At 45.3% G+C, this 71,819-nt stretch overlaps 1 protein-coding gene across 5 annotated transcripts; it reads right to left on the bottom strand.

Annotated features, from left to right (window-relative positions):
- Positions 1-26,204: 26,204 nt before the first annotated feature.
- Positions 26,205-70,618, bottom strand: MKI67 (marker of proliferation Ki-67). Of its 5 annotated transcripts, none has more exons than XM_039482079.1 (18): positions 69,789-70,618; positions 66,635-66,747; positions 57,038-57,119; positions 56,839-56,954; positions 55,318-55,387; positions 53,675-53,744; positions 51,606-51,854; positions 49,907-50,818; positions 49,116-49,360; positions 48,392-48,450; positions 47,868-48,361; positions 44,895-45,010; positions 41,915-42,086; positions 39,554-39,688; positions 35,895-36,937; positions 33,947-34,010; positions 28,518-32,330; positions 26,205-26,869 (listed from the first exon to the last, which is right to left on the bottom strand). In XM_039482079.1, the coding sequence occupies exons 2-18, from the start codon at positions 66,724-66,726 to the stop codon at positions 26,730-26,732; spliced, it is 7,872 nt and encodes a 2,623-aa protein (XP_039338013.1). In that variant the 5' UTR covers positions 66,727-66,747; positions 69,789-70,618; the 3' UTR covers positions 26,205-26,729. The 5 variants fall into 5 exon arrangements, with proteins under 5 accessions (XP_039338013.1, XP_039338009.1, XP_039338011.1 ...); XM_039482075.1 differs by having other exon boundaries at positions 47,868-48,450; positions 69,789-69,947; positions 70,589-70,616; XM_039482077.1 differs by lacking the exon at positions 69,789-70,618 and adding exons at positions 68,527-68,627; positions 69,515-69,698 and having other exon boundaries at positions 47,868-48,450.
- Between the last annotated feature and the right edge of the window lie 1,201 nt (positions 70,619-71,819).

The raw sequence follows: 71,819 nt of genomic DNA, 5'->3' as shown, positions 1-71,819 counted from the left end.
TGACCACACAGATTCCACTCTTGGTGACTAGCAAGCTGCATTCTGTTCTTGGAGGAGGGTAAATGGCGTTCTACTGGAATCATGACTGGAGGACTCTTCTATCAAAGCAACTATATGCTCCAAGTGAACATGTGATAATGGAAGAATGAAAGAATGGTTACTGGAAATACAAGACAGAAAAATAAGGTATTTTAGCCAACCTTCTTCAGTTAAAATTATCTAGAAAAAGGAAACCCCGTTCATAAAAAAAAAGGCAAAGGAGAATCCCTATCACATGGGAAGGAATTATCTTCATAATTAGAGAGACAGAATTCTTCAAACTGACATCCTTGGGTGTAGCCTTTTATATTCCACTAATCCATGGCAAAAAAAACAAACAAACAAAACAATGGTTACCTACCTTTCGTAACTGTTGTTCTTTGAGATGTGTTGTTCACATCCATTACACATTAGGTGTGTGCGCGCTGCGTGCACAGACATCGGAAACTTTTTTCCTTAGCGGCGCCCATCGGGTCGGCAGGGGAGCCCCCTAGAGTGGCGCCTCCATGCCGGTGCATATATACCCCTGCCGACCTGACCCCCCTTCAGTTCCTTCTTGCTGGAGACTCTGACAGAAGGGAAGGAGGGTGGGAAGTGTAATGGACGTGAACAACACATCTCGAAGAACAACAGTTACAAAAGGTAGGTAACCGTTTTTTCTTCTTCGAGTGCTTGTTCACGTCCATTCTACATTAGGTGACTCACAAGCTTACCATAGGAGTAGGGTAGGAGTCATGGAACAATTAATTGAAGAACCACCACCGCATCATCTCTGGTTTGCTGATTGACTGCGTAGTGGTCTGTGAAAGTGTGCACCGATGACCAGGTGGTGGCTTTACAGCTCTCCTGGATAGGGATGCATGCTAGGAAAGCTGTTGAGGACGCCTGTGCCCTCGTCGAATGAGCCGTGATCGCCGGGGCTGGAACCTTGGCAAGCTCATAGCAAGCGCGGATGCAGTCCGCAATCCACAATGAAATGCATTGTGCCGAGACCGGAAGCCCTTTCATTCTACCAGATATGGCGACAAACAACTGCATTGACTTGCGGAAAGGTTTAGTTCACTCCCAATAGAACACCAGGAGCATCCAGAGCGTGCAGGCTACGGTGTCTTGGGTCCGTGTGTGGTTTAGGAAAGAACACTGGTAAACAAATGTTCTGGCCCATATGGAATTGCGAGACTATTTTAGGGAGGAATTTTGGGTGTGGCCTGAGTTGCACTTTGTCCCTATAGAAAACTGTATAAGGAGGCTCCGAGGTTAGGGCTTGTAACTTGGACACCCTCCTCGCTGATGCAATGGCGACCAGGAATGCCATTTTCCAGGAGAGGTGCAGGAGAGAGCAAGAGGCCAGGGGCTCGAACGGGGGCCCCATAAGCTTGGAAAGGACCAGATTAAGGTTCTAGGGAGGGACCGGCGGCTGTGAGTAGGGGAACACTCTCTCCAGTCCCTTGAGGAACCACACCACCATGGGGTTAGAGAACACAGAGCATCTGGATTCCCCCGGGTGGAATGCTGAAATGGCAGCTAGATGCACCCTGATTGAAGAAGGAGTGAGACGCTGATGCCTGAGGTGCAGGAGATATTCTAGGATGACTGCAATAGTGGCCTGGAGTGGCTGTATCTGCTTAGGCTCACACCAGCAGGAAAATCTTTTCCACTTAGCTAGGTAGGCCGCCCTAGTGGAAGGTTTCCTACTGCTAAGGAGAATTTGTTGTACTGGAAGAGAGCACTGGCTCTCCATAGCATTTAGCCAGAGAGCTTCCACGCCATGAGGTGCAGAGACTGCGGATCCGGATGGAGCAGGCATCCTCTGTCCTGTGTGACGAGGTCCCGGTGTAGTGGCAGGGCAATCTGAGTGGCCACTGACAGCTCTAGCAGGGTTGTAAACCAGTGCTGCTGAGGCCAGGCTGGGGCGATCAAAATTATCATCACCTGGTCCCTGCGAACTTTGAGGAGGACTCTGTGGATGAGCGGGAGCGGAGGGAAGGCGTACTTCAGACTCCCGCTCCAAGGGGTTGCGAACCGGACTGTGGTTCTGGAACGAGCAAAACCGCAAACACTGGCTGTTGTCCTTGGTGGCAAAGAGGTCCATTTGGGGAAACCCCCACTTCTGGAAGACTGACTGCAAGATGTCCAATCTTATCGACCACTCGTGCATGCGGTACGACCTCCTGAGGCTGTCCACTAGCTTATTCCATTCTCCCGGGAGAAAGACTCGTAGACTTTAAGGTCAGAAGGGACCATTATGATCATCTAGTCTGACCTCCTGCACAATGCAGGCCACAGAATCTCACCCATCCACTTCAATAACAAACCCCTAACCTATGTCTGAGTTATTGAAGTCCTCAAATTGTGGTTTGAAGACCTCAAGCTGCAGAGAATTCTCCAGCAAGTGACCCATGCCCCATGCTGCAGAGGAAGGCAAAAAACCTCCAGGGCCTCTGCCAACCTGCCCTGGAGGAAAATTCCTTCCCGACCCCAAATATGGCAATCAGTTAAACCCTGAGCATGTGGGCAAGACCCACCAGCCAGCACCCAGGAAAGAATTCTCTGTAGTAACTCAGATCCCATCCCATCTAACATTCCCTCACAGACCACTGGGCATACTTACCTGCTGATAATCAAAGATCAATTGCCAAAATAATTGCCCAAATTTAGGCTATCCCATCATACCATCCCCTCCATAAACTTATCAAGCTTAGTCTTAAAGCCAGATATGTCTTTTGCGCCCACTACTCCCGTTGGAAGGCTGTTCCAGAACTTCACTCCTCTAATGGTTAGAAACCTTCGTCTAATTTCAAGTCTAAACTTCCTAGTGTCTAGTTTATATCTATTTGTTCTTGTGTCCACATTGGTACTAAGCTTAAATAATTCCTCTCCCTCCCTAATATTTATCCCTCTGATATATTTATAAAGAGCAATCATATCCCCCCTCACCCTTCTTTTGGTTAGGCTAAACAAGCCAAGCTCTTTGAGTCTCCTTTCATAAGACAGGTTTTCCATTCCTCGGATCATCCTAGTAGCCCGTCTCTGAACCTTTTCCAGTTTGAATTCATCCTTCTTAAACATGGGAGACCAGAACTGCACACAGTATTCCAGATGAGGTCTCACCAGTGCCTTGTATAACGGTACTAACACCTCCTTATCTTTGCTGGACATACCTCGCCTGATGCATCCTAAAACTGCATTAGCTTTTTTAACGGCTATATCATATTGGTGGCTCATAATCATCCTGTGATCAACCAATACTCCGAGGTCCTTCTCCTCCTCCGTTACTTCCAGCTGATGTGTCCCCAGTTTATAACTAAAATTCTTGTTATTAATCCCTAAATGCATGACCTTGCACTTTTCACTATGAAATTTCATCCTATTACTATTACTCCAGTTTACAAGGTCATCCAGATCTTCCTGTAGGATATCCCGGTCCTTCTCTGTGTTAGCAATACCTCCCAGCTTTGTGTCATCCGCAAACTTTATTAGCACATTCCCACTTTTTGTGCCAAGGTCAGTAATAAAAAGATTAAATAAGATTGGTCCCAAAACTGATCCCTGAGGAACTCCACTAGTAACCTCCTTCCAGCCTGACAGTTCACCTTTCAATACGACCCGTTGTAGTCTCCCCTTTAACCAGTTCCTTATCCACCTTTCAATTTTCATATTGATCCCCATCTTTTCCAATTTAACTAATAATTCCCCATGTGTAACCGTATCAAATGCCTTACTGAAATCGAGGTAAATTAGATCCACTGCATTTCCTTTGTCTAAAAAATCTGTTACCTTCTCAAAGAAGGAGATCAGGTTGGTTTGGCATGATCTACCTTTTGTAAAACCATGTTGTATTTTGTCCCAATTACCACTGACCTCAATGTCCTTAACTATTTTCTCCTTCAAAATTTTTTCCAAGACCTTACATACTACAGATGTCAAACTAACAGGCCTATAGTTACTCAGATCACTTTTTTTCCCCCTTTCTTAAAAATAGGAACTATGTTAGCAATTCTCCAGTCGTACGGTACAACCCCTGAGTTTACTGATTAATTAAAAATTCTTGCTAATGGCCTTGCAATTTCATGTGCCAGTTCCTTTAATATTCTTGGATGAAGATTATCTGGGCCCTCTGATTTTGTCCCATTAAGCTGTTTGAGTTTGGCTTCTACCTCGGATGTGGTACTATCTCTATATCCTCATTCCTATTTGTCATCCTCCCATTATCCCTAAGCTCCTCATTAGCCTCATTAAAGACTGAGGCAAAGTATTTGTTTAGATATTGGGCCATGCCTAGATTATCCTTAACCTCCATTCCATCCTCAGTGTTTAGAGGTCCCCCCACTTCAGTCGGGACAAAAAGGTAAGAGAGGATGGATCCAGTTGTAGTACTGGTGCACTGTCCTCAACCACACCTTCAAAAGGGTGGTCTGGGGCTGGACAGTGGCTTGGGCTGGCCTGAGCCCTGGCCTGAGGAGGGGTGCTGCCTCCTTCTGCCACTTCTATTCCTCCTACGAGGAGTGTCCTGGCGGTTCTGTTGGTAGAACTTGGAGGGAGGCTGTGGCCAGAAATGCCTACTTTGAGTAGCTGGTATAGCCTCAAAGATCAAAGAGTGGCCCTTCAGTCTTTCAGACTATGGAGTCTCTTGTCAGTCTTATCGGAAAAGTGGACCAAACCCTTGAAGGGAAAGTCCTGGATTGTTTGTTGGATCTCAAGGGGCAGACCAGAGACCTGCAACCAGGAACCCCTCCTCATTACAACCCCCATGGCCATTGTGCAAGAGGCTGCATCTGCTGCGTCCAATGTCGCTTGTAGGGAAGCTTGGGAGACCAGCTTTCCCTCCTCCACCAATGTCGAGAACTCTGCGCGAGAGTCCTGCAGCAGCAGCTCCTCAAACTTGGCCATCGCAGCAAAGGTTTTGTGTGTGTATCTGCGCACGATGGCCTGTTGATTTGCAATGTGGAGCTGTAGTCCACCAGTGGAATAGACCTTCCTGACAAAAAGGTCGAGTCTTTTTGCCTCCCTATTCTTAGGGGAGGGGCCCTGGTAGCCCTGGCGCTCTCGCTGATTGGCTGCATCAACCACCAGGGAATCAGGGGGTGGGTGGGTGTCTAAATGTTCAGATCCCTTAGGAGGAACAAAGTACCACCTCTCATTCCTCTTAGCCATAGGGGCCAGAGATGCAGGGGTCTGCCACAGGGTTTTTGTTGTCTGTCTTTATTAAGGGCAAGGCAATACAAGAGGAATTGGAAGGTGCAGGGATGTCAACGACTGGGTTGAATTCCTACACCACCTCCTTCACCTCTATGCCTAGGTTCTGGGCAGCACGACATAAAAGCTGCTGGAGCACCCTATTATCCTCCAGAGCTGGGGCTGTCAACGTCCCCACCCCACCTTCATCTGGGGAGGATGAAGAGCAGAGGCCTGGCAGCAGACCCTGATCATTCCCTGATCTGCACCCTGTGGGTCTCGCGGCACACGGTATTCCACAGCTTGCAGTGCCAGGTCCACTGGGGGCAGAAACATCGGTGCCAAGGCAAGCGGTGCTGAAGTTGCTGGTTCTGGTGGTGCCGGTATCGTCAATGCCGGTAGTATTGATGCTGCAGCTGCCAGCGGTGCCGCTGATGGGAGGGTTGGTGCCGGAGCTGTAGATGACAACAGCGGTGTCAGGACTTCTGTCGGCAGTGCTGCTGGCATTGCCTGTGGAGTGGTGAAGGACACTGAGGACATTGGCCCTGGACCTGCCCCTGGCTCTGGTGATACGCACAAGGTGTCCAAAAGGGCAACTGCATCGAAGGCTGCCACTGCAGAGGCCGCAGTGCCGGGTAGGGCTGGTGGTCATGGTGGGATCTGGACCTTCTGCTCCTGGTCCTATTGGAGCGATAGGACTCTGCCTCCGAGTAGGAGGATCATGGAGAAGCAGTGCTCTGGGCTGCCAGAGAGTGGTGCCAAGAGGTCAGGGATTGGTGCAGCTCCCCTGCGTGGATGGGCCGTGCCAGGGAGAGGTGCGCCAGAGATGGGGATCGGCGCACCATCAGCATTGGTTTGCCCCTTGACTGAAACTGGAGCCACGCAGTCACCGGCGACTTCTCTCCTCTGCGGGGAGGACAGCGCCGTGAGGCATATAAGGTCTTTGGCTGCCTCAGATGTCTCCAGTGTCAAGGAGAGCTGGAGGTAATCACCTTGGTGCTCCGGGGACCATTGAGGTTTGGAGTCAACTGAACCCCAGATGGGGCAGAAGTCAACAAGACCTTAGAGGACTGGAGAGATGAGGTGGTCTGGGTCGAGACACTCGTTGATGCCGCAGGTCCCTTGGTCTTTAGAGGGGGAGACCAACCCCTCTCTGGCCTTTTCTTTTGTGGCACCGGGGACTGAGAACAGTGTCAAACCAAAAAGGGTTGTTATGGGTGGAGCCGTGACGGTGCTGTGAGACCTTAGGGTCCTTGTTCGATGCTGGCTCACACCCCATGGGTGCCAGACCACCGAGGAAGTGCTCGGCATGGGTTCTGCAGACCCCACGTCGGAATGTGGCCAGAGTGCTGCTTTCATTAGTGGAATCTTAAGTCTTTGCTCCCGGTCTTTAAGGGTCCTAGGGCAAAAACCCTTGCAGATCTGGCACTTGTCCTTTTGGTGGCTCTCCCGGAGGCACTGCAGACAAGAAGAGTGTGGGTCACTCTTGGGCATAAACTTTCCACAGACCTTGCAGAATTTGGACGCTGGTGACCCAGGCATACCCCAGAACCAGGGTAGATGTTGTTGGGGAGGGACCCCCAAGAATCACAACTAACTATGACTACTAACGAACTATTTACACTATTTTACAATCAAAAGTGAAGAGGACACTGCCAAAAGCACTTGCAAGCAAGAGCGAGTGTTGTTCTTGCTAGCCGTCATCAGCAGTAAGAAGGAACTGAGGGGGTGTGGGGTCAGCAGGGCCCTATATTGGGCGCCATGAAGGTGCGACTCCAGAGGGCGCCCAGGTCAACCCTACAGACGCTGCTAAGGGAAAAATCTTCAGGCTGGCATGCATGCGGCACGCACACTGATTGGAATGGACATGAACAAGCATTCGAAGAACTCATTGTTCTTGAGACTTCTAATATCCCAACAAACTTCCAATTCAGTGATGTTAATACATATTGCAGTTTTCTTTATTTTGTGGATGATTTAATGAGGAAAGGTAATGATGATATATGGTACAAAACAGAAACTGACAGGTACTCATGCCTAAGTCACGGATTCCATGACTTTCTGTGACCTCTGTAACTTCTGCAGCTGCAGGTGCACCTGGCCTGGGGGCAGCTCAGGCAGCCCATGCCAGTCGCACTGGCCCCTGCTGGGGCAGTCTCAGGACACCGTGCCAACCCACAACCCCAGCAGAAGCAGAGTTTGGGTGTAGGAGGAGGCAGGGGGTTGGGGCACAGGAGAGGGTGAGGTGGGCTCTGGGCGGCATTAACCTGGGGGACCCCTGCTGTGGGGGAGGGTTGGGAAGGCCGGCAGGCTCCCTACCTGGCTCCGTGCCTCCCCAGAAGTGGTGGCATCCCCCTCGTTAAGCTCCTAGATGGAAACATGGCCAGACAGGTCTGCGCGTTGCTGCCGCCTGCAGGTACTGCCCCCGCAGCTCCCATTGGTCACAGTTCCTGGCCAATAGGAGCTGCAAAAAGACGGTTACTCACCTTTGTAATTGTTGTTCTTTGAGATGTGTTGCTCATATCCATTCCAATTAGGTGTGCGCGTGCTGCGTGCACGTTCGTCGGAAGATTTTTACCCTAGCAACACTCGGTGGGTCGGCTGGGCGCCCCCTGGAGTGGCGCCGCTATGGCACCGCTTTTCTCCTGGATAGGTACACAAGCCAGGAAGGCGGCAGATGAAGCCTGAGCCCTGGTAGAATGTGCAGTGAGGCGGCTCGAGGGTACATGAGCCAAGTTGTAACAAGTACGGATACACGCCGTTACCCACAATGAGATCCTCTGGGATGAAACAGGTAGACTCTTCATTCAGTCTGCCACTGCGACAAAGAGCTGGGGCGTTTTACAAAATGATTTTGTCTGCTCGATATAAAATGTGAGCATTCTACGGACGTCCAGGGAGTGCAATTGTTGCTCCCGTCGTGATGAGTGCGGCTTCGGGAAGAAGACCGGAAGGAAGATATCCTGGTTGACATGGAATGCCGATACCACTTTAGGGAGGAATGTGGGGTGTGGATGTAACTGCACCTTGTCCTTGTGGAACACAGTATACGGTGGGTCCACCGTGAGAGCCCGAAGCTCGGAGACTCGTCTGGCTGATGTAATGGCTACGAGAAAAGCTGTCTTCCAGGACAGGTATAGCAATGAGCATGTTGCCAATGGCTCAAATGGGGGAGACATAAGTCTGGTTAGAACCAGGTTTAGGTCCCATGTTGGGGCAAGGCGTCGTACTTGTGGGTATAGGCGCTCCAGGCCCTTAAGAAATCTAGAGACCATAGGGTGTGAGAACATGGAGCGGCCACTCCCCTCTGGATGGAAGGTAGAGATGGCCGCCAAGTGTACCCGCAATGAAGATACCGCCAGGCCCTCCTGTTTGAGAGACCAGAGGTAATCTGAGATGGTTGGGATTGAGGCCTCAGTGGGGGTAACACTGTGTGACCCGCACCAGCAGGAGAAACACTTCCATTTTGCCAGATACGTTGACCGGGTGGAAGGCTTCCTGCTACCCAGGAGTACTTGCTGTACTGAGGCAGAGCAACGCAACTCTGACTGGTTTAGCCATGCAGCATCCACGCCTTGAGGTGGAGGGCCTGCAGGTCTGGGTGGCGAAGTCTGCCGTAGTCCTGCGTTATGAGGTCTGGGTGGAGTGGCAGGGTAATCGGGTTGGCTAGTGACAGATCGAGTAGCGTGGTGTACCAGTGCTGCCTGGGCCACGCTGGAGCGATCAAGATTAGGTGCGCTCTGTCCCTGCGGAGTTTCAGCAGGACCTTGTGAACCAGCGGGAACGCATAAAGCAGCTGGTTCATCCATGGCATCAGGAATTGCGTCTGAGATCGACCCCGGTGAGAGGCATTGGAAGGAGCAGAACATCTGGCATTTCCTGTTCTCGCAGGAAGCAAACAGGTCTATGTGGGGAAATCCCCACCTCTGGAAAACTGAATGAATAACATCCGGGCGTATCAACCCCTCGTGGCAGAGGAATGACCTGCTCAGTCGATCCGCCAGAATGTTCCGAATCCCTGGGAGAAAGGACGCAACCTATCGAGTGGGCTATGCAAAAGTCCCAGAGTCTGATGGTCTCCTGACAAAGGGGGGAAGATCGAGTCCCTCCCTGTTTGTTTATATAGTACATGGCCGTTGTGTTGTCCGTAAACACTGAGACACCGCGGCCTTGTAAATGTTGCAGAAACGCCTGGCACGCTAGGTGGACTGCTCTCAGTTCTCGGACATTTATGTGAAGTGTCAGCTCCTGAGGTGACCAGAGGCCTTGCGTACGAAGGCTCCCGAGGTGCGCGCCCCAGCCGAGAGAAGACGCGTCCGTCGTCAGGGACACTGAGGGCTGAGGCGGATGGAACAGTAGCCCTGCACACACCAGGGAGGGAGTCAGCCACCAGTCTAAAGAGCCTAGAGTGCTCAGGGGAATGGTGACTATTGCGTCTATTGAGTCCCTGCTCGGGCGGTATACCGAGTTGAGCCAAGTTTGTAATGGACGGAGGCAGAGCCTGGCGTGCTTGGTTACGAACGTGCATGCAGTCATGTGGTCCAAGAGACCGAGACAAGTGCGAACCGAGGTCGTCGGGAAATTCTGCAGACTGCGGATGATTGTTGCCATTGCTTGAAACCGCGGCTGTGGTAAGCAGGCCCTGGTGAGATTGAAGTCTAGGGTCGCTCCTATGAAGTCTAACCTCTGTGTGGGAACTAGAGAGGACTTCTCTATATTGATCACCAGGCCTAGACAAGTGAATAGGTCCCTGACGACGCCCACATGCTGGGCGACTTGTGTCTCGGAGGTCCCCCGGAGGAGCCAATCGTCCAGATATGGAAACACGTGTATCCGACGTCAGCGGAGATATGCAGCGACCACGGCCATGCACTTCGTGAATACCCTTGGGGCTGTGGAAAGGCCAAAGGGCAGGACTGTGAACTGGAAGTGCTGATGGTCGGCTACGAAATGGAGGTACCTCCTGTGCGGAGGAAAAATGGCGATATGAAAATATGCGTCCTTCATATCGAGGGCGGCATACCAATCTCCAGGATCCAAGGACAGGATAATGGTCCCCAGGGATACCATACGGAACTTCAACTTTACCAGAAACTGGTTGAGTCCTCGCAGGTCTAGGATGGGTCTGAGACCACCCTTTGACTTGGAGATTAGGAAATAACGGGAGTAAAACCTCTTGCCCTTTTCGTTCTTTGGCACCTCCTCTATAGCCCCCATGGCGAGGAGCGACTGCACCTCTTGCAAGAGGAATTGCTCGTGAGAGGGGTCCCTGAAGAGGGACGGGGTGGGAGGCTGGGGTTGAAACAAATTGGAGGTGGTATCCATATTCCACCGTGCGTAGGACCCAGAGATTCGAGGTTAGCTGGGACCATGCCGGGAGGAAGTAGGAGAGACGGTTGGAGAAGGGAGGAGAAGGATCCTGGCCTGTAATTGGTACGCCGTCCTTGGGCGCACCTTCAAAAGTTAGATTTTGGTCCTGCTCGTGGTTTCGAGGGACCTTGATTTTGGCCCCTTTGGGGTCCTGATTGGCGTCTACGCCCACCTCGGCTGCGCCGCCCGTCAAAGTCCTGCCTGTTTCTAGGCACAAAATACGGACAGGGAGGTTGGGGGCGGAAGGGTCTGTGTTGGGTCACTGACGTGTGCATGCCTAGCGAACGCATTATGACTCTATTGTCTTTCAGGCTTTGCAGCCTAGGGTCAGTCTTCTCCAAGAAGAGGCCTTTACCATCGAACGGCAAGTCCTGGATGGTGTACTGCAACTCGGGTGGGAGGTTGAAAACCTGAAGCCATGAGATACGCCTCACGGCAACACCTGAGGCCAGAGTCCTGGCTGCTGAGTTGGCTGCATCGAGTGAGGCTTGGAGGGAAGTTCTGGCCACCTTTTTTCCTTCCTCCAAGAAGGCTGCGAACTCCTGGCGGGAATCCTGAGGGAGTAGTTCCGTAAATCTCCCCACCTCCACCCATGTGTTGTAATTATAGCGGCTGAGGAGGGCTTGTTGATTCACCACCTGGAGCTGTAAGGCGCCCGCCGAGTACACCTTACGGCCGAGCAGGTCCATTCTCCTAGCCTCCTTAGATTTTGGGGCTGCCGCCTGCTGGCCATGGCGTTCCCTCTCATTAACTGATTGAACGACCAGTGAGGAGGATGGACATATAAATACTCGTACCCCTTAGAGGGCACCATATATTTACGCTCAACTCCCCTGGCCGTAGGTGGGATGGAGGCTGGCGATTGCCATATAGTGTCTGCATTGGCTTGGAAGGTACGAATAAACGGTAGGGCCACTCTGGTGGGAGCATCAGCCGACAGAATGCTCACCACCGGGTCCTTCACCTCTGGGACCTCCTCTACCTGGAGGTTCATGTTGAGTGCTACCCTCCTGAGGAGGTCCTGGTGGGCCCTCAGGTCGATTGGAGGAGGGCCCGAGGATGTCCCTGCCACCGCCTTATCTGGAGAAGAGGAAGAGGAGACACCTGGGATGAGAGGGTCCTGCGTGGCCTCTTGCTCCTGAGCAACCTCCTGCTCCAGTGGGACTGGGGAGTCCGGTGGGTGGACTGGAGCTTCCTCCGTACCAGCGGGAGGTGGACGGCTGATTGTCGCCTCTGGCACCCGGTGCTCTGATGGTGCTGAGCGGGACGGGACTACTGGTGCCCCTTGGGCCTGGTGGTACGCCCAAGGCGTCCAGAAGGACCACTGGTGTGGGTCTAGGTCCTGGGCCTGTGCCTCTTGGAAGACCCTGGTGGGCACATCAGACTCGCGGTCCTGCACATAATAGCTGTCTGCACAGGACGACTCTGAAGCGTGCCTGGAAGGCCATGGAGGAGCGGAGAGGCCCTGAGCAGAGTCCATGTCTCTAGCAGGCCTAGCTCTACTCAGCACCGGATACTGGTACTGGGAGGCATACCGGTACCGGGAACGAGATCAGGACCTGTGACCAGAACGGTGCTGGGAGGTCGACCGCGATCTCGAGACTCGGCGTCGGGAGTGGCTACGGGAGTCACGGTGCCTAGAGCGGTGCTGGGAGCTGGAGCGGTGCCGAGAATATCGGGCCGGCGACCGGGATGCCGACCGGAGCCGCGAGTGCGACCGGTACCGCAGAGGAGAACGGTGCCGGGACTGCGAGCGGCGACGGGAGCGGGAACGCTGCCGGGACCTGGAACGTCTGTTGGACCGTGATCTAGAACGGTGCTGGTCTGCTGTGCCGACAGAGGGTGGCCGAATCAAGGCCGGCTTGCCTATAGACTGTATCGCCCGCACTGGTGGTGCTGGGGGCGGAGGCAGCGTCGACTCTGTCCCAAAATCAGATCCCTCGCCGTTGGAACGTCTCTGGCGTGGACGGGATATTAAGCTCTACCATGGGGAGCTTATACCAGCTTATACCAGCTGGGGAGCTGACAGGCACCGGACTTGACGGCTCTTGTGGGACCGGAATCGATGGTGCCGACGTCGTCGGTGCCGCGGCGGGTGTTGGCGCTGGGCGGTCCGACTTGGACAAGCTCTCTGGCTGCGGTGCAGGTGGCACGGAAGCAGCAGGAGTCTTAGCCTTTCTTGACCTTGGGGAGAGTGAGCGGCGTCGAGCTGGCCTCGGTGCCGGTGACGGGTGGTGCCGAGGAGCCTTGGCCATACCGGCGCGGTCCGGTGCCGAGGAGGTGCTTCTGTTCGAAGAGTGACTGGCGCTCGGTGCCAAAGGCTGAGGGGTGAGAGCCGCCTCCATGAGGAGCTGCTTTAGCCTAATGTCCCGCTCCTTTTTTGTTCTTGGCTTAAAAGCCTTGCAAATGTGGCACTTAGCTGTCAGGTGTGACTCCCCAAGGCACTTCAGACAGGAGTCGTGTGGGTCTCCTGTCGGCATCGGCCTGCGGCAGGCCCAGCACGGTTTGAAACCCGGTGAACCGGGCATGGGCCCCAGCACCGGGTGCAGGGAAGGGGCTATTCCCCAAACCCCTCAACTATTATTATACTAAATATACTATAAAGTAATAAACTAAAGTGAACTATATAAAAAGTTTTTAACTATATACACAACAAGGAACGAGAGAACTACGAGTAGCTAGGGAAGTGGAGGTCAGCTAAGCTGCGCTCCACTGTTCCAATGACCGACATGGGCGGTAAGAAGGAACTGAGGGGCAGATGGGTCGGCAGGGGTATATATCCGGTGCCATAGCGGCGCCACTCCAGGGGGCGCCCAGCCGACCCACCGAGTGTTGCTAGGGTAAAAATCTTCTGATGAATGTGCACGCGGTGCGCGCACACCTAATTGGAATAGATATGAGCAAGCACTCGAAGAAGCTTGTGCTCAGGGTGGAGACAGCACACAAAGCTGCCTAACCACGCCTCCACCTAGGAGCTTAGCGAGGGGGATGCCGCCACTTCTGGGGAGGCACGGAGCCAGGTAGGGAGCCTGCTGGCCTTCCCAACCCTCCCCCGCAGCAGGGGTCCCAGGCCGTGCGCCACTGCCTCCCACCCCCAGCATGCATGGCACCCCTGGTCTGCCCCTCTCAAGATTTAGTCAGGGGTATATAGCAGAAGTCATGGACAGGTCACGGGCCATGAATTTTTTGTTTACTGCCTGTGACTTTCATTAAAAATACCCAGGACTAAAATGTAGCCTTACTCATGACTACCATAAAAAATAACAAAAGGTAAATGATAATTTGACATGTTTAGTAGTTAAAATTCTAGCTGGATTTTCATTACCTGTGCTTAATGCTCTAAAATAAAAGGTTATTTAGCAAATAAGATGTTCTTTAACTGTATTGAATCCACAGATCCACACCTTTGAGATGCATGTAACACTGACCACATGCCTGAAATAATTTACTAGTAGTGACTTTTGGAGACACATGGGATCTCATAAAGGTTAAAAAGGGGGTGACTCCCAATTGCATCAATTATTTACTAATTCATCTGGTACAAATTGTAGATTATACTCTGAAGAAATGAGGAAGGAAACTGAAAATGCGGAAATCTGTGGAGATAATGTACTTAAAGATGACTGCCTACTGGTAAGTAGACTTTTTTTCTTCCTCTTTGAAAATGGCTTCAGTCAGATCCCTACCTTTGGGAAATTACCAAACTTGATAACCTAAGCAACATGCCAGGGAGTAAACACTAACCTAGTAACAACAGTATTACTATCCTCCCAAAACAAATATCAGACCTCAGTGTCAGGTCAAAGGAGGAATGCCATGTAAAGGTACAAATTAAAAGATGGGAAATCCAAAAGCAGTAAAAGGAGGGGTTACTTGCCTCACAGTAACTTGAGTTATTCTATATTTTGTCCCTGGGTGCTACACTATGGGATGAGTGTGGGCCTATGCACTCTCAATTGTAGGGTGTAAAGTAGCATCTGTGGGCCCATGCCTGTGCATACCGGTGCATTGGCGCTGAACAAGGGCTTATAGAGAGGCACAAGGACACCGCCATTCAGTTCCTTCTCAACCACAGCAGAGGGGAAGGAAGGTGGGAGGTGGCTCACCAATAGGGACAAAACATCTTGAAGAACCCAAGTTATTGTAAGGTAAGTAACCTCTCCTTCTTCTAGTATATGTCCCTTTGTGTGCTTCACTGTAGGAGACACCCAAGCAATAACCTAAGTGAGGAGGTGGGTTCTCAGAAGGCGAGACTAGGCAGTTTGAAGGACTGCATCATGCAAGGCAATGTCATCACCAAAAATAGGTGAAATGGCATAAAGTTTGGCAAATGTATGGATAGAAGACCAAGTAGTAGGTCTGCAAATGTTTGGTATGGGGACAGCCTTCAGTAGAGCTATAGCTGTGCACTTACCTCTAGTGGAACATGCAGTTACTCTGTGAGGAAAGTGGACCCCAGCATTTCCATAAAAAACGGTTACTCACCTCTTGTAATTGTTGTTCTTGGAGATGTGTTGCTCATATCCATTTGAATTAGGTGTGCACACGCTTTGTGCACAGTCATCAGAAAGTTTTTCCCCTAGCAGCACTTGTCAAGTTGGCTGTGGAGCCCCCTGGAGTCATGCCTTCATGGCGCTCAGTATATGACTCTGCCGACCCGGTGCCTCCTCAGTTCCTTCTTGACAGTTACTCCGACAGAAGAGAAGGCGGGTTTGGAATGGATATGAGCAACACATCTCAAAGAAGTTACAAGAGGTGAGTAACCGTTTTTTCTTTTTCCAGTGGTTGCTCATATTGATTCCAATCAGGTGACTCCCAAGCCTTACCTAGACAGTGGGGTTGGAGTTAAGGAAACGCTGATTGTAGCACCACTCTGCCGAAAGCCGCGTCATTTCTAGTGTGCCGGACGATGGCGTAAGTGAGAGGTGAAGGTATGCACCGAGGACCAAGATGCTGCCCTGCAGATTTCTTGGACTGGGACCTGGGCCAAGAACACTGCTGACGAGGCCTAGGCCCTCGTGGAGTGTGCTGTAAGAGCCGGGGTCGGTACTTTGACCAGCTCATAGCACATGTGGATGCATGACATGATCCAGAAAAATATTCTTTGAGATGAGACGGGGAGCCCTTTCATCTGGTCTGCCACCGCTATGAACAACTGGTTCAATTTTCTGAAGTCTTAGTGAGCTCGATGTTCAGCGAGCACTAGCTTTCTACATCAAGGGAGTACAGCCTCTGCTCCCGGTTACTGACATGAGGCTTAGGGTAAAAGACAGTGGCGTAGTGTACCAGTGTTGTTGAGGCCACGATGTAGCTATCAGAATTCTTTTCCCCGTCTCTGCAGGGCTTGAGCAGGACCTTGTGCACAAGGAACGGGGGAAAGGCATAGAGCAGGCGATCTCTCCAGGGTAGCAGGAATGCATCCATGAGTCCACCTGGGCTGCGACCCTGGAAGGAGCAGAACATTGGGCACTTCCTGTTGTGTCGGGTGGCAAACAGGTTGACCTAGGGAAACCCCCACCTTTGGAAAATGAGGTGTATGACATCCGGCCGGATGGATCACTCGTGCGGAAGGACCTGCTGAGGTGGTCCGCCAGCATGTTCTGAATTCTTGATAGAAAGGATGCTTTTAGGTGAATGGAGTGGGCTATGCAGAACCCCCACAGCCGGAGGGCCTCCTGGCATACTGGAGAGGAACAGGCTCCACTCTGCTTGTTGATGTAAAACATGGCGGTGGTGTTGTCAGTTAGAATTGCTACGCATTGGCCTTGTAATTAGGCCTGAAAAGCCTAGCAGGCTAGGCGTACCGCCCTCAGCTCTTTGATGTTGATGTAGGGAGAGCTCGTCCTGTGACCACAGGCCTGTGTCTAGAGGTCTCCCAGATGCACACCCCATCCCAGAGCCAACGTGTCCGTAACCAGGGACGAGGAAGGTTGAGGGTTGTGGAAGGGGACTCTCGCACATTGCTTGAGTGTTAAGCCACCAGTGGAGGGATGTGAGGACCTGCCCTGGAACTGTGATCACTGAATTCAAGCTGTTGCGCCCTGAGCAGTAGGCTGAGGCGAGCCATGCCTGCAAAGGTCTGAGCTGCAGCCTGGCATGCCAGGTTACGTATGTGCCAACAGCCATATGGCCGAGGAAACTCAGGCACCCCCTTGCTGTTGTGGTTGGGAATTGCCGGAGGCTTTGAATTATGTCCATGATGGCTCAGAATCGGGTCTCTGGCAGAAGAGCTTGCGCCTGAACCGAGTTTAACATTGCCCCAATGAATTCTATTCTTTAGGTCGGTTTCAAGGCCGACTTCCCCAAGTTGAGGGACCCAGTCGCTCGAACATGTACCTGACCAAACGGATTTGGGACTGCATGTGCCCCCTGGTGCAGCCCCTGAGCAGCCAGTTGTCAAGGTAGTCAAGTTGTCAAGATACTTGCATCTGCTATCGCAGAGGAAAGCAGACACTACCGACATGCACTTGGTGAACACTTGGGGGTCTGTTGAGAGGCCAAATGGTAGGACAGTGAATTGGTAATGTTTGTGGTTGACCAAGAAGCATAGGAAGCACCGGCGTGTGGGACGAATTGCTATATGGAAGTATGCGTCCTCCATGTGGAGGGCGGCATACCAGTCTCTGGATCTGGGGAAGGGATAATGGTGCCCAGGGAGACCATGCAGAACTTCAGCTTTACCGTGAATTTGTTGAGTCTGTGAAGATCTAGAATGGGTCTGCGACTCCACTTGGCCTTGGGGATTAGGAAGTATCAGAAGTAGAATCCCTTGCCCCTTAGCTCCTGAGGAACCTCCTCCACCACTCCCATGGCGAGGGGCGCCCGCACCTCCTGGAGGAGTTGCTCATGAGAGGGGTCCCTGAAGAGGGGCAGGGAAGGGGGGTGGGAGGGTAGGTAGGAGCAGAACTAGAGAGAATATCCCACTTCCACTGTGCGGAGGACCCAGCAGTCCAAAGTTATTTGGGACCAAGCACGGTAGAAGTGGGACAGACTATTCAAAAAAAAGACGGGGAAGGATCCGGAATCAAGGCTGGTGCACCATCCTTGGGTGCCACTTCAAAAGGCCTGCTTGGAATATGACAATGGTTTAGTGGGGCCTTGGCCCTGCCCGGAAGAATATGAGGAAGAGTTGCTGCCACTGGAGAGATTTGTTGGGACATGCACCAAATCTGGAACCTGGACCATTTCTGCAGGTAAATGTGACGTGTGGAAGATTTTCTATTGTGTAGTAAAACCTCTTGCACCAACTTTGCGCATGAGCTCTCTAGGTGCTGGAATCACATCAGAGCCATGCCTTGAGGTGGAGGATCCCCAAGTTGGGTTGTATGGTATGCCCTTTGTCCTGAGAGAGAAGGTTGAGAGTGGCCAGAAGGGAGATCGGTGGGCACATCACGATCTACATCAAGTAAGAGTACCAGGTCTGTCTTGGCTACATGGGAGCAATCAAAATTACACAAACTCTATTCCTTTATCTTCAGCAAAACCTTCAGCAGAAGAGGAAACTGAGAAAAGGTGCACAGAAGGTCCTTGTCCCACAGGAGGAGGAGAGCATCGCCCAGAGATTGCTGACTGATCCCCACCCCAGAACAGTATCACAGACACTTCTTGTTCTGGTAGGTGGTGAACCACTCCGTGGATGGTATTCCCACAGTGTGAATAAATCATTAAGTACTGAAGGGTGCATCTCCCACTCCCATGGTCATGTGGGAATTTGCGAATGAGCTTGTCCACTATTGAGTTTTGAGCGTCTGGGAGGTAAACCTTGGACACGGTGATGTTATGAGAGATGCACCGGTTCCATAGTTTCATTGCCTCTATGCATAGGGAAGGTCATCTGGCTCTTCCCTGACAGTTGATATAATACGTGAGGCTATGTTGTGGAAGGGGTAGGGAGGTAAAGTGAATGGAATAACCAGATCTGACGATCTCTTAGGACCCATCTATCAGATATTATTCCAGGCACTGTGGAACGTTGTCAAACGGTGGCCAAATGGGTGCATGAGCATAGGTAGTATTAAGGAAAGGTCTCATGACACTTCAACCTGCCCATCAAAAGTAGTGCTGAGGGGCAGGTGGTTGAGTCTAAAACTGGGAGCCCAAAGGCTTCTATTTTGGGAATTTCCCTTTATTCCTTTGGGGCAGATAGTGCCATTGTGAGGGGAATTGGGATGAATATTGGTATTAAGGGCTAAAATGTCTCTTTTGCCCTGGTGTGTAGATTCCCAGTGACCTGAGAGTAGCCCTGCAATCCTTCAAGGACTGGAGGGAGGCATCAGTCTTCTCAGCGAAGAGCTTGAAACCCTCAAAGGAGAAATCGTCCACTGTGGTCTAAACCTCCTTCAGGAATCCTGAGAGGTGAAGCCACGACGCCCGTCTTATCACCACAGCAGTGGAGGTGGTCCTGGCAGCCATGTCAGCTGCATCAAGGGCCAATTGAAAGGATGTTTTTGCTACCAGCTGCCCTTCCTGGATGATGACCTTGAAGAAGGCCCAAGAGCTCTCCAGCAGTTTATCAATAAAGTCGTGTAATTTATTATAATTCATGTAGTTGTACTTTGCCATGAGTGCCTAGTAGTTGGCAATTCAAAACTGTAAGGTGGCTGAGGAGTATACCTTCCTACCAAAGAGATCAAGGTGCTTCCAGTCTCTGTCATAGGGTGTTGTCTTAGAGTGGTGCTGTCAGCCACGAGAGTTCACAGCGTACACCACAATGGAATTTATGGAGAGCTGCCTCCATAAAGATGATTTTCTGGCGAAGTTGTCTTTGTGGGATCTTAGTTGGAGCTGCTGGCAGAGGGAACACTTTTGTTGGATAGGGTCCTTGCCAAGAAAGCAAAGGCACTGGGAGTGCTTGTCGACAGCCAGGATCGCCTTGCTGAAAGTGTAATACTTCTTGAAGTCCAGAGAGCCAGGCATATCCTTTTCCAGGTGGGTTCCTGCCATTGGGGGTCGACACAAGAACAAAGTCTTTTCTCTCTCTCTTTTTTTTTTTTTTTAATTAGGCACAGCCAAATAAAGAGTCAGAAGAAAGCTAAAAGGTTTCTAAAAGCTAACGATTAACAAATGAAAAGGGAAGTTAATGATGCGCTAATGGATAGCTAAAGGCCCCATCTCCATCCAGGGGCGGTTAAGAAGGAACTGAAGGCGGTTATCCCACGTGCACTGGCTAGCCTCATGGCGCAGCACAAGGAGAGACAGCCCATGTACTGCCCCATAGACACTGCTACAGACGTTCTATGATCAGCAGTGCAGGGACGCAAACACCTACAGTGAAGCACCCACAGGGGCACTACTTGATGAAGGGGATCTTTGCAACTATTGGCCTTGTGCAGTACTGGAGCAAAAAGGCATAGGAAAAGGGGTCACTATCTTAAAGAAGTGGATAGTTGAGCTTCATAGTACAAGTTATGCACAAAAAAAGCCCCCCAAAACACAACCTTTGAAATATTAAAATGCAGTTTACCTTCAGTATTTTTTAAAAAGGATTTTAAATTCTCACTCCCAGCTAAACACATTGCTATGTTACAGAAAACCACACCATATATTCTTGTAAATGAGTTTGGAATAAATTTAAGATGTGTGTACACTAGTATTTTTCTTAATCTCGCTCTACTCCAGCTCCACCAGCAGTAGCAACAGTGGGAGAGCTGCCAGTGTTTTTAACTGTGTCATCTATGGCCACGTCTACAGTACAGACATGTATCAGTATAACTACATTGCTCAGGGGTGTGAAAAATCCACACCCATAACGTAGTTATACTGACCTAACGTCCATGTAGATAGTTAATCCACTCTTCCGTCAACATAGCGCTAAGCCAATGGGAGAAGCTCTCCCATTGGCATAGGAGCGTCTTCACTAAAGCACCAGAATGGCACAGCTGTATGTGAAGACAAGCCCTAACTCTGCTTGAAACAGATCTGGTGGCACAATGGTTGCAATGCCAGCAGCTGGCTGTTCACATTAATGGTCCCATCAATGTTAACACCAGTGGAGCTGTGCTAGTGGTCATATAATAATGGAAGATATTAAGAAAAATGAGTGTGTAGAAAAGATTCAATGTTTAAAAAATTTCAGGACTCAGCTCCTCATAGAAAAAACATTTAAAATACTGGTTTCTTTCTGAAAAATGGCTTAAAACCTCACTTAACAGATGTAAATATGTGGTAGAAGAAGTTGACTTATATCTTGTCCTCCACCATTGTAGTCAACTTCAATAGAGCAAGATCAGGCTCTTAAACACAAATAAATGGCAGGAAGAATATACACTATCTTATAGTTTTTAAAAATATATCTTTAAGATTTTGAATTATTCATGCAATGTACTGTTTACAACAGAAAGACTCCATTATTTAAGAAAGGACAGTTACCTGTTCCGTAACTGGCGTTCTTCGAGATATGTTGCTCAGGTGTATTCCACAGTAGGTGTGCGTGTGCATCACATGCACCAGTGCCAGAAGTTTTTCCCTTAGCAGTACCCGTACTGGGGGAGCACCACTGCAACCTCTGGAGTGGCACCTCTATATTGTGCTATAAGGGGAGCCGTGTGCTCCCCCCACTCTTGGTTCCTTCTTGCAGGACAGCTCCGATAGAGGGGAAGGAGGGCGGGATGTGGAATACACCTGAGCAACACATTTAGAAGAATGCCAGTTACGGAACAGGTGACTGTCCTTTCTTCTTCAAGTGATTGCTTATGTGTATTCCACAGTAGGTGACTCCAAGCTATATCTGATGGAGGTGGGTAGGAGTTTAAGGGTTTCCGGGACGCAGTACCACCCTACCAAACTTGGCGTCATCCCTCGCTTGGGAGATGATCACATAATGTGAAGAAAATGTATGGACAGAGGACCACGTGGCAGACCTACAGATGTCCTGGATCGGGACGTGGGCTACATAGGCAGCCAACGAGGCCTGAGCTCTCGTTGAGTGCGCCCCGACGATTGGTGGTGGAGGAACCCTCGCCAGGTCATAGTACATGCGTATGCACGAGGTGATCCAACGGGAAAGGCGCTGGGTGGAAATTGGTTGCCCCCCATACGCTCGGCCGATGCAACGAACAGCTGTGAGGATTTCCAGAACAGCTTGGTCTGGTCCAGGTAGAAGACCAGTGCCTTATGCACATCAAGCATGTGAAGGCAACATTCCTCATTGGAGGAACGGGGCTTAGGACAGAGCACTGGGAGGAAAATGTCCTGTTCCACATGGCAGGCGGAGACCACCTTCAAGAGGAATGAGGGCGAAGCTGGACCTTGTCCTTTTGGAAGACTGTATATGAGGGTTCCGAGGTCAAGGCCCTGAGCTCCAAGACACATCGGGCTGATGTGATAGCTACAAGGAATGCTACTTTCCATGACAAGTGAGACCAGGAACACGTGGCCAAAGGTTCAAAGGGAGGTCCCGTGAGACGGGATAACACTAGGTTTAGGTCCCATTGTGGAACGGGGGACCTAGCATATGGGAATGAACGGTCCAGGCCTCTTAGAAAGCGGGAGGTCATAGTGTGAGAAAACACCGATTGGCCCTGCACCAGCGGATGGAAGGCCAATATGGAAGCCAAAAGTACCCTGACAGAGGCAGGAGCTAGTCCTTGGGTCCTAAGGGACAGGAGATAATCAAGGATAATCTGGAGCAGTGCAGACGATGGGGAGGTTCCCCGCTCCGCCGCCCATCTAGAGAATCTGGACCACTTTGCCAGGTACGTCCGCTGTGTGGATGGCTTTCTACTTTCCAGCAGGACTCGTTTGATGTCCTCTGAACACCTCCCCTCCTCCTCATCTAACCACTGAGCAACCACGCTGTCAGGTGGAGCGCGGCTAGGTTGGGATAGAAGAGGTCCAGGCAAAGCGGTAGCCTCTGCGGGGGGGGAGGCGCTAGGAGGTGCAGGAGGCTCCCGTACCAGTGTTGTCGGGCCTAGTCTGGGGCTATGAGGATAACCCACGTCCTGTCTGTTTTTACTTTTTGCAGGACCTTGCCGATCAGGGGAAAAGGTGGGAAGGCATAGAAAAGCTGGCCTGACCACTGCAGGAGGAAGGCGTCTGAGATCGCCCCCTTCCCCACTCCTCCCCTGGAGCAGAACTGGAGACAGCGCCAGTTCTGGTCAGTTGCAAAGAGGTCGACCAGGGGAACTCCTCACTCTTGGAAGAGCTGGTGGATGACCTCCGAGTAGAGCGACCACTCGTACTGGTGGGAGAAAACCCTGCTGAGGCGATCAGCTCACACACTGCAGACGCCGGGTACGTGGAAGGCTCGCAGGGAGATATTGTGGGCTATACAGAATTCCCATAGGCTCAGGGCTTCCAGGCACAGGGCCGAGGAACAAGTCCCACCTTGCCTGTTGATGTAGTATAGGTGTTCTCAAACTGGGGGTTCTGAGGTTATTATATGGGGGGTCGTGAGCTGTCAGCCTCCACCCCAAACCCTGCTTTGCCTCCAGCATTTATAATGGTGTTAAACATATAAAGAAGTGTTTTTAATGTATATGGGGGGGTCACACTCTAAAGCTTGCTGTGTGAAAGGGGTCACCAGTACAAAAGTCTGAGAACCCCTGATGTAGTACATTGCAGCAGTGTTGTCTGTAAGGACTCTGACTACCTTCCCACGAGGTGCATGCTGAAAGCAGAGTGGGACTGATGTTGAGACCGACGCCTCTGGTCTCTCGGCCTCCTATCTGCTCTGTGCGGGTAGAGCCGAAGTTTGCAACCTGGGCTTGTCCTTAGCCGGCAGGATGTAGAGACCCGAGGTTTGCAAGGCGGTTCGGGAATCCTTCATCATGTGCAGACGGACATCCGCTGGTCCGCAAACAGCGCTTTCCCGTCAAAGGACCGGTCCTGCATGAGGGACTGGGCCTCCGCCGACAGCCCAGACAGGAGGAGCCATGACTCCCTGCGCATGGAAATGGCAGAAGCCATCGAGTGGGCTGCCGTATCAGCTGCGTCCGACATCGCCTGGAGGGTTGCTTTTGCCACTGCTGCCCCTTCCTCTACCGGAGCCTTGAAATCCTTTTTGTCCCGCTCACGGAGGAGAGGTTCAAACTTTGGTAGGGACCCTCATAAGTTAGTCATACCGGCTCAGTAGGACCTGATTGGCCACCCTGAGCTGGAAGCTTGCCAAAGAATAAACTTTCCTGTCAAAAGTATCCAATCTCCTGGCATCTTTATCCTTGGGGGTGGGTGCAGGCTGGCAGTGTCGTTCTTGGTGATTTACCGATTCCACGACCAGAGAGTTAGGGGCTGGGTGGGAATATAGGCACTCATGGTCCTTAGCCGGCACAAAGTACTTCCTCTCTGCCTTTTTGGAAATGGGGGCCAAGGAAGCAGGAGTTTGCCACAAGGTCGCGGAAATGTTTGCTACTCCCTAGTGGAGAGGCAGGGCTACACGGCCCGGTGCCGAGGACAACAGCACATTGAAAAGGGAGTCCGATAGGCCCTCCGTCTCTTCAGTCTGGAGCTGGAGGTTGGAGGCCACCTTCTTAAGGAGGTCTTGATGAGCCCTGAAGTCCTCCTGTGGAATGGGTGGCGGTGCCATAATGGCATCATCTGGTGCAGAGCCAAGAGTTTCGGGAGGTAGGTCCCCAGGTCGGAGTCCAGGTGCGGGGCCAGCAACTTGGGACCTGTTGACTTGTCCCTCTGCTGAGAAGAGGAGGCGAAGGCGTCTGGGATGCTCCGGGCACTGAGCGGGTTCCCGTCTGGGCGGGCATCTGTGGCCACGGTGCCCATTGACACCACTGTCCTTGCCACGGTGCCCCTTGCCACTGACCGATTTGTGGGTCCAGTGTTGCCGTCTGTTCCGGCTGAGCTGCACGACCTGGTGATGGGTGGCTAGTTGCTGATGCTGAGGTCACTGTCGAGCGCACAGTCTCATAGGAGCGGCGAGAGCAACGGTGCCTACAACGATGCCTTCCGCAGGATCGGGACCTCGACACCGAGGACCAGTACCTGTCCGAAGTGCTGCTCCAGTACTCATCCCAGCACCAGGAGCTACGATGTTATGGTGCCGGTGAATTGTAAGAGGAGTCCAGAGTGCGATGCCTAGCAGAGCGGGAACTCGAGTGAGAGTGTCGACGTTGATGGCATCAGGACTGGCTGCGGTAGCTGCGATGTGAGGAAGAGTGCTGCAGCGCTTGTCATGGTGCCTGAGACCGTCACTGCATAGTGTGGAGGGGCCTCAAGATTCCCGTTCGAGCGGCGAGCCGGTCAACCTGACTGGTGTAGAGAGCCGGCATGAGCCGTGAGAAGACCACATGGAACGAGGTAAGAAGCAGTCCTCGGAGCAGGAGCTGCGCCGTGCTGGAGAGGTCTGATGAGCACTCAGTGACGGCCTGCCTCACGACCGACACTGGCGGTTGCCCCAGGTATCGATAAACTCAAGATGTCTTGTGCGACCTGTGCAGCCTCCGGCAACAACGGCATCCTCTCCACAGGGGAGGCACGCGTGGATGGAACTGGGCTGCTCCGCTCAACATGAGTCGGAGGCCTAGGGCCCGGGGGGATTGAGGGCTGTCCGGCTCGGGACCAGCCTCACTCCTCTCCTTTTCTCGGCGCTGCTGTGAGATGGAAGTCTTCCCTTGCTTTTTGGAAGGGGAGCGGTGCCGGCTAGTGGAGGGGACTTCACTACACACCGAAGACGCGGTGCTGGGCGCCGAGTCCGCTTGGCATGCCAGGGTAGGGGCCAGCGCCGAATCCATCAGGAGAGCGCGAAGCCTGATGTCCCTCTCCTTCTTAATCTGCGGCTTGAATGACCTGGAGATCTTGCAGCGCTCACTCACGTGAATTTCGCCCAAGCAGCGAAGACACTCAGCGTGCGGCTCACTGCTGGGCATAGAACAGCGACATGAGTCACACGACTTGAAGCCTGGGGCACGAGGCATGCCCCGAACCCACTCTAACTACTTGAAAAACTACTAAAAGTAACTGTACCACTAAGGTCAACTAGAGAAGCTGCAGCAAGCCTGGAGCAAGACGTTCCGACTACCTTCACCGGCGGCAAGAAGGAACTGAGGGTGGGGGGAATGCGCGGCTCCCCTTATAGCGCAATATAGAGGCACCACTCCAGGGGTTGCAGCGATGCTCCCCCAGTACGGGTACTGCTAAGGGATAAACCTCCAGCATCAGTGTACATGGCGTGCATGCACACCTACTGTGGAATACACATGAGCAATCACTCGAAGAAGAATAATAGTCTTTAGTTAGTGTGTACATATCTACATGGTGCTTGGATGCTGAAAACACTTGGATGATGTTAAATTAACTGCATACAAAAAACAGAACAACACTCCTTTGAAAAGGAGGAGTTGGGGAAAGAGCAGCCCCATTGCTTTAAGATGCCCACTCTTTGTCCATTTAGTTCTGCAGGCTGTCTGGTGTTAGCAATCATGTACAATTGGACCTGCTGCAGAGCAAACAGCAGTCTTCCCCCACAAACTAGGGGACAACCAATATTCTAGGAGACCCACCATATACAAGACATGCTTCCATAAACCTGCTGGGTCATTTAGAGGAATGGGGGAATAACATTGACACTGTGCTTGTGAGAAAAAATAGTAATGATACATAAACCTTGAGTTTTCCTAATATACTTATAACTAAAAGTATGCTTAAATCACAAAATAAAATCACACATCTAATTAACATTTACAAAATTTATTAACTCTTAGAAAAATCTATTTGCATTTTTTGCAGTAGTCAATTTAAGCTGTTAAATCAGAATTCTCACATAATAGTTTTGCCAATAAAAACCTGTAGACTTTTTTAAAAGGATATTTACAGAACTTTCATGAAAAAATAAAAACTTCAGTATCCCAAAATTAAGCTAACTAGATAAGAACGTACAATTACATATGGGCAGATTCAGCAAAGTAATACAACTTCCATACTGCTGAAATGATCATCAATGAAAGGAGAAATCAGTGTTGGCACAGAAAGTTTTTTTGCACAAGCTCACAACAGTTTGGAAAGCAAATATATTTGGCTGAATTATGCCATTAAAAGAGGTCTCTCTTCTACTTATATAAACAGATAAACATATCAACATATCTCCATTATACCTAAATTCATGGAATGCTTTACAACTCTATGAAATCTAAGTATGTAAAAAAACTGCAAAATCAAATTCTGAAAAAAATTCAAAACTGGCTCTACAACTATTAAGGTTATTTTCTTGTTCTTGCACTTGTTCTTGTTTTCCTTTCTGTTCCTCCAGCACTCTGAATCATGCTTATACCACCTTTGCCAAGTTCTCCTTTAGTTTTGTTTCTTGTTTCTTTCTGCAGAGTTATACTTTCACCACACTCTGTTTGTAAAAAAATATATATATATATTAATTGTAAATTTGGATAATAAATCAAACTTTTGAGCTGAAATTCAAATCTTCAGCTATGCTGTTTTAAAGAAAAATATCCCTAATAAATATATCCCAGAGACAATACCCAGGAATACAAGAAACCAGTTATGAAAGCTGCACTTCTGCACAACCAGCATCCTTTAAAATAGATCCCTGAAGGCTCACAGCTATTTCTGAAACCAGATTAACATTAATAAGTGCACTAAACCTAATTATTTTTCTTATGTGGCATTTTGCAACCATGGTAGTCCATTCTGTACAAATGGACTTCAGATACTGTGGTTAGCTGTGATATATGCAGGGAAGCCTGTTGAATAAGCAGTCATGGACAATTTGATGATTGTACTAAAAGGCTATGGTGGAGCAGCAGATGACATTCATAAATCACCATAAATGTCCAAAGATAGTGCTGTGACATGGTGAATGCAGGCCACCATTCAGTAAGCATGCTGCCAACATTCCTGCTGCCTTGTAGGTTTAAGCCTACAGGCTAAAGGCTAAGGTTCCAACCAAAATAACTGGCTGCACTTGATTCTTGGGGTCTTTGTCCAGTATTAGTCCCAAAGTTATACCATAAACCCAATTTGATATTTTATTTTAGTGATTTTTTTAGTTTTTACATACGAGTTAAAAAAAGACACCCAATAAAAATATTAAAGCAAGGAAAACCCTGCATTAGAATATACAGCAGTGGTTTTGGGTCCACAAAGAGAGGCAGGTCAGGCTCTTCATTGTAAAGAAAAGACTAGACACCTGCATAGGAATCTCGAAACCAGAGGAAACAGGTGCTGATCCCAGAAAAAAGTCACTAATGGCACCAGAGATGGTAGCTACCGTCAAAAGTTGCTTGGTGGAAAGATGACCTCCAGCAGAAGAACACTGTCCAGAAGAACGGCAAGAAAGGAATCAGGTACCTAGTGCAGCAGAAGATCAGCCACCAAAGCAAGTCTGTATAGCAGGAGCAGGAAGCAAGCAAGGGAACCAGACGGCAGGAGAAAAGAATGAGAAAAAGGAACAAGACAAAAGGGCAAATGTAAAGGGAAAAAAGGGAGAGGGTAGCATGAGCATGGGATTGGAGGATCAGACAGCAAAAGAGCATATGCAGGGGAAGAGGGGACCAGGCAGAGAAGGATGAGAAGGAACATACATAAGTGGAGAAGATTAAATGAAGGTGAAAAAGACGGTGATCTTTTACAATTGACAACTATCACATTGAAAACAAGTTATCTAAATATTTTCCTAATATTTTTTCATGTTAACAATTGTTGTAATTGCAACAGAGATGTTGTACAATTGCAAATAGATTGAGGGGAAGGTGATTCATAATACGAAAAATTTTGAGTACTTCAATCTTAAAAGTTTGTTGCCTCAGGGATACTTAGTACATGTTTGTATAGCACCTAGCACCTTTGTTACTGTAAATCTGAAGTACTGGGATCTAAAGTAATGTAAATTTTATCACTTTTATTCACAACATTAAGTTACATGCAAGATCAAGGATAAACTTTCTTATCTAAAACATGCAATAGTGTGCATTCACCCACCTTCAAAAATTAAACAATTATGTTAGGTAACTGAAAATAAATCATTGCCATACCTGATTTTAATTTTTTGGCTGCCTTTTCATCCTCTGGCAAGTGGCGTTTTCCCCTGAGAGAAGTGGAACTAGCTGCTTGAGATGCGAGATCAACCTGTTTCCTTCTGCCCTTTCTTGGTGGATTAGCTTTTGCCTCGGTTGTATTTCCCAAAGGCACATTTTGGTCTTCTTTAGGGACCTTCTCTTTACCATCATTTTCTGGCAAGCTGCTTTTTCCTCGGAGAGGGGTGGAACTAGCTGCCTGTGATGTGAGATCAACCTGTTTCCTTCTGCCCCTTTTTGATGCCTGGGAAGTAATATTTCCCAAAGGCACATTTTGGTCTTCTTTTGGAACCTCCTCTTTACCATCATTTTCTGGCAAGCTGCTTTTTCCTCGGAGAGAAAAGGAAGTAGCTGCCTGTGTTGTGAGATCAGCCTGTTTCCTTCTGCCCCTTTTTGATGCCTGGGAAGTAATATTTTCCAAAGGCACATTTTGGCCTTCTTTAGGAACCCTCTCTGGCAAGCTGCTTTTTCCTCGGAGAGAAGTGGAACTAGCTGCCTGTGTTGTGACCTCAACCTGTTTCCTTCTGCCCTTTCTTGGTGAATTAGCTTTTGCCTCAGTAGTATTTCCCAAAGGCACATTTTGGTCTTCTTTAGGGACCTTCTCTTTACCATCATTTTCTGGCAAGCTGCTTTTTCCTCGGAGAGAAGTGGAACTAGCTGCCTGTGTTGTAAGCTCAACCTGTTTCCTTCTGCCCTTTCTTGGTGAATTAGCTTTTGCCTCAGTAGTATTTCCCAAAGGCACATTTTGGTCTTCTTTAGGGACCTTCTCTTTACCATCATTTTCTGGCAAGCTGCTTTTTCCTCGGAGAGAAGTGGAACTAGCTGCCTGTGTTGTGACCTCAACCTGTTTCCTTCTGCCCTTTCTTGGTGGATTAGCTTTTGCCTCAGTAGTATTTCCCAAAGGCACATTTTGGTCTTCTTTAGGGACCTTCTCTTTACCATCATTTTCTGGCAAGCTGCTTTTTCCTCGGAGAGAAATGGAACTAGCTGCCTGTGTTGTGACCTCAACCTGTTTCCTTCTGCCCTTTCTTGGTGGATTAGCTTTTGCCTCACTAGTATTTCCCAAAGGCACATTTTGGTCTTCTTTAGGGACCTTCTCTTTACCATCATTTTCTGGCAAGCTGCTTTTTCCTCGGAGAGAAATGGAACTAGCTGCCTGTGTTGTGACCTCAACCTGTTTCCTTCTGCCCTTTCTTGGTGGATTAGCTTTTACCTCGGTTGTATTTCCCAAAGACACATTTTGGTCTTTAGGGACCTTCTCTTTACCACCATTTTCTGTCAAGCTACTTTTTCCTCTGAGAGAAGTGCAACTAGCTGCCTGAGATGAGAGAGAAACTTGGTTCCTTCTGCCCCTTCTTGATAGCTTCTCTTTTGTAGGTGAAACAATAGCTTCCAATGGCACATTTTCATCTTCTGACATCTCTTCTTTACCGCTATCTCCTGGCAAGCTGAATTTTCCTCCAAAAGTGGAATTAGCTGCCAGCACTTTATGATCAACCTGTTTCCTTCTGCCTCTTCTAGATGTATTCTCTTTCGTTGGGGAAGCAGTAGATTCCAAAGCTGCATCTTGGTCTTTTTTAGTAGCTTCTTTTTTGGCATCACTTTCTGGCAAGCCGTATTTTTCTCCAAGAGAAGTGGAACTAACTGCATGTGGTGAGAGATCAACCTCTTTCCTTCTGCCTCTTCTTGAGAGATTTTCATTTGCTTGAGAAGGAATGTTTTCTGAAGTCTCATTTTGGTCTTTATCATTACCTTCAGGTAAAATTTGTTTTCCTCTGAGAGAAGCAGAACTGGCTTCCTCAAGTTCAAAATGAACTTTTTTCCCTCTGTCTCTTCTTGGTATATTTTCATTTGCTTCTGTAGGATTATTTTCTAAAATCTCAATTTGTTTGGTTTCAGATGCTTCCTGTTTGCCATCACCTTTCCTTATCCTCTTTCCACGTCTAAGAACAGTTCTCTCATCATCTTTAGGACCGTATACCATTGCAGCAGTTGGATTGTTTGGGGCTTCCTTGGTTTTGGAACTTTGAACTGTCTGTAGAGATCCTAGGGAGTCTTTTGTAGAAATTGTCTCTGGTTCAGTTTCTGATATATTCTGTGGTATCATTTTTTCATTTTTGGCAAATTCACCTTCCTTAATGTCCAATATACCTTTTTGACCTCTCTTATTTCCATGTGTTTGATTAGTTTTTTTTATTGAATTCCTGTTTGCTTGCAAGCTATGAACATCAAGTGGTGGTTCATTTGTGTTTTCAAAATGTGACTTCTTTAACTTTAAGCTTTGAGCTGTTTCTGCTTCCTTGTTTCCCTGAGATGCTTTTGTCTCATTTTTTATAGATTTATGTGTTTTAACTACAGTTTCTTTTGATGTTTTCTTGGTTTCCTGGACACGTCTTACATTTTCAGGTCCCATCTCTGTACTTACGTTCTTTGTTTCCTCTAATTGCTTTCTAGATTTTACTCTCAAAGATTTTCTTCCTTTCATTTCTGATACCATAATTTCAAGGGCTGGTTTATTGATTTCAGATTCTTTTACTGCAGCAGCCTCAATGATACTGTTGGCAAAATCCTTTTTATCTGTTTGTATGCACTTTTCTGTTTCTGCTCTACAAGGGTTCCTTGTTGTCTGTCTTTGGGGTTTTTCTTTTGCATCATGTTCCTCTGTAAATCCCTGTTTGTTATCTTCCGTTTTCCCTCTTCTGGTTCTTTTAGCTGGAACTAATGATTCTAGCATTTCTAATTTTTTCTCCCCTGTAGACCTCTTCCTAACTGACAGAGCCACCTTTTCATTATATTTTACACTATCTTGATCAGACTTATCCTCAGGTGCTATAAGCCCTGTTTGTAGAGGGTGCCCGTTTACATTTTTACTGCTACTAGATACATTTGCTGTCTTCAGACTTTGATCATTTTCCATTATTAAAATATGATTTGTGACAGATTGATGCACAGTCTGCAAATTCTGTTTCATACTTTTAGTTTCTCTTTGTAGCATTAAAGAATCTTTATCATGAGACTCAAGACTCCTTTTACCTCTTCTGGAGCTATGAAAAGTTCCATTTATTTCTCCTGAGGAAACAGCTTCCTTATTTTTGTCAAGTTGTTTGTGAACATGAATTTTTGAAATAATTTCTTCTTGCATACACTGATTGGTTCTCTCATTTCTTCCTAGATTTTTAACTACAGAAGTGAAAGCAACAGCCTCTTCCTTCTGGTTTTCAATCCTCTCTTTCATCAGAACTGGTAATTCTAGTAAATTTACATTCTTCTTTAGATTTTCTTCACATTCTCTTAGTGACGAGGGGTTCTCTTTTATTTCTATTTTCTGCTGTTTTGCCCTTGTAGATTTTTTGTCTTTACTGGACAAATCGATAGATTCCTGGATAAGATTTAATTGTGGAGCAACAGGATTTTCAAAAAGCAATTCTTTATCATCACTATCTTTCAAATATTGGTTTAATTCTCTTTGCAGTTGCACAGCTGGTTCTTGAACTGGATCCATTTTGGTAAGTAAAAGAGAGATTACTGAATTTGAGAGATTATGGCTCTCTGTCTGAGAGACATCACTCATTTTTTCTTTTTCAATATTTTCTATATTTTTCACAATTTCTGACTCAGGTGAAATACATGCATGTTCAAGGCTTTCTTGCAATTCTTGTTCATTTTTAATGTTTCTATTCCTTGATCTCACAAATGGGAGTGATGTTTTTTCAAGTGAATCTTCCATTTTTTTCTCTCGCTTCAGTTCTCTTTCATAATTTCCTCTGGATTCTAAAACAAGTAACATTTTTATTAAAAACACAGAACAAAAGGATCAAGAATAAAATTAGTAAAATAACTGCACAACATGCCTGATCAAAATTACCTCTAAGCTTAGGGTAGGACTATTTGATTCTATTAAAATGGTAAGTTAACGTATATTTAATATTCTAAATAAGATATCTGAGTGACTTCTACAGATTCAACAATGAATGCTTTTTGATTACACAGTAAAAGGAAACAAATGTTATTTTATTGGTTGGGCTACGGATATTTTAGAATGAGAGAAACTTGAATACATCTGATACTTTAGATATGATTATTTCATGACTGTTTAATAACCAGTGATAAAGGATATAATTACGGTTACTATGATGATTTGGGGAATCTGTCTCTGTACAACTTATGAATTCTGATTGTTTTTATGGATTTTATGTATAAAATTCTAACTCTCATGCATTAAATCAGCCATTGGCTGACAATGACATTGTCATATACCACACACTGGTGGAAGGATTCTCCCACACAGAAAAATCAAAAGAAGTCCTTAACATTTAATTACTGTGCTCTGGAAGGACAATTGGTATACTAAAGAGGGTGCTTGGGCTGTAAGAATCCAGTTATTCCAGGTGGTCTGCAGGGAGGCTGGTTGCAGCAGTGGATATTCTCTATCAGGACAGAAGAGGTGTTAGAACTGGCTTTTAAAAATGGTGAGCAGGGGTGGCTCTAGGTATTTTGCAGCCCCAAGCATGGCAGGCAGGCTGCCTTCGGCGGCTTGCCTGCGGGAGGTCCCCGGTCCCGCGGATTCGGCGGTACACCTGCGGAAGCTGTGCCGAAGCTGCGGGACCAGCGGATCATCCGCAGGCATGCCGCCGAAGGCAACCTGCTTGCCGCCCTCACGGCGACCGGCAAAGTGCCCCCCATGGCTTGCTGCCCTAGGCACACTGGTGCCTGGAGCTGCCCCTGACGGTGAGGCTGGGAGGTTAATTCTGGGACATGTTTTCTCAGCTAGAGAGAACTTTTCAACTCTCTGACCAGCCCAAATTGATGAGAGTTAGCTGCAAAGAGTCAGAGAGGAGAATCCATAACTAGGAAGAGAAGGCTGAGCTGGAAGAAAGGTGACCTGGTATCCCAATGATACACAGCACAAAATCCTGTTAATCTCATTTGTATATATTTAGCAAAATCTACATTAAGGCAATATTAAACCAAAAAAGTCACGAAATGTGAAAGTTGATCCTGCATTAAGGAAAGGGTACCGCTGTATTTAGTACAAATAACAGCTAAATGCACAAGACAGTGTAGGGTGATTCAATAGATAGTATTCTTACCTTCAACTCAGTTCTGAACCAACATAGTGTTAACGGAATAATATGCTTTTGGAAGTCTTTCAAAAGAGATTTAATTTTAAGTGAAGTTTAACAGCAAGATTTTCATGCTGGTGGATCTACAGATGTTACTATCAGCATACTACATTCATAAATTCCAATTCCCAGCAGCAAGCATTCAAAATTATCACTGCACAAACTAAATTAAATATTTTCTGTGTAATCTGGCATTTCCAAAAACACACATATTTAAGATACATTATAAATTATAGCGTTAAAAATGCTTACATCTGTACTTACCATGTTCACTTTTAGGATCAATATGAGGAGAATTATTTTCTTGCATGAGATCCGTAACTTTGACCTAACAAAATTAAATAGTAATCAATAAATCTGTGGCTGTCAGGGCTAAGGACAAGAAGGAGATTTTAAGTACATTAAGAAGAAAAGAAATGCTAATAATGGTATAGACCTCCTACTAGAAGGAGATGTTAAAACAGTTAATGATGCAAAAAAGGCAGGAAGTATTAACATTTCTGTTCTATATTTGAAAAGAAGCAGGAAAATATACTTTTAATCACATGAGGATGATGAGCTACTTTCCAGCCCATTACTAACTAAGGAGGATGTTAAAAAACATCTGCTATGACTAAATATTTTTAAATTGGCAGGCTCTGGTAACTTGCACTCAAAGAGCCCTAGAAGGCTAGCTGAGAAGATCTCTGGCCTGCTCGTGATAATTGTTAATAAATCTTGAAATAGCAGGGAAATGCCATAAGTCCAGAAGAGTGGTCATGTGCCAATATTTAAAAAGGACAGGCGGGATGACCCAGGTAACTATAGGCTGGTTAGCCTTACATCAAACCCAGGCAAAATAACTGAAAAACTGAAATGAGATTCAACTGATAAAGAATTAAAGGATAGAAATACAACTAATTCCAGTAAACATGATTTTATGGAGAACAGATCTTGTCAAATAAACCTGATTTAATCCACTTTTGAGATTACAAGTTTGGTTGAGAAAGGTAATTGTTTAGATACTTAAGAATTTTGTAAGGCATTTTTGACTTAGTATCACTCAACATTGTGATTAAAAAAATAGCACTATACAATATCAAAAAAGCACATAAAATAGAATAAGAACCAGCTGACAGATCTTTAAAAAAAAAATAAAAGTAGTGGTCAATGGAGACAATCGTTAGCAAATGGGGGTATTTATAGCAGGATTCTGCAGGGATTGGTGATAGGCCTGATGTTAATTCAACATTTTCATCAATGATCTAGAATTAAATATAAAATCATTGCTGACAAAACTTACATATGACACAGACTGACTGAGTGATAAATAACGAGCAGGACAGGGTTGACATCATAGAGAGTGGTCTTGATCACCTGGTAAACTGGTCCCATTCAAACACAATATGTTTTAATGCAGCCAAATGGAAAGTTTTACACATCTAGGAAACAAGCAATGCAGGCCGTATCGACAGAATGGGGGGATTGTATCATGGAAAGCAGTAATTCTGAAAAGGATTTAGGAGGTCAGAGAGGAAAGGCAAAACAACATGCGTTCTCAGTACACTGTGGCAAAAAGGGCTACTGTGATCCTTAAACATATGAACAGGGGAATAGTGAGCAAGAGTTGGGAAATGATCTTACCTCTGTAGAAAGCATTGGTGAGACACGTACTGGGAAACCACATACAATTTTGATGTCCATGTTTTTAAAATGTTAAAAAATTGGAAAGGGTGAAGTGAGAGATTAAAAAAGCTCAATCTGCTTAGTTTATCAAAAATGGTTGAAAGCCAATTTGATTACAGTACGTTCTCAGAAAGAAAATTTCAAGTACTCAAGAACTCTAATCTAGCAAAGAAAGACATAAGAATCACCAGTGGCTGGAAGCTGAAGCCAGACAAATCCAAGTTAGAAATAATGCATAAATTTTAATAATGAAAGCAATTAACAACCATGGGCACAAGCTACCAAGGGAAGTGATGGATTCTTAATTAGAAGATATCAAGAGATGGAGAATGCACCACTGCACCTGTGTTGTGCTCAATAACTTATTTAGCATTATTTTTGGAACACATGCATCAGCCAAATAAGTTATTGAGCTCAACACAGGGATAAACTGGATGACATTTTATAGCCAAGAAGACAGTATAGATCATCTTATGGTATCCTCTAGTCTTAACATTCATGAATTTGACTAAAATTAAAATTATCAAAATAACATAAGATATTTTACCTTAATTTCCTTTGGTGTATCAAAAATGTCTTTAACACCAGCATAATCCACTTCAGAATTTGAATATTTTTGTTTAGGCTCAGCCATAAGCTTTTGCAGTCCCACAAAGTCATCAACCGGTAGATATTTTTCCCTTGGTGTCCTCAGTAGTCTGCTGATACCAAACATGTCTTCTACTGGTTCAACTCTTTCATTTGATGTCTTCAATAGCCTTTTGATTCCTACCATATCTTCTGATTGGATTTTCTGCTTAGATGTTTTCATATGGCTGATCCCTATCATGTCTTCTACTGGCTGACATTTCTGCTTTTGTGTTCTCTTCATAAAAGAAACTCCCACCAGATCATTTACTATTTGCTTTTTTTGTGCTGGAGTCGTTAGTAATCTTTTTAAGGCAATTTCATCTGTAAGAGGTTCCATCTTCTGCTCCGGAGTCCTCAAGAGCCTTTTGATGCCCGAGAGAGCCTCGACGGGTTCGGTCTTTTGCTTTGGAGTCCTCAAGAGCCTTTTGACGCCCGAGAGAGCCTCAACAGGTTCGGTCTTTTGCTTTGGAGTCCTCAAGAGCCTTTTGACGCCCGAGAGAGCCTCGGCGGGTTCGGTCTTTTGCTTTGGAGTCCTCAAGAGCCTTTTGACGCCCGAGAGAGCCTCGGCGGGTTCGGTCTTTTGCTTTGGAGTCCTCAAGAGCCTTTTGACGCCCGAGAGAGCCTCGACGGGTTCCATCTTTTGCTTTGGAGTCCTCAAGAGCCTTTTGACGCCCGAGAGAGCCTCGACAGGTTCCATCTTTTGCTTTGGAGTCTTCACAAGCCTTTTAGCTCCCACTCTCATCTCAGTTGCATGCTTTTCTGGCATTACTAACTGATTACTCATTTCCATCTTCTCTTCCAGTACAGTTCTCTCTTTTTTAGGAGTCTGCTTTAACTTAATAGCCACAAAAGCAGAATTTGGAGACTTCTCCACTCTCAGGAAGCGAGATACAACATCTTGACAATCTTTTCTCTGTTGTGACATGCCTGAGGTACTTAATGGTGATATTACCATCTCTCCTGTAATAAAATTGGTTTATGTAATTCTAAAGGAAATGTAAGCAAGGAAGCCGAGTATGCAAATTGCTAAAGTAGTATCAGGTATGCAAAGATTCTGCCCCTCCCACAAAAATCTAGTCTTATTTAAAAAAGTAACTTGGTAATTAACAATGAAAAATAACACGAAGGCACTACACTCATTTTAAAATTAAGTTTTTAATTGAATTAAATACAAAAATAAATATAACTAGTGTTCCTTCTTTTATTTAATCCAATATTAAGTTAAATTTCTTGTATACTGTCCCTAAATTTTAAACATGCTGCAGACTTTGTTTTGAAACTGCATAACATACAGTAACTCCTCATTTAACATTGTCCCACTTAATGTTGTTTCAATGTTATGTCCCTGCTCAATTAGGCCTGGTCTACACTGGGGGGGGGGGGTCGATCTAAGGTACGCAACTTCAGCTACGTGAATAGCATAGCTGAAGTCAAAGTACCTTAGCTCGAATTATTTACCCGTCCTCACTGCGCAGGATCGACGTCCGCGTCAACTCCGCTACTGCTACTCGCTCCGGTGGAGTTCCGGAGTCGACGGGAGCGCGTTCGGGGTTCGATATATCGCATCTAGATGAGACACGATATATCGAACTCTGAGAAATCGATTGCTACCCGCCAATCCAGCGGGTAGTGAAGACATACCCTTAGGGAACATGCTCGTTTAAAGTTGTGCAATGATCCCTTATAATGTCATTTGGCTGCCTGCTTGTAAGATTCTGTGGAAAAGCAGCAACTTTACAAGGGAGAATTGCACAAGTTCCGCTTCTCCACCTCCTCCCACTCCCTCCCAGCGCTTCCCCCACCGCCAAACAACTGCTTGGCGGCGCTTAGGACTTTCTGGGAGGGAGGGGCAGGAGCGGGGAAGAGCCATGTCTCTGATCCTCCCCCTCCCTCCCAGAAAGTCCTAAGCACCGACGAACAGCTGTTAAGCGGTGCTTAGCATTTTCTGGGAGGGAGGGGGAGCAGTGGAGACGTGGTGCTTCCCTGTTCCTCCCTCTCCGTCCCAGCACTTTGCGCTTAGGACTTTCTGGGAGGGAGGGGCAGGAGCGGGGAAGCACTTAGGACTTTGTGGGGGGAGGGAGGGAGGGATGTGGCGTGCTTCAGAGAGGAGGTGGAGTGGGGGTGGGAAGAGGTGGGCCTGGAGTGGAGCAGGGACAGGAAGAGGCAGGCCTGGAGCATTCCCAGCAAAATCCGAGCCTGTTCTCCGGAGAAGCTGCCTCTGCTGCTTCCTAGCGTGCTTGCCTGCAGCAGGCTGTGCCTGTGTGGGGTAAGCCAGGGACACTTCCCAACCACAGTACAATACAGTACTGTACAGTATAATGCCTTTTGTCTGCCCCCCAAAAATTGCCTTGGAATCTAACCCCCCACATTTACATTAAATCTTATGGGACAATTGGAGTCGTTTAACATTATTTCACTTAAAGTTGCATTTTTCAGGAACATAACTACAACATTAAGTGAGGAGTTACTGTATAAGCATCAGTTGGAAGCTGATTTTTTGGCATAAACAGACATTTGGCATTTTTGGCACTGGAAAAGGCGTGGGGAACAAAAAAACTTGTGCAAGATAAGCACATTAAAGTGACCAGTAAGGCAGTAAAAGTTGATATTGAAATTTGCTTCACTTCGAACTGCTATTTGTCTGTCTGTAGACTCAGAAAACAAATTGTCAAGTTCATATATGGTATATTGTTTGAAAGGTTTTTGTTGTTAACCACAGTTGTATCTACTAGATTTGCTAACACAAATAGCTATAACATAGGCAAGGTACTGGATCAGTAGAGCCCTGCATGGATACCAATTTATATCCGCGGAAGAGGATATCCGTGGATATAAATTGGTATCTGCAGGACCGCAAGGGTCTCCTGGGAACCACAGTGGCAGAAGGAGCAGAACATAGGGCTGCTGCTCCCAGGAGCCAGCACCCTTTGCTGGCAGCTCCTCCGGTGAGGCTATACTGCCCCAGTCCCGCTCCGATCCCTTCCATGCAGCTGTCTGCATCTCCTATCTAGGGACGTGTGCAACACCTGAACACAAGAGCATGATCAGGGACACCTGCTGAGTATCATCCTTCCACCTTGGATGGCCTTTGGACTTCTCATGCTGGGCCTCACCTTTTCCATCACCACCACCCTCGCCCTATCTTAAAACACAAGCATTGGGCTTAGTTATGTCTGCATTCAACAATTCATTGCATTTTGTTGAAGCATACCAACTCTTCAATGCTTTAAACCCATTTTGTACAACCATACATGCTTCAACATTCTGAAAGCACCATACTCCATGGGACAATAATTTAATGAAGAAGTGGATCATCCCAGTTCAGAAATAGTTGGGACTACAAATATATCTTTTAAGACAGGTGGTTGAATGCTGCTTTCTATCTCAGAATTACCTCGAACTGCCACCTGCCCCATTCTCACTCTACACTAAGTCTGCATAGGTTCAAACAAAACCAATAATTGACTAAGCTTAGCTTCAAAGATCTAGGTTAGTAGCACTAGTCTACTTTTCTTGTATGCAATCCATAAATCCTCACTTCCTTTCCACAGGGTTATTAAAAAGAAACAAACATACCAGACTCCTCTGGAGTGTGTACCTCAGAACCTTCTACTTCAGCACATGATGGTGTAAGATCAGTCTTGTGAGCAGCAGATAAAGATGGACTTCTTTGATTTTCATTTACTGGAGTTCGAAACATCTCAGTCATTCCTATTAATTATATTTAAAGTAATTAGCATATGCTTTGATTTACAAAACAGTTATACAGTTGGCAGAACAAAGAATAAAATGAAGCATTGTGACTTAGTTCCTTTCTTCAAATAGTACACCACACAATGTAACATTAGGGGCAGATAATCATACATGGCTTCACGTTCATGCCTTTGTTTCACAGTAGAGGCATTATAACAGGAGGTAGGTGGTATAATATGTTAATACACTGATTGTTCGAGTCACCTCTGGAAGTATGTTATGTCACAAATGAGAGTCAGGTTAGTAGTTTCATCCCAGATTGAATAAAGACTAATTTCCCTGATTTAAAAAACCCAAATCTAGAACAATAAGGATGTAGTACAGCAGAACTGAGTAGTAGAAATTGTCTGCAAAATACCACGTACATGTGTAAGCACTGCACAACAGGTGTGTGTATGTGTAGGTATGTGTGTGAGTCAGACTCAGTTCAAGAGATATTGATAATTCACTGTGAGAAGCTCTACATTAACCACAAAGAGAAAGTGGACACACAGCACTTTATACAGCAAGACATCCAAATATAATGTAAAGTTTAACATTTTTCTGCTGTTAGCTACACATCCTGCTTTTAAATTTTTCACTACCTTCATTTTAAATAAATTGAATGTAATTATTTTTATTTGTAAAACAATGAAACACTACTATACTAAACTACATATAAGTTTTATCTAGAGACATACTTTACTGATGCACCAAGGTGTGATGGCCCAATTTGTATACACAACTGTGCTCCAGATATACAGAAAGCACACATGCTGGGATGATTTAGTTGGTGTTGGTCTTGCTTTGAGCAGGGGATTGGACTAGATGACCTCTTGAGGTCTTGTCCAACCCTAATATTCTATGATTCTATGCATGTATGGAGCATCACAAATTTAAATAATTACAACTATACGTTAAAATAATATTTGATTGAGATACCACTCAAATAACATTTATACTGCAGCAGCTGTCAGATGCCTAAACATAGTTTGAGTCCAATTGTGCTAGGCACTACACAAAGATAGTACATGAAAGTCCATCTCCAAAGAACTTACTATCTAGACACCAAGACATAACAGGTGCATTTAAAAACAAACAAACAAAAGAGTGATCCCAGTTGGAGAGGAAGTAAGAGGATGTTTTAGTAGTGATTGGCTAAAAATTATACTAATCAGTAGCAGTAATTACAGCTAACTACTTGCCAGTTGTTATATGGCAGTTTTCAGTACTCATTACTAAGTCTGTCATGGAAGTTACGGATTCTTTGACTTTTCGGGACCTCTGCAGCAGCCGGTGTGTCTGGCCTGGGGGCTGCCCCAGCAGTTTGGGCCACCATCCTCCACCTCCCCCCACAGCAGGGATCTTGGGTTGCCATGCGCCCTCCTCCCCAGCAGCTGGAGGGGGTGGCGGGGGGGAAGGTCCTGGGCCAACCTCCCCCTCCCCCAGCATCATCAGCAGGGGTCCTGGGCCACGCACTGCCGCCCTCTACCCCAGAGCACCCAAGATTTAGTCAGGGTTATTTAGCACAAATCATGGACAACTAATGTTTGTTTACTGCCAGTGACCTGTTGATGAGTTTTACTAAAAATACCCGTGACTAAAACATAGCCTTACTCATTACAATATAAGTGAGAGTTAAGACATGTAAAGTGGTAGTTTTACAGATCTGACTGGCAGTTTTCCCCATGTGCAAGTGCAGTATGGGAGAAAGTATAAAGGCACTAGTGTAAAGAAAGTAGAAAACCAGGCAACGGAGACTCTAGCATCATTGGTGGAGTTAAGAGAGCAGTCAACCTTGTTTTAAGGAGAGATACTGCAGAGCTTAACTGTGTTCAGCTTTGAAGGGTAGCACAGGAAGTTTGTATTTGGTGCAGCAGAAGAGGGGGGAAACAGAAGAGGGACCTAGAAGGTAGTGACTTTGACAGCGATGACCTTGACAAAGTTTGCTCATTTTCAAGAAGTTGAAATTAAATACAAACCCTCCTAATACAAGGTTCAAGTTGAGATGTTAAACTCAAGGCCGAAAAAAATTAAAGTTATGGTCCCTGCAGTACATAAAAGTTTTTTCTACTATGTAAAAGAGATTAACATGTTCCAAGTTACACAATAGGCTGTATTAAGTAGAAATTGCTTTTATCAACCAACATGAAGTGAAATAAGGCAAGAATTATGTGGCTTAATTTTAAAAAGTGTGCAAATTACCTGTGAAGCTTTCATTTATATCCATGTTTTGTTTCAAAGCACAATTCTTGACCACTCTAGGGGCCTCTCCAACCAGCTTCACTGTGGTGGTATGAGCTCTTCCTATCACTATTGTAGCTGGAGAATCTGCATGACCTGTACTAAAATGACCCTTTACTTTTCTTGCTGGAGTCTGTAGAAAGAAAAACAGAGCTGCTCAGTAAGTGAGAATTTATTGTAATAACCAAAACAGCATAAGAGCCACACACAAACCTGCACCAGTGTTACTGTGCATTTTTAAAAAATGGATTTTTAGTTTAAATTGGCTTTTTTAATTAAATGAATTCAGGTTTATTTTTCTAAATACAGTAAATCTAGAACCAGAGTTTGTTGATGTACTAAACCAGCTCTTGATAGCAGTTGTCTCTTCTGCAAACAGAGAAAGTTTTCTTCACTTCAGTTCAATAAATAGTTCATGCAAAGCTAAGAAAGCAATTGGGAGATGAAAAAAAAATCAGGAAAACTTGTTTTCGTCTTCCAATCTACAAATAAAAACTTGATGTGAGTGGATGATCTTGAAGCACACAATGACCAGAATCAATCAGTTCAATTCATTAACTATAGATAATAATTTACTGGTTAGTTTTAAATGCAAAACATGTTTTGACAAAACTCTTATGTATTCCAGCATGTTAAAGGTAGTTATACTGAACTTCTAAAAAAAAATTTTAAAATACCGGTTTAGTGCATTTTTAATTGAATTTCCATCCAAATAGAGCTTGACATATCACAAGTATTCTTGAAATACAGTGTAAAGCAGTTCTCAACTCATAGCTTGCATGCAGCCCAATTAGCACACAGCTGCGGCCCCTGTGTGCGAAAGGCTGCAGGTAAGTCCAGGATCCCAGGTTTCCAGCTGCCCGGGGGGAGGGGTCTGGGCTGCCCCGCCACCTAGCACGGGGGGTGTGTCAGGGACCCGCCGGGCCCTGCAGTCCCTGAGGTCCAGGACAGCTGCTCGTCCCCAGGGGCCTGGGCAGCCACGTAGCAGGGGACTGGGGCGGGCGGCTGGCCCAGCCCGCGTGGTGGGGGTCCTGGGATCTGGGGCAGTTAGCTGGCCCTGTGGAAACCTGGGGACACCAGCCCGCTCTGCAGGCTCCGCCCCTGCCCCCGCATGGCAGGAGTCCTGGGGTCGGGACAGCTGCATGGGTGAGGGCAACCAGCCAGGGGAGGCAGCCCACACAGCAGGGGTCCAGGGTTCAGGGTCCTGGATCCCTCTGTCCTGCCAGGTTATACATTTTGGGCCGTATATGCAGCCCACAATGTGTACTATGTTGAGAATCACTGGTGTAAAGGCTACATCTAATTGCAGATCAACATGTTTTATTAGTTACAAAGCAATGGAAAAAAAAATCAACCGTTCTTTAGGAAAGCAGCAATTAAGAAATACAAATAAAGATTAAAATAAATTATTGAAATATATGTTTCCTGCTTGCTGATTTCAATCAATCACTTTGATTTAAATCATTCCACCCCAGTCAGAGCAGTATAAAATGTGTATTTGGCCCATTCCCTATCACAAAGCTTTTTAAGATTAAAACAAATTTTTGTAAGGCTCTCTATTTTCATTTTTCTGCTATAATTGTTCCTTATAGTTCCCATTATGTGTTAAGTTTGGGAAATGGGGAGGAAGAGAAAAAAACCTTACTCTATCAATGTTTTGGCACCCAGAATGGGAGAACCATTTAATGGTGACCTCAAAGGTAAAATTTGGCTAGAAATATGTCAAAAAGCAATGCCTACGTACTAAAGTAATCAACTTCTAGAAAACTCTGCATACAACAATTTAAGAATTCAAAAAGTTCTGAATAAATCAACATTTTCTACTGCTTGTTATAATCAATTTCCTACTGAACACAAAAGTTAAGCTGCCTCCCTCTTTTCCCCTCCTGGCCCTGCAGGTGTGACTACCTTCCTTTCTGCTGACAACCCAACAACCCAGATTTTAGACAAAGGCCCAGTTTCTGTGGACACAAAAAGTCAAATTCTGGGAATCAAACTGTGTTTACAACATGCTACTGCAGAACACTAATACGGAACCACTCTACTTAACTGAAGGAAAATTTTCTAAGTATTATTATGACAAAATTAAAATTTATTAGAAATTCACAGTTTCAATTGTACTAGAAAAGATTCAACACACCGAAGCGGACTAATTATCCATTCCACATATACTCCCCGCAAGTCCTTAAAATAAGGCAGAAAACAATATATTATAGTCTTTGTACAACTGAATAGGCAGAAAAACAGACGCAATAGTGCTTTCTTTACTAAGGCACATTTAACAGAAATTGCTTTGTAATATGAAATAATTGTGACAAGAGTTGTATATCAGTCCAGAAACAGTTGTGTTTCCAAAGCACTTTTAATAAACAAAGCATCTCCCCCTTCACTACAGTTACACCGGAGAAGTAGCAAACACAGGACTAAATTCCAAAGAACCTTAGACAAGTTAGAGCAATAAACACCTACGTTTTTATTGTACTAATAACTTTAAAGTCCTACATTTCTAGTCTGTCGATACAGGAAAATATAAAACTGGGTGTGTGAGAGAAGACGATCCACAAGACCTTTATCTTCAGAAATGGTCCACATTATAAAAGAGTTTGAGATCACCGATAACCTTGTCTCTTCCATTAGTTCTGCTGAACTATACTATATCTCACTGTGGATATCAAAATATTTTAAAGGTACACATTCTTTAGTTTCAATTAAATCCTGTATTTAATATATCAATACAATAAAAAAAATGGTGCAAATTTGGCCCTGTCCTTTCACAAATCAAGAAGGAATATTTGGAATCTAGCACATTTAGAGTCATCCAGGAGATGCGTATCAGTGCTCGAAGGCTATTTAGCAGACAAGGAAGTGGATTAAAAATTTATTAAACACCGATGAGGCTATGCATTCAGAAAATAGTACGGTTTATTTTAAATAAAAATACCTTTGGTGATTTTGTTAACTTCTTGGTTGATTTTCCTTTGAGAACACATTTTTTAACAGCTTTTACTTGTGGTCTTGCAACACCCAACTTCACCACTTCTGCCCAAGATTTTGCAACTGGAATGCAAAAAAAAAGAATTAGATTGAGAACAGTTCTCAAGTGTGCAAACAGCAGTCCAGAGTTATTTCCTCATAATTCCCATATTTAAAGTACATTTCCTATGGAACTTTGTTCAGATTGGTAATTACAGGTGGAGGTGGCAGTAACACTTATAGTTGAGGTTGTATAACACTTTCCATTATAAGGCCCTATTTTCTGTTGCTTATATCTTTGCAAAACTTTAATCATTTGCTTTGGAGCAAGGACTTGAAATTTGGCTGCTGGTCCTTGTGAAAATCCACCCTATTTTGGCAGAATTATAGGCTTCTGATAATTGCTATTTGCACATGCTCAGAGGTTTATTAGAGGTAGGCAACAAAATTAACCAAAGATTCCATCTACACTGGGTATGCGCTGTCTCCATCGAGCCCTGTGCCAGCCACATTTGAGCATGCTCGTGACCAGGGCTGAGCAAAATATTCTACAATTGCTCCTCTAGAGATGATAGCCAGAAAGGGAACAGGAAAGTTTTGGACAGACAGGAGCAAAGTGGGAATGGAACAACATACAAGGATAGGAGCAGAGGGAGAAGACTGGTAAGGATAACACCAGGGTTTATTAATCTATGGGTTGGGACCCCAAACTGGGTCACCAAAATGTTTCAAAGGGTCGCATGGCAGCTCCTGTCCCAGAGTTGTTTGGGCTAGGTGAGCCACTCCAGGAACTGCAACCTCTGGGGTCCCAGCACCACTCAGGTTTGGCCCAGCCATCATGATAACAGGACTCTGGGTAGGCCAAATCTGAGCGAGTGGCACTGTAACCTCATTAGCCTGGTTGCAACTCCATTCACACAAATTTGATCCAGTTATGGGAGTGGGACTGAACCTAAGCAGCACTGCAACACCAGAGAATGCAATGCCCAGAGCCATGAGCCAAGCCCAGCCAGCCCACAGTTCAGGAGCTGCCATTGTGAGTTCTGGGCAGGTCCCAACCGAAAACACCCCAGGTCTCCACCTCAGACTATTTATTGGGTTGCAACAGGCCATACACATCTATAAATGGCTCCTGTGCTCAAAAAGATTGAGAACCACTGGTTTATACAACTACAGCACACTCTTCCCCATAACCTGGAGGCAGTGGGGGGAGGGTGAAGAGAGAAAGGAAGAGACAGGATACCCAAGCAGCCAAGTCCCTGTCAGCAAATAGCTGCAAAATCCACTGGGAACGTGCATCTCCTCCACTCACAAAAGATAACAGCCTACTCCTACTACCAGTTACTATTAGCTCTGCTGGTTAAGGTCTGTACTGTGTATCTAAAAGTTCCAGTGGGGTGGGGGGGGAATATGATTCCACAGGATGGAATTTATCATCTTTTCAATTTGCTTTTTTAGAAAGCTGAGGAAATTACATTTAAAACTATTTCTAAAGAATTATTAGATTACAAAATCAAGCAATAAAAAGTTGGGGACTGCCAGACATAAGATTATCCATCCACTCTTAATTCAGTCAATTTGTTATATGTATTATGACACTTATTAATTACATGTTCATATCCATTTCCCTCCCTCCCCCACCACGCAAAGGACTCCTGTAGACAACTGATTAATTCCCTTAGCACCATCCATCCTATGCACAGAATGATGCAGGACACCTGCCTCATTTGTTGAAGAAGCTGAAAGTATGTAGTGACCCAAGCAGGGGGCCTGCAGGAACAGAAAGGATGTTCTTGTGGTTAAAGACAACTGAATGTCATCTTAGTGAAATTGATTCTATTCTAAGGCTAACACAATGCAGGGGAGTAGTGAGTAGGGGGGTGATTTTACCTCTGATGATATAGATACTAGAATACTGCATACAGTTCCAATGTCCACATTTTAAAAAGGATCTTGAAAAATTCGAGAGTATGCACAAAAAGCCACAAAAATGACTTGAGGACTGGAGAAAAAGCCTTACAATGAGAGACACAAAGAGCTCAATACGTTTAGTTAATTAAACAAAAGTTGAGAGATTACTTGATTATAGTGCTGGAGTACCCTTCACTAGGAGAAAATACCAGATACTAAAGGGCTCTCATCCAACAGATAAATGTATAAGAGCCACCAGTGGCTAGAAGCTGAAGCCAGACAAATTCAAGGCACAATTTTTTATTAATGAGGGTGATTAACCATTGGAATGAACTACCAAAGAAAGTGGTGGTTTCTCCAACTCCTGAGGTCTTTGAATCAAATCTGGATGCCTTTCTGGAAGTTATGCTTTAGTCAAACGTGTTATTGGGCTCAATACAGAGATAACTGGGTGAAATTTAATGGCTTGTTATATACAGGAGGGCAAACTAGATAATCTAATGGTCCTTTCCAGCGTTAAACTCTTCAAAGCTATATTCAGTGCCAAGTTTGGATGTACAGAAAATAACACATCGCATCACATACTGAATGATGAGGATTAAATTCATCCTGTGCACTAAAAAAGGCAGGGGTTTAGGGATGTAAATATCGGTTAAAAAAGTAAACCGGTTAAACAATTAAAATTATTTCGGTTAACTTAGGTAGCTGTCGGTGGGGGGGGCCTGGCATGGCCGAGGCTCGGCTCCCGCTGGCTGGTGTGGCATGGCCGTGGGCCCGCTAGCCCGGTCAGGGCTGGGGCCGCTCCGGCCCAATCCAACACGGGGCCACTAGTATTAATGATAAAATTTGGTTAACCGGTAAGCCTAATGCTTACTGGTTAACAGTTTACATCCCTAGTGGGGTCATGGAGAAAATATAGTATGTGATTATGTAATTAAAGAACATCATAATGCATATGCATGAATTAATGGCTTCTGTTCAGTTTTTAAAGAAGCATTAGTAGTCTCCAAAATCAACTACTTAAACAAACCTAGCAAATTGGCTTTAGAAGCACCACTTCTTCTTTTAGAATGAATTGTTTCCACAGCATCACTCCTCCTCTTCATGGGAGTTCTCTTTGCAGAAAATCTTATACTACGCCTTATTAATTGTTTAGGTGTAGTTGACACAGACACCTGATGTTCCTGGTTAATATGAAAAGATTCAGGTATCTTGACTCCAGTAAAATCTCCATCACTTTCCTTAACTTCTGTTGCAGCAGTACCCTGCTCCTTTGAAGTAGGAGATGGTGTGCTAATGTGAGAAATAGAGAAACGTCCTTTTGTGAATGGTGTATTTGATGGGGAGTTTGCAGTGAGCTTAGGTGACATTTTTTCAAGGGCAGGCAGCAAGGCAGCCGGGGACCTCCTGGCGGGCGGCGAGGCAGCCGGGGACCTCCTGGCAGGCGGCGAGGCAGCCGGGGACCTCCTGGCAGGCGGCGAGGCAGCCGGGGACCTCCTGGCAGGCGGCGAGGCAGCCGGGGACCTCCTGGCAGGCGGCGAGGCAGCCGGGGACCTCCTGGCGGGCAAGTTTTTTTGTGATGATTTTTGTCTCTGCAAATGTTCTGAAAGATCCTGATAGGGTTAAAAAAAAACAAAAAACAGCTCTCTCACAAAGTAGAAATACAAATTCTAACCTAATTCTGAAAAGCACATGCTCAACATATCAAATTAACTGAAATAAACTTTGTTTTACTCATTTAAAATAAAATTTGGAAATTAAAAAGATGTTTAACATTTTCATTTCAAAATAGCTGTAAAAAGGGTAAGAAATGAGAATTGAAGTAAATCATTTATTACCTGAACGTAGGTTAAAACTTCAATTTTAAATAGTTGTGTTACATATCTTTTACTAAATTTAATTCACAAGTTGGTGGAAGCAATGCATAAACATTTTCAGGCTACAATTAATTTGTTATTTTGTAGCTTATGGCATTTTATTCCTTTAGTCAATTTTCAGTCCAAGTTGCAATAGTTTCCCAATAAATGTCAATTCCAGTTAATGTAATTTATAGTAAAAATACAATCTCAAATAAGACACTGATGAGCTGGCCTTCAAACATGGGAGTTCAAAAATACTGAAGAGCTAGTTACACTGGAAATAGCTGTATTTAAATACCATCTAAAGCTGAAGGTACAGTATCTACATTACCTCATGTATGCCTTTTCTGTAATTTTCAAACTTAAAATTTCTATTTTGTTTCCTTGGTAATGTTTAAATTTTCATCTTTAAAGTTTACCTTGATTACAAGACGTTTGAATCCCTGTCCCTTCTTCAGAACTGCACGAGGTGAATTTCCAAATGGTAAGCTTAACCTTGCTGGAATTGCACCTCTTCTAAGTGGTGAATTGGGTGGTAGACTTTTATCAAAAAGTTCGGGACTGAGATGACCACCAAAGGACACTCTCTTTCTTTTCCCAGAAGGCTGATGTAACAACTCAAGCTCTCCACTTTTCCGCTTTTGAGGTAACCTCTTTGTCTCACCTTTTAAAAATTACAATTGAAAAATGTCTTCAGATATATGAAGAGTCAAAAAACATTACAACATATAAATTTAAAATGAGTAAAAATTAATTTCTAAGTCTGAAGCACATTTCAAGCCACATTTAATGAGCACAAATCCTTATTACTTAGTTTTTGCATGATTCAGTAGATGTAGTTACATTCACATTTTCTCAAACAATTTCAATGTATTTATTATGGTTAGCCATAATTACATACACCTCTACCCCGATATAACGCTGTCCTCAGGAGCCAAAAAATCTTACTGCATTATAGGTGCAACTGCATTATATCGAACTTGCTTTGATCTGCCGAAGCGCACAGCCCCGCCTCTCCAGAGCGCTGCTTTACCACGTTGTATCCGAATCCGTGTTATACTGGGTTGTGTTATATCAGCGTAGAGGTGTATACAATACTTAAGGATATATGTGCAGCAAAAAAACCAAAACATTTTTTCACTTACATAAAACATGATAGTCTCTCCCAAATAAATTTAAAATATAGCTCCTAACCATACAAAGTATTTACCTGACTTTTTCTCTTCAGTAGGTAGGCTAGAAATATTTATTTCTGATGCTACTTCTTCATCTCTCAGAAGTGCAACACTTTCAGAGCACCTTCTTTTTGATGACAACCTGTGAGGTCCCAGTACAATATTAGCATCTTCCACCTCTAATTTCTGTTGGTAGTTCTCTGTGCTCAGCTTTTCTTTAACATCACTACCTTTAATATCTACATTCTTGTAATGTTCTTGAGATGGATCTCTCTCCAATGTTTCTTCAGCCATCTTTCCAGAGCTCATTCGTCTTCCCCTTCGCGCTCCAGAGTGATGTTTATGGCTAGCAGAAGATTCATCTTTCAGTGTTAACCTTTCCGGAGTTAATAACTCTGATAATGGACTTTTATTTGAAATTTTTTTACTTTGTCTAACACTCCCTTTGGGGCTTTTGGAATCACTATACCCAGGAGAAAATCCAACGGTTTCAGAATCTCTCTCCTTAGTTATGCTAACTGAGTAAGTCTCATCATGAATTTCTTTTAGCACTTCTTCTGCATTTAAGGATTTTCTTGGTGTAAGCTGTTTACTATTTCTCTTTTGCTTTGAATATTTATTACTTTTTCCCAAAATACAGGATTCATTCCCACGAACACTACTGCACACTACATCTTTCTTTTGAATTTCATTTACAATTTCTGTTGCTTTAACTCCTAATGATGGATCTTGTCCAGTCTGTGGTTCACCTGAATTTGCAGAACTTATTTCATTGGTCTTAGAATTATGTCCTTCAGTAGAAATCTGATTAAGTTCCACATTGTTTATTTCTTGTTCTTTAACTTTAGACTGTTCAATATCTTCACCAATAATTGTCTCTTTTTCCTTAGTTTGGGTCTCTTGACCAGATGGAAATATCAATAATGAAATTTGCTGGGCATTAGTCTCTGTAGAATAAATATAAAAGTAGAAAACAGAAGTTATTTTACATTTGGTTAAAGAAATATGTTGTAAAGAAAGACCCTAACTAGCAAGTAAAAGAAAGGCTTGGAAAGTAATGAGTTATATAAAGCCAGAAAAAATGAAGTAAGAAGCATGTCTGATTAAAAGAATAACTAATGAAAAAGGGTACGTTTCTAAAAAGGTGGCTTCTGCAGATCATTTTAAACAAAAGAGCCAACATAGACCTTCTACCCCACATACCAGTGTGATCTCAAAAATTAGGGCCCATGATGCAAAGGAAAAACTGTTGGTCAGCAAGGAGGGAAAGAGATAGGGAGGAAAAACCTTGGGGAAAAGAGGTTGTAACTCTCATCTAGATTAAGATTGGAAATAAAGGCGAACTGTCTCAAATTGGTGTTTAGCTGAAGTCTGTACTTGGGGATGACATGACTTTTCTTAAAGCGTATAAAAAAGGTAAACTTTGCTAATACCTGCCTCATAATGTTGGAGCTGACAAATATGAGTCTCAGCACCCCTGGATTTAGCCCGTTTGATCAAATGCTTATAAATGTTTTGTTACTCTTTGGATATAGTAAATTGTTTATTAATTAGGCTTTGTAGGCCTGTTTAGAGCAATACTATAAATTCCATTTGGCCTTTGGATTTAATAAAGGAATCTATGGTTAAATTAGTGTTGTTCTAATATCCTGCATAAATAATAATAATTCCTACAGTGTCCATCAACATTATATCACCATCCTCTCTCTCTCTTTTTTTTTTTAAATATATCACCTGCTTGTCGTGGCATAAGTATCTCTTCGTTGCCATCTTTCTGTGTTTTCACATCAATCTCATTTTTCAACAATTCATAAAGTTTGCTAAAAGGAGACATCTCATTTTCTCTTCTGTTAGATTTAGCTGTTCTGTATGTTGATTTAGGTGTTGCATGTTGTTTGGCTGGTACAACTCTGGAAATATCTTCCTCAGTGCTTTGCTTGTCATTTTCACCAAAATTTTGGCCTTCACTTTCTATGTTTTTATCTAGATAGTAATAAAGGGTAAAAAGAACCTTATACATATATATTTTAAAACTGGAGGACTGTTATTAAATGGGTGGAAAAACAGATTTTCTCCTTGGACAAGATTTGCTCTTTTGAATAAAGCAGCAGCAACACCAATCGGGGTTATACTGGGATAAAAGATCAGCACTAAAGTTTTGCCCACTAGTCAAGCTCTGTTGGCAACCAATTTGAATTTTTCTAATACATTCATCAGTAGTTAAATTGTTTAAGCTAATATTTAAATTGTATTTAGCCTCTAAATTAGACTTACATTGAGATACAGCAGTTCATACCTCAGACATATCGTCTATCTGCAAAATCAATTACTGCATCATTATGGTTCACACAGGCTTCTTAGGGTTTTGTCTACATTAGACAGGTGAATGGATGGTAATTTCAAATCAGTTGGATGAACCTGATTGTTAAAACTCCAAATAAGTTTGTTTTAACTGATACAGAATTTCCATGGTAAATTAACATCTGGAATCTACATTGATTCTGTGACGCATGATTGTGGCAACTGCCACTGAGGTCCTTCCCCTTGTCTCAGCATTGCTTGAGGCCAGCTTGGATGGCTGCTGACAAATGCTGGTATACCTTGACTTCCCTGCTGTGATTGGAAGAGTTCCTCACCCCACAGAAAAATGATGGTGCAGGATCTCTCAAAGGACCATGCTGAAGCATATAACAGCTTTTCTATAAAATCTTTTTTTGGGGGAAAAAAAGCACATTTTGTAATTAAAATAGCTCAAACTGAGCTCCATGCAGAATGTAGTATAGCATTATTAGTATGGGGCAGGCAGATTGTGGACAAGGTGACCCTTAGACCTTGGATTTTGAAAACAGGTGTTGATATGAAGAGACGGGACACTTCAGGAGAGACTGTTGCATTACGGGTCAGTAGTGGGAAGACATTTTGTGGTGACAGTGTTACCATGATCGCAGGATGTGTCCACAATAGGTACTTAATCTATTGTGCTAACATCAGTTGAGACCTACTCCTACTTGGTACAGGGATAACTTGCATTGATTGACCCTCTCTGAAAAACCCATTGTAGCAAATCTGTGTGGATGAATGGGCACGTCCCACTGACTAAGTACATCAGTCAACTGATCCTAGTGTAGACAAAGCCTCTATTTCTCCATCTACTGCAGATCTACTGATGGTGAGTAAAGGTAGCAATGCTAGCACAGATTTTGAATCACTGTATTCTATAGACTTGCTCAGGGTTAAATACTAGGGTAGAAAGCCCACAGCACCTCTGCATTTGCACGATACTAGTGGAGCTGCACTTGTGGTGGAGAAGTTTAAAAAAAGCCTAGACTACACACAGACGTATGGGCTAAAATGTGCAGTTCTGCTCCGAAAAGCAACTATAAATGGCATCTTCTGAATTGATGGATCTTTTTCTTGGGTGCATCCAAAAGCTGTAACTTTATAATCCATCATAATTTTTTTTAAAATTTTCTCTTCCTATTAGTACTCAAAAGCAGATATAACATTTGCTATGGAGAGTAATGATTCTTTTCTACCTCAGATACCAACTGAATTAGTGAAATTTTAATTGCAGTGGTTAATTTTGTCCTCAACTATACTGCTGTAATGCCACTGAAAGGCAGAATTTGGTCTGCCAAATCTATCTATTAGGTAACATTAAAATAAAAGTTCAACTGAGGTAACAGGTTGACTTGTAAAATGAATCTTTAGACATTTTCCCATCTTCTTTTTGCAAACATACTAAGAATAAAATGTGACTATATAATACTGAAAAAAGCAAACTACATGAAACAACTACCAACCAGACGTATGAGGACTTTTAGATGTTGGGCTCTGTAATTCCACTTCTGCCACCTGCTGAACATGAAGAACCTGTAAATTTGTACAATGTTATGATAAAGCAACATATTTTTATCACAAATACAGTTTTCTATGCTACATTTTCAGAAGATTACAGAATTTGGCCTCTCTTCATAACCAAGACAAATTTTAATTGAGCACCAGGCTTACAAAAGAAATTTAAATCCACGCATTATATGAAATTTTACAGTATTTGAAGATGGTCACACAGGTTACTACTTGAGTAAGACATCTGAGGCTCTTGAAGACAGTTTTATAGTTTGTCTTATTTTTGGAATAGTCGTTAATTCCAAAAGAGACTGTAGCCTAAGCATGCATTACAGCTACATTCTGATAACTGAACAAAACTGAGATGATATGCTTATTAGATTTCAGGGCAGCCTGCTCATCAATATAATAAGACGCCAGGATTGTCACCGTAAAGCCTAGAATGTCTGTTGAGCCAGCGTGAAACATCGGAAACAACTACAAGCATGATTGAGAGTTCTTTGTTTAGAGTATCAGGTTCAATCATCACTGGCATTTGTGGTCTGTTACAAAGTTCTCAGCAATTTTGACTTTATGAATTACATCTGTGCGACAGCACAAGCTTTCAGCTACAGTGGGCATGTACTTATCCCATGCTAAAGTCCTAGATCATTGTGATATCAGAGGTAACAATCACCACCCTTATTCCACAGCTAATTTGTATGCAGGACACTGCACAGATAACGGATTACTTGGCCCAAATACCACACCTATGTGACAATATGGGCTTTCAGATAGTAGTTTAAATATAAGAATTGCAGCCTACATAAGTGTTTCAATGTTCATGACAATCAGCTGATTAACAATATCCCTACAAGATATTCATTTCAACAAGTATTTTGATAATATGGGCAAGAGACTGTAAAAGAAAAGGTTAACAAAACCTGCTAGTCATGAAGATAAAATTTAAAAATGTATGCTTTGATCAATCTTTAGAGAGACCTCAACATTACTTTAATGTAATGGGGATATGGAATAACAATCACAGATTATTTTCTAAAAGAGGCTGTTCACAGTTTTGCGGACAAGCTTCCCAGTTTTGCTAACTTAATTCCTTGAGACTGTCATTGGCCAGGAAGATAAAGAGACATGTCATTAACAACACTGCATTACTTATCTACTGCTATTCAGAATAAGATTATATTGAAAGCAAGAACACTAGAAATACTTTGACACAGGGACATATAGCTATGATTTACTCCTGTAATTCTTAAAATGTAAAAATTAAGGTACAAGGATCTCAAATGTCTCAATACCTCTGTACCCTGTCCTCTCTTAAAACAGCCAAACTGTTTTTAAAAAAAATCCTTAGTTCTGATGCTAAGTTTAGAGTATTATAGTTAAATATTTACACTGCTGAAAACTGACACAAGCCATATGAATTAGTAAATAGTAAGAAACCAATATTTCTCAAGAGTTTCTTCACAGCTTCAATCACTGGATTAGCGTGTGATGCCAAGCTAATAGGGAAGATAAATCACTAAAACAATACTAATATGACATGACAGATGACACCATGCATATGTTCAGCAAATGTAGTCAGGGGCCTTAAAATTACCTGTAGGGTTTCATTTTTTGGAGTTCTAGAAAGTCTCTTTCTTGGAGTTGATTGAGGAGGATATTCAAACCTGCAAAAAAATTAACAGAAGAAAACCTCTTTGCTTATGTTATATTTATGATGGCTAACTGTAAAACATACATAAACCCTGTAGTAATTGTCCCCTTCCAGCAATAATACCATTATTTAACTGGTTATAAATTGCACTGAGGCATAGTTGTGAATTTTTCTCCAAAAGTCTGTTGTAATAATTGAGCCTACACATCTACCCTAATTGTGACCTCAATTGTGATATCTTACTTTCACATACTTTTTACAATAACCAATAACAACAATTGTTCATGGGAAAAGGCATGAAAAGGAGACAGAAAGACTGAATTAATCCAAATAAAAAGGCTTACTGATTTAACTTAAGGACTGTGTTAAGATCAAACTTGGTAAACATGAGAAACGTGAACCAAAATTGGTACTTCAGAAACTAGGCCTAATTGTTGGACAAAATAATGCAGGAAGCACTATTCAACCACTACCTTTTGAGGTCCTTAAAGAAAGAAATTTTGGGGGAAAAATTGGCTAGAGGAGCAAGTTTCATATCCATGATATGAAACTTGCTCCTCTCCTGCCATCTCCTCGGACCCTAAGCCTTCATCATTCTGATCCTGAGAGATGTCCTGACCAGACCAGGCCAGAGAGAGGGAACCAGATGATATCACCACCTCTACCAGCTCATCAAATCCCAACCACCACCTGAGATGAAACACAATTGGATTTTAACAACAGCTGCAACAGCTCTCAACTGACTTCTTTTTTCTCCTCAAAGGACAATTATTACAATTTAATCTAAGATATGTCAAACAAGGGGGATTTTCCTTCTAAAATTTCTCTCCAGCTAAAGGGAAAAATGAAAGCCTTACTTAGTAGTCTACATTTCAAAGCGTTTCAACTATTTTTCCTTCCTTTATCTTAATAAAGGTATAAATGATTTTTAATGGTGCGTTTGCTATGGTTCTAAGCAGGCTGTGGTCTCTATATGCCAAACTCCAAACCTTGTTTAACACTGTTTAATGTTGGACAATGACTGCATTACATCAACACCTTTGACTCTTTAGCCCAGATATTCCATCTGAATTAATACAACACATCTAACCTTAGGAGAAAGTCACATCAGGATATCAAGACAATACCGTCATGAATAGCTTATTGGTAAATAGTTTAAAGGTGACATAATGCTTTAACAGCCCATCTTTCTGATCATACTATGCAAAAACTCTTTAAGGAAATATGAAGCATGAAATTAGATTAAAATAAATTTTAGGGAGTAAGAAGAAAATGTGTAAACCTCAGATTAAAGGGGGAAAAGATACCCTCTTTGTCTCTAATCCCACAATGAGATGTGGGTAGGTGGACCCTTAGGGAGCACACTGAAATCAATTGAGCTCCTTGAAGATGTAAGAGTGTGCTTTTGTAAGTTTCACTACAAAATCAGTGCCATAGTTCCTTGCCTCCTTCATTGCTACTGACCTGAAAGAACGATCAACAATAGTGAACACATCTCCATGCTTCAGATGTGCAGGTTGCTGAAAACTGTTACCATTCAATTGTGTTGGATTTACAGTACTTAAATTAATCAAGATTGCCTACAAATGAAACAAAAATAGCTAGTTCAGTAACCTGAAGAAATGCAATTATGGAATATAATACAATTAAAAACAAAACTTACCTCCTTGTTCTCATTGACTTCAATTTTACAATGTTCTTTTGAGACCTGAGGCAGCTGTATGCGGATATCGCACTCCGTTTTCCTTTGGTTGAAAAGCACAACTTTAGTTTTAAGCAAGTAATTAAGAGAACAGAAAAACTTTATTTTAGAGAATTTGCTTCTGAGCACGTGATCATTTAATATCTGCAAAAATGTTATGATGCTGTTTGAAAATGCAATATAAAAATATTTAAAGTCAGCACAAGGACTGTGAAAACCTAGAGCAAATTTTAAACTAAATATACACTATTAAAATTTATAGCTTCTTAAACTAAGAACTAGCTGGATATATGTCCACCAGATGCACGTACATAGACAATTTTGAAAAATCTTTCACTACTGCACAAGCACTGTTGCAGCTCCACTATTGCTAGCAACAGTGGAAAATTTCCCAAAAAAATCAAAGACAAAATAACTACCAGTAAGTTACAGAAGATTTCTCCCTCCCACAAAAGATGGTTACTCACCTGTGTAACTGTTGTTCTTCGAGATGCGTTGCTCATATCCATTCCAATTAGGTGTGCACGCGCCGCGTGAATGTTCGTCGGAAGATTTTTACCCTAGCAACACTCGGTGGGTCACCCCCTGGAGTGGCGCCGTTATGGCACCGGATATATACCCCTGCCGACCCAACGGCCCTTCAGTTCCTTCTTGCCGGCTACTCCAACAGAGGGGAAGGAGGGTGGATTTGGAATGGATATGAGCAACACATCTCGAAGAACAACAGTTACAAAGGTGAGTAACAGTCTTTTCTTCTTCGAGTGCTTGCTCATATCGATTCCAATTAGGTGATTCCCAAGCCTTACCTAGGCGGTGGGGTCGGAGTGAGATGTTGCAGAATGCAAAACTGCTGAGCCAAATGCTGCATCATCTCTGGACTGTTGAACCAATGCATAATGTGAGGCAAAGGTGTGAATCGATGACCAAGTAGCTGCTCGACATATATCCTGGATGGGAACATGGGCCAGGAAGGAGGCAGATGAAACTTGAGCCCGAGTAGAATGGGCGGTGAGGTGGCTAGCCGGAACGTGAGCCAAATCATAGCATGTATGGACGCAGGATGTTACCCAAGAAGAAATTCGTTGGGATGAGACCGGAAGGCCTTTCATCCGGTCTGCCACAGCTACAAAGAGCTGAGGTGACCTTCGGAAGGGTTTTGTTCTCTCGCTATAAAAGGCGAGAGCCCTGCGAACGTCTAGGGTGTGCAGCTGTTGTTCCCGTCACAATGCGTGCGGCTTTGGGAAAAAGATTGGGAGGAAGATGTCTTGATTGACATGAAAGGCAGACACCACCTTAGGGAGGAAGGAGGAGTGTGGTCGCAGCTGTACCTTGTCCTTATGGAATACTGTATACGAGGGGTCCGCTGTCAAGGCCTGAGGCTCAGATACTCGTCTTGCCGAAGTAATAGTGACGAGGAAGGCTGTCTTCCAGGAAAGGTACAGCAGCGAGCAGGTGGACAGTGGTTCAAAAGGAGCACCCATAAGCTTGGCTAGCACCAGGTTGAGATCCCAGGTAGGGATCGGGTGTCTGACTTGAGGGTACAAACGTTCCAATCCCTTGAGGAACCTCGAAACTATGGGGTGAGAGAAGATTGATCGGCCATTTTCCCCTGGGTGGAAGGTGGAGATGGCTGCCAGATGGACCTTTATGGAAGAGACCGCTAGGCCCTGTTCTTTCAGGGACCAGAGGTAGTCCAGGACAGTAGGAACGGACACCTGTGTGGGGACTGAGTTACGCTGAGCGCACCAGCAGGAGAAACGCTTCCACTTGGTCAGGTATGTCATCCTAGTGGAAGGCTTCCTACTGCCCAAGAGCACCTGTTGGACCGAGGCAGAGCAACGCAACTCAGACTGGCTCAACCACGCAGCAATCACGCTGTGAGATGAAGAGACTGTAGGTCCGGATGGTGAAGCCTGCCGAAGTCCTGTGTTATGAGATCTGGCCAGAGTGGCAGGAGAATCGGGTCTGCCACTGAGAGGTCGAACAACATGGTGTACCAGTGCTGCCTCGGCCACGCTGGAGCAATCAGGATCAGGTGGGCGCTGTCCCTGCGGAGCTTGACTAGGACTCTGTGGATGAGCGGAAATGGTGGGAAGGCATAGAGTAGGTGCCTCTTCCACGGAATCAGGAATGCGTCTGAGAGGGAGCCTGGGGAGCATCCCTGGAAGGAGCAGAACACCTGGCATTTCCTGTTCTCTAGGGAGGCAAAGAGGTCGACGTGGGGAAACCACCACTTTTGGAAAACAAAATGGATGACGTCCGGACGAATCGACCACTCGTGAGACAGGAAGGATCTGCTGAGGTGATCCGCCAGACTGTTCTGGACTCCTGGGAGAAAAGACGCTAACAAGTCAATTGAGTGGGCTATGCAAAAGTCCCAGAGGTGGAAGGCTTCTTGACAAAGGAGGGAGGAGCGAGCTCCACCCCGCTTGTTTATGTAAAACATGGCAGTTGTGTTGTCCATGAATACTGATACACAACGGCCTTGGAGATGGTCTCAAAACACTTGGCATGCTAGACGGACCGCTCTCAGCTCCCGCACATTGATGTGTAAGGCCAGCTCTTGAGGTAACCAGAGGCCTGAGTGCGAAGGCCCTCGAGGTGGGCACCCCAACCCAGAGATGACGTGTCCGTGGTTAGAGCCATCGAGGATTGCGGTGGGTGGAATGGCATCCCTGCACAGACTAGAGTGCGGTTCAGCCACCAGGTTAGGGAACCTCCTGGGGAATGGTGAGCACCGAGTCCAGGCTGTCTCTGCGTGGTCGGTATATTGAAGCAAGCCAGGTTTGAAAGGGACGGAGGCGTAGCCTCGCGTGCTTGGTCACGAAGGTGCAGGAGGCCATGTGACCTACCAGTCTGAGGCAGTTGCGCACCGACGTTGTCGGGAAGGTTTGAAGACCTCGAATAATTGAAGCCATTGCTTGAAAACGCAACTGCGGGAGGCAGGCTCTGGCCAGACTGGAGTCCAGAATCGCTCCAATGAAGTCTGTTCTCTTTGTGGGTGTCAGAGTAGACTTCTCTGTGTTGATCATCAGGCCGAGGCTCCCGAAGAAGTCTTTGACGATGCGCAGGTGCTGCGACACTTGTAACTGGGAAGTCCCTCGAATGAGCCAATCGTCGAGATACAGGTAGACGTGTACCCGACGACACCGGAGGGAGGCGGCGACTACAGCCATGCATTTTGTGAACACACACGGAGCCGTAGAAAGGCCAAACGGGAGTACAGTGAACTGAAAGTGTTGATGGTTGACCACAAAATGGAGGTACCGTCTGAGTGATGGGTAAATTGCGATTTGGAAATATGTGTCCTTCATATCGAGGGCGGCATACCAGTCTCCTGGATCCAGGGACGGGATAATGGTCCCCAGGGTTACCATGCGGAACTTCAGCTTTATCATGAATTTGTTGAGTTCTCGCAGGTCTAAGATCGGTCGTAGACCTCCCTTTGCCTTGGAGATTAGGAAGTAGCGGGAATAAAACCCCTTGCCCCTCATGTCTTTTGGCACCTCCTCTATGGCTCCCATGGCTAGGAGCGACTGGACCTCTTGCAAGAGGAATTGCTCATGAGAGGGGTCCCTGAAGAGGGACGGGGAGGGAGGGTGGGAAGGTGGGGTTGAAACAAACTCTAGGTGGTATCCCAATTCCACCGTGCGCAGGACCCAACGGTTGGAAGTGAGCTGGGACCAGGCAGGGAGGAAATGGGAGAGGCGGTTGACAAATGGAGGAAAAGGATCCGGGAAAGTAACTGATGGGCCGTCCTCGGGCATCCCATCAAAAGTTCTGCTTGGTCCCCGCTGGTGGTTTAGGGGGCACCTGATTTTTACCTCCTTCGGGGCCAGACTGCCTTCAACGATTGCCTCTACCACGCCTTCTGCTAAAGTCCTGATGCGGCCTAGGCGTGGCGTAAGGGCAGTGTGGCTGGGGCTGGAAGGTCCTGCATTGGGTCACTGGCGTGTGCATACCCAGCGAGCGCATTATAACGCGATTGTCCTTCAGACTTTGCAGTCTGGGGTCAGTCTTATCTGAGAACAGGCCCTGGCCTTCGAAAGGCAAATCCTGAATAGTTTGTTGTAATTCGGGGGGAAGGCCTGATACTTGGAGCCAGGAGATACGCCTCATCGTCACTCCTGACGCCAGAGTTCTGGCTGCAGAGTCCGCTGCATCCAGAGAAGCTTGGAGGGCCTCAAGTAGAGCCCTAAATTCTTGATGGGACTCCTGTGGAAGAAGCTCTGTAAACTTCCCCAAGGACACCCACGTGTTAGTTATACCTACTTAGGAGGGCTTGTTGGTTTGCCACCCTAAGTTGGAGGCCCCCGGCCGAGTATATTTTACAGCCTAGGAGGTCCATGCGCCTAGCCTCCTTTGACTTAGGAGCCGGGACTTGCTGGCCATGACGCTCCCTTTCGTTCACCGACTGCACCACTAAAGAGCAAGGAGGTGGGTGAATGTAGAGATATTTATACCCCTTTGAGGGGACCATATATTTTCTCTCAACTCCCCTTGCTGTAGGTGGAATCGAGGCGGGGGATTGCCAAATGGTATCCACATTAGACTGTATGGTGCGGATAAATGGAAGAGCCACGCTAGTAGGTGCATCAGCCGATAGGATGTTGTCATAAACAGATAGTTAAGGGTTAAGGTCTCTTTTACCTGTAAAGGGTTAACAAGCTCAGTAACCTGACGGACACCTGACCAGAGGACCAATCAAGGGACAAGATAATTTCAAATCTCTGTGGAGGGAAGCCTTTGTTTGTGTTCTTTGTTTGGGGGTTGTTCTCTCTTTGGATCTAAGAGGGGCCAGATGTATCTCCAGGCTCTCCAAGTTTCCTGAAGTAGTTCTTCTATTCAGTATAGTGAGTATTAGAAAGGCGGATTCGTCTTATAATTAATTTCTGTATTTGCAAATGTGTGTTGGCTGGAGAAATCTCTTTATTTCTGTTTGCTGTTACTTTGATTATTCTGAGAAAAGGGGGGAGGGAAGTCTCTCCAGGTTTATAAGTTAGACCCTGTATTTTTTCATCCTGGTGTTACAGAAATAGTGTACTTTCTTTCTTTTAATAAAATCTTTTCTTTTGGAACCTGATTGATTTCTTCCCTTGTTTGGAATCTCAGGGGAAGAGGAGGAGGAGGGGTGGGGAAAAAGAGAATCCCTCTTTGTTTGATTCAAGGAGTTTGAATCAAGGTGATCTCTCCCAACGACTAGGGGAGGGGGGAGAAGGTGGAGGAATGGTTTATTTCCCTTTGTGTTAAGATCCAAGGAGTTTGGGTCTGTGTTCCCCAGGGAAAGGTTTGGGGGAACAGAGAGTGTGCCAGACACTGAAACCTGGCTGGTGGCAGCAAGAACCAGATCTAAACTAGAATTTAAGTTTAGAGGAGTCCATGCAGGTCCCCATCTTGTGGACGCTAAAGTTCAAAGTGGGGAATAAACCTATGACAGATGTCCACAACAGGGTCCTTTATTTCAGGGACCTCCTCCACCTGTAAGTTCATATTCTGAGCCACTCGTCTTGAGAGGTCTTGATGGGCCCTGAGATCAATCGGTGGAGGGCCTGAGGAGGATGTTCCCGCCACCGCCTCCTCAGGCGAGGAGGAGGAGGAGAGGTCCGGTACCAAGGGGTCCTATGGGGGCTCCTGTACTTGAGGAGCGTCATCTGCGTCAGGTGGAGCCTGGGTGTCCGCAGATGGTATCGGAGCCTCATCCCTGCCCATAGGGGGACGGCGGCTTACTGTCGCCTCTGATACCCGGTGTTCTGACGGGACCAACCGTGGAGCCACTGATGGAGCACCTTGGGATTGGTGGTATGCCCACGGTGTCCAGAAGGACCAGTGATAAGGCCCTTGCTCGTGGCTCTGGCTCTCTGGAAATATGTGGCTGGGGACGTCAGAGTCACGCTCCTGAGGGTAGGATGCCTGTGAGGACACCAATGTGTGTCTGGATGGCCACAGCGGTGCCGATAGACCCTGGGAGGGCGCCACTGTTCTGGATGCTCGATCCCGGGGCAGTACCGGGGAGTGGTACCGTGAGCTATAACGGTACCGCGAGAGAGACCAGGACCTTCTACCGTAGCGGTGCTGGGAGGTCGACCAGGATCTCGAGTCCCTTCGTCTGGAACGACTGTGGGAAACACGGTGCCGAGAGCAGTGCCGTGAGTCGGATCGGTACCGGGAGTACCTGGCCGGCGGCAGAGATGTCGAACTGTGCCGCGAGTGCGACCGGTACCACGAGGGAGAGCGGTGCCGGGACTGCGAGTGGCGCCGGGAGTGGGAATGGCGTGATCGAGAGCGTCTGTGAGACCGTGATCTTGAACGACGTCTCTCTGTTGGACCAACAGAAGGTGGCCTTACTAGGGCCGGTTTCCCGATGGATTGTATAACCCGCACCGGTGGTGCCGGGGGTTGAGGCCATGTAGACTCCGTCATGGCGATGAGCTCCCTTGCCGTGGAGGTCTCCGGTGTAGAAGGGAGGGAAAGCTCAACCACAGCATGAGCCGGGGAGCTGTCAGGCACTGGACTCAATGGCCCTTGTGGGACCGGAATCGATGGTGCTGTGCTCGGTGGAGCCGCAATCGGCGGTGCCACAGCCGACGGTGCCGGACGAACCGTCTTCGAAGAGCGCTCCTTCTGTTGAGCTGAAGCAGCTGGAGCGCTATGTTGCTTCCTGGGTCTCGGGGACAGGGAGCGGTGCCGAGCAAATGTCGGTGCTGGTAAGGGTCGGTGCCAGGGCTCCTTCTCAGTACCGGAGCGGTCCGGGGCCGAAGGGGCGCTCCTTACCGAAGCAGTCTGTTGGGCGCTCGGTACCGACGCTGCAGGACTAAGTGCCGACTCCATGAGGAGCTGTTTCAATAGAAAGTCCTGCTCCTTCTTCGTCCTTGGTTTAAAGGACTTGCAAATGCAGCACTTATCGGTAAGGTGGGATTCCCCTAGGCACTTCAGGCAGGAATCGTGGGGATCCCCTATTGGCATCGGCTTTTGGCACGCCGAGCACGGTTTGAACCCCGGTGCCTTGGGCATGGGCCCGTACCGGGGTGGAGGAAAGGGGCTAATCCCCGATCCCCCCTTAAACTATCTACACTAACTATAAATACAACGACTAATACTAACTATAACTACAAGAACTCGAACTAAACACACAATAAACAGTAAAGAACTACGAGTAGCTAGGGACGTGGAGATCAGCAAAGCCGCGCTCCACAGTTCCAAAGACTGTCACAGGCGGTAAGAAGGAACTGAAGGGCCGTTGGGTCGGCAGGGGTATATATCCGGCGCCATAATGGCGCCATTCCAGGGGGCGACCTAGCCGACCCACTGAATGTTGCTAGGGTAAAAATCTTCCGACGAACGTGCACGCGGCACACACACACCTAATTGGAATCGATATGAGCAAGCACTCGAAGAAATGTTGCTTTTCAATCAAATATTTACTCTAACTTGACAGCTTTAGTGAATGATATTCTGTTACTTATTTATCTACACATTTACCTACATTATCAGAGTATTCTTTTCAGACTACAGGATTCACACCGTTAGTACTTAATTCCTGGATGCAATACAAGAGAAAAGAAGGCAACATGCTGGCTAAACTGCTTAGGTACTTTTAGGGTGTTTGGTTTTCGTGCTAATGTCTAAAACGGTCAAAGAACCAGTCCTGAAATTTAAAGACAGAAAAAAATAGACGAAGCAGAGAAAGAAATATGAAATCTAAGGATTGCAAGTAAGAAATGAATTTATCTATTCTGGCTCATATCATCAGAATTGTTTACTAAATTCCAGTTGCAGGGCCAAATTTGAAGTCAGAGGCAAACAAAAAAGCAAACTTTGGCCTACAAAATCTTTCTTGCTGCTAATATGTGCAACAGAAAGAACACAACTTAACTTTCAGAGCCCAGATTGAGTTTGGAGTCCTGACAGATTTACCTGTGTATATCTGGTAGAAACTAAATATTAGGAAACTTTAAAATTGTGGGCCCTCATCTTAGAATTGGATCAGTGCAGACACATGAACAGCCTCACTGAAACCAATGGGGTCCATGTGAACAAAGGAGTCCTATAGTGGATTTGACTGCCTTATCTAAGGCTCTCAGATATGGCACTTAGGGTATGTTTACACTGCAATAAAAGTTCCCACTACCGGTCCGAGTCAGCTGACTTGGACTCTTGGGGCTATAAAATTGCAGTGTAGACAATCAGGCCCATGGGGGTGAGGTGGGGGCATCAGAGTCCAGGATCCAGCTAGCTGTATTCTGTCTACTATAAGAATTTCCTCTTCCAGTATAAAATAAAGTGTTGTATTCAAAACTAAAATTTTAAATATCTGTTTGGTGCTCTATTATTTAAATACACAAACCTATGTTTGTTTCACTTTTTCTTTTGAGTAACATTCAAACAATTCATATATAAAACAATTTATCAACTTTTAAGAAAATTTGTTTTTATTAGTTCTAAGGACAGCTCAACTTCTGTTCATGCTTAGTAACAAACATCACACATCAGCATGCTGACTTCTCAACCTGCCCCTTCCTGCCTGAGTAGCTTGCCAGATATTCAGTAGAATACCATTTCCACACAAGACAGCAATCCAAATAAGATGCCACTCAAAGTATATTTTACAGATTTTCAAAATATGATCATACAGGTTCTCAAAGTTTCTTGAGCTTGGCTCCTTTTTGGCGAGGCTTGCATCTGCCCATGGATTCTGGTTAGACTCCTTGGGCTTGATTCCTTTTTTGACTGGCAATAAAAGAAATATCCCTAAAGCCACTTGGAGCACCAAAATCAGACTGTCGATCTTAGCAAATTGCACAAATCTACAATTTTCTTACATGAGGAATGAAATAGTTAATGCTGACATTAAATTTTTATCACTGAGTATGTAACATACTTAACAGATATGATGCAGTACACACCTCTCAGAGCTATTTCATGCTCTCTGCAGACTCCTGCAGATATCTCTTCATCAGTTTAACTCTGTTGACACTTTTTACATTTTCTTTTGAAACCTTAACAACTAGAGTTACTCTTCATATCTGTTTATTTTTTAAACGAAAGCATAGATTCTGAAGAGCAAGACAAGAGTTCAAGAGATGGGTCGGTACACTGTACCACCATGTATTGACTCAGTCTGTATCCCCAGTGGCAGCAAAAGATCTCTTCTGACTTTTACCTCTAGTCCCAACTCAGCCTTGTTTTTTCCTTTAGTGACCCCCTCCCTCTTATTAGGCTTCTGTCTCCTGCTGGCCAAGCGTGAGTCCAGTTGGGACTTTTCTTCCCCACAAGCTCCCTGCTTCCTCTAGATTCACCTTTACTACAAAGTGAAGCTGAGAAAAGCCGCTATGCTGTGCAGTCAGAGGATGGAAATTCAACTGTTTATCCTGGGAACTAGCTTGAGCTTTTTTTCCTCTATTAAACATTCCCCCACTATTTGCAAATATTCAAACATTTATTTGTATTATACAGCAAAGCTTATAAAATAAAGAAAAATATAACACTAAGAAGAACAAAAAGTTAATAACATGTTAGAAATGTATTTATGTACATCAAGAGAACATTACCAATTCTTACCTTCCAAATAAACAAGAACTTGCAGTGAGTGGAAAATGGATTCCATCGGTCCCATTCCTTTTAATAACAACAATTTTCCCAAAGAGCGGCATCTTTGAAACTGGAAATCTTACCTGTAAAGGAGTGTCAAATTTACTATCCCAAATTAAGCTCTACATATTTATGAACATAGGTACCTTGGTTACCTAAATTATGTTCAAAAGACAAATTCTCTACCATTTACATGCAGAAAGATCCCAAAGTTTTTTCACTCACAAGGGTTCGTGGGAACTGTTAAATGATACCTAATAACAGGAGGTGAAAGTCGGCATATGTTCGTAGAAAGGCACACACGCAGAATTCATGGGCCATGCAGAATTATGTTTCCCCCAACAGAAAACACATTCTGATGAAAAGGTGCTCCACACACTCCTTTCACTCACAAGGGGTCACTGTGGTGCCAGAACAGAAAGCAGCCACTCCCAGGCGGGAGCAGCCCCAGTTGCGGATAGGGAAGAGAAAGAGGGTGCCTTCCTCACAGCGCCCTGCCCATGGGGCCAGGCAGGAGGCAGGTGTTATTGTGGGAACCGATAGCACGGGACACATGGGGTTGCTGGGGGGTCACAGACTGGGCTTCAGAAGGGCTAGTGGGGGGGACTGACTGGCGCAGGTGCTGAATGGGAGTGGGGATGCAGGGCCACATGGGGATCAGGAGAGGAGGGATGCAGGGATACATGGAGATGAGGGAATGAGGGAGTGCCTAAGTGGGGGTGCAAAGACACATGGAGATGGAGCAGTACAGGGACACGTGTGCCTGACTGAATGAGACAGGCTGGGTGTCCGACAGGGTCTGCATGGGGGAAGCTCCCTAACAATCCCCCCCCCCCCCCAAAAAAAAACGTGTTCCATACTTCTCCCACCCAAACCCAACAATTCTCCAAGTTCACACCCAGGCTCTTTCCCAGAAAATACTGTGCTGTTTTGACAAAACATGCAGAATTTTAAAATATTGTGCGCATTTTTTTTTTTGGTGCAGAATTCCCCCAGGAGTAACTGTATCAGGTTGATGTAAAGAATTCCTTTTCTATGTTTACATATGTTTGGTATCTAAGTATCACAACGTTTCCATAACTGAATGCTTTAAAAGGGGGCAATATAAACTATATTGATATAAATGAATGTGACTTGAAAGTTTTTTCAGATACAAAATCTGCCCAACTATTCTTAACGTGTTTATGATTATTAGCTTTCCTATGTGCCAAAATGTTTTTCCCTCTCTAATGCTGTGTGTGTCTCATTCAAACAGGGGGAAAATGACTATAGAAAAAAGGAAATCATTTGAATGGACACATATGACAAAACACTGAAAAGAAAATGCAGAAAAGAAAAAAGAAAATACAAACAGAAAAATACAATTATTTTCTTACATTTATATAACTGAAATAAATGGAAGATGTTACAAAAGAGATCAAATTTTTAAATAAATGCATGACTTTTTAAATTGACTGTGCCTGTGTAAAGTTGTGTATATTACAAAAACAGCCCTGCCAAATCTCAGTCATTTGGAAAAGAATGACTGCCTAATTTAAGATTAGTTGTCATACAATTTCGATCATTAAAATCTGCAGACATTCAGGATAAAATTTGCAGGTAAACATACAATTAAGGGATAACTTGAAAATCACATTTTCTATTTACCGAGTTTACTTTCACTGTTCCCCTATATATTGCCAGTTTCTCCGTTGCTGAAAAGATGGGAGCAGAAAACCCTGTTTATAACAGGTTTTTTTAAATTTCACATTATTGTGGCATAAATGCATTAATTTAAAAAAATTCAAGCATCTCTAGCATACGTATGTTACAAAAACCACCTTACATTATTTAAACTGAAAGAAATGTATAAGACCATTTACTTTTCACCCTTTTTTTGTATTTCCCTCCTCACAAGGACAGAACAGGTAGTTTCAGTTTGTTTTGATCCATTTTAATTTTAGATTCATGCACCAGCACAAAACTGCAGTATTAGAATGGAAAACAAGGAACAGACTCAATTAAAAGTACTCACCTTTCCTATTTTTTGTAAACATGAATTCCTATTGATCTCATTTTATCTAAGATTGTTTTTAAAATTTTCAAATATTGTGTCAAATTTGATAGCGTCCCTTTAACAGAATCTTCATTTTTGTGCTGTATGAATTTAAATGAAACTTCTTTAACACTTATCCTAATTGTCCCCCAACTTGAGGATTCAGGCCAAATGCAAGCATAAAATAAAACGTCACATCATCTGTACAGGTTTCTAAACTAATTAATCATTTGCAAATAAATACTCTCAGAGGATGTTAGAGGACAGCCTGTTGCGCCTATGTACAGTAGTTAAAAAACAAAAACAAGACACCGGGAGGAGGGATTATATGTCAACCACCGCGAGACATTTGTAGAACCAGCTGGAGGAGAACCGCTTGAGAAAATGACAAATCAGCATGGGCTCTGCTTGAAACGAGACTGTCAATGTGAAGATGAGGAGACTTTGACAGTTACAATAGAAATCATTACCTGAGCCACCTACCAAAAAGCTACAATACACACATGCCCCGAGCTATTTAAGCAGCTGGACCCTCTCCCGTGAAATCTCCACAACCCATCCCCCCCCCCCAATCAACACAGCCCAGGGTCGCCCCCTCCCCCAGATCAACACAGCCCAGCGTCGCCCCCACTTTCCCCTCAGGGCTCCCTCCTCCATTCCCAGCCACAACCCAGAAACAAGTTATTCGTTCCGCTTCCTCACACACCGGCTCCCGGCGCCCCCCGGTAGACAGACGCGGGGCGGAGATACCCCCGCAGCGACCTACCACTTACAACATCCCTTCAGACTGGGGGGCGAAAGAGACGGGCTCCTACCTGTCCGATTGTCCCTCACGGTCCGTTCATCCAGATCTCGCCGGCAGGGCCACATTCAGCCCCCAGCCCGATCCCTTCACCGCGATGCCTGAGCGTCTCCGCGCGCGCGTAGACTCTCAGCTCCAGTGACCTAGTCACTCACCGCCCACGGCACTGCTGCAGGTCGGACCCGGTACCGAGACCGCCTCACTCCGCCCTACGTATCCCTTCACCAATCAGCACATAAAACAAACCCCAGCAGCCCCCACAATACTGGCCTGCTTCCTTCACTCACCTGCTGACAGAAATCACCCTTCTGGAGCTGCAGAAATTCCGGCCGCCGGGACAGACATCTTTCCGGGACTATTTTATTTCCCTCCCTCCTGGGCGAGTGAGGAGGAAGGATACAGGGACTATCGATGATAATCCAATTCGAAAAGGCGCGCGAAACAGTCTGAGTGGTGGAAGCAAAATCACGTGATGGCAAAGAGGGCCCAATGGGAAGCGCTGGGGCTGTTTAATTTTCAAATTGGCGGTAGACGAGCCGGGACGGACTGTAGGGAAACAGACGGAGAAGGGCGGGATCGCGCTCGCGCGCGCGCCATCGCCGCTTCTCCTCTGACCCTTTCAAACGCTGCCCGGGAAGTGCTTTCGTACGGCTGCGTCTTTTCCTAAAAATCTGAAAGCTGCTCCCGCCAGACCTTCACCAGAGGGAGCCTCCAACTGTCCCGCACGCGCCCCGGAGCTCTCCGCCCCTCACATCGCCGTTAACTTCCCGCACCCCAGAGCGCGTCTCTGCTTCGCTGCATTGTTTTATCCCCAGTCTCCTCGCCGCTTCACCGCCCCTCCCCAATAGCCCGCTCCCTTCAGCCCGTTCTGCCTTAGCCTAAGAGCCTAATGCCACCTCCCCCGTCTCCTCCTGCTCCTGGACCTGGCGCGCCCTGCTGACTTTCACTCCTTTTCGTTTGGCTGATTGGGCAGGACTTTGGGAGTAGCTCCTGCTGCTGGCCACCATGGGAGACTCCAGTGTGTGGGCCCAGCATCCCTTTCCTAAGGCTGTGAGACCGTCACACCAGCGACTGGGTTGTCTCTGACCTGGCGAAGTGGAGCATGTGGCACTGCACGGGTTTACCCCTCACTGGTGCTGGAAACGACTGGCCCTGACTCTGCCCTAGGTAACTGTGACGTTATGAGTGTGCTATATCTCACTGAAAGATGACAGGGCCAGAAAGATTTAATTAACTCACAGAGTGACCTGACCCATGGCCGAATTTTAGAAACGGGTTAGGAATATATGTAAATGAATAGAGTTTTGAAATGCAAGTCTGCATTGTTTAGGGCAGTGGTTCCCAAACTGGGGTTTGTGAACCCCTGGGGGTTCACGAAATGTTACAGGGGGGTTCTTGGGGAAAAATTCCCTAATGGCAGACAGAGCTGTCCCTAGGGACCCTGGCATGGGGCCAGCAGCCTGGAGCCTCTGGACTTCCAAGAGCTAAGCAGATCAAAGCAAACTTATCTATCACATTGAGGAGATTTAAACTTCAAGACTCCTTATAAGAAATGGAAAGGGAGGTGGATATTTTTTCTGTTTTTTTAAATTAAATAGGCAGCTAATATTGTTTTTAAAATTATTATGAAGAACAAGTTTAAGCTTGTAATAAGTAATAAGCATGCCATAAAAACTAATTTTATATTTCCAAGATCACTGCTTTTATAATTTATACTCGGGTAAATGAGAAAATCCCTGGAAATATTCATTTTTAGGAGGAGGTTTGCGAGACTTGACATTTTAGTGAAGGGGGTTCACAGGTTGTTAAAGTTTGGGAACCACTGGTTTAGGGTGGCCAGATGTGAGGGAGAAAATATCAGGACACATGGGGAGGGAGGGGTGGTCCACCAGCAGAAAAAAAAAAAAAAAAAAGCTGAGTGGTGCCAGCAGAACAGCAAGAGGAAAAAATAAAAAAAGCAGAGTGCTGCCGGTGGAGCAGCAAGGGTTGTGCGGGGGGAAGCTGAGTGCTGCCAGCGGAGCTGCGAGTGGATTGGGGGAAAAAGCCGAGTGCTACCGGTGGAGCAGCAATAAAAAATTAAATTTAATAAAAAAAGGCGAGTGCTGCTGGCGGAACAAAATATCGGGACAAATTGTGTCCCGACCAAAGATCGATCAGGACGCGAGACTTAAATATCAGGATGGTCCCAATTTTATCGGGACATCTGGTCACCCTAGCATTGTTAGAGGTAGAAGGGTAGGTGTTTGCTCAGGTCTTGGGATGTAAGCAAACAAGTCTTGTCTATTGCTATAGCTTTGATTCAAAGATCAAAAAAGGAA

Source organism: Mauremys reevesii, linkage group 7 (assembly GCF_016161935.1).
Source record: "Mauremys reevesii isolate NIE-2019 linkage group 7, ASM1616193v1, whole genome shotgun sequence".
Lineage (NCBI taxonomy): Eukaryota > Metazoa > Chordata > Testudines > Geoemydidae > Mauremys > Mauremys reevesii.
This window is presented reverse-complemented; position numbering and strand designations above follow the sequence as displayed.

Bases quoted from the DNA above. Each gene is read 5' to 3' on its own strand.
- MKI67 (XM_039482075.1), bottom strand. From the start codon at position 66,726: ATGCCGCTCTTTGGGAAAATTGTTGTTATTAAAAGGAATGGGACCGAT. The intron at 36,938-39,553 runs GTATGTTTGTTT...ATTTTATTACAG, and splicing joins ACACACTCCAGAGGAGTCTG to GAGAGATGGTAATATCACCA. The intron at 34,011-35,894 runs GTAAAATATCTT...TAATTTTGTTAG, and splicing joins ATACACCAAAGGAAATTAAG to GTCAAAGTTACGGATCTCAT.